This window comes from Chiroxiphia lanceolata, chromosome 1 (assembly GCF_009829145.1).
Source record: "Chiroxiphia lanceolata isolate bChiLan1 chromosome 1, bChiLan1.pri, whole genome shotgun sequence".
NCBI classification, from domain to species: domain Eukaryota; kingdom Metazoa; phylum Chordata; class Aves; order Passeriformes; family Pipridae; genus Chiroxiphia; species Chiroxiphia lanceolata.
This window is the reverse complement of record NC_045637.1, coordinates 118,231,714-118,291,706: the sequence shown is the minus strand read 5'-3', so window position 1 is coordinate 118,291,706 and position 59,993 is coordinate 118,231,714. Positions and strand designations below refer to the sequence as shown.

Sequence of the window (59,993 nt, the reverse complement as noted above, 5' to 3'; positions counted from 1 at the left end):
CACCGGATCTGACCAGGCTGAGAGGCAGGGATGAGGGGTAGAGGTGGGCTCCCAGAGCTCGGCTGCGGGCTGGGTGGTCCCTGTCAGAGAGGTAGAATTTAGGCTGCTATTAGTTGAGTAATTTTTTTTATTTATATGAGCAAGATAGGTCACAAAAGCCCTAAATGACAACTAGGTAATAACCAGGAGTCTGGTACACCCTAAACGGCATTTTAATTTCTCTTTTGTGACTCAAGAATGCAACCTTTGATGGAATAATAATAACACACATACTCTTGCATTTAAGCTTGTCAGGTGTTCACAGGGAATTTGTGCAGGAGCAACAAACATGAGATGCACCTGTGATCTGCTGGGAGCAAGGGCTCTGAGCAGGCACCTCCTCGGGGCTACCAGCAACCTGAGAGAGACCTGAAACCCCCAAGAGCTGGGACTCGTGTCTCCCCCAGCTCCTGGTTTACTTAATTTGATGTAGGTGAGTTGTCTTCCTGAGGTCACCTGGCTACTCACCTGAGTTTGTGGGCTGAGCAACACAGGCAGGCCAAAGGCAGCCAGGATCACCCACTCCCACCAGGACTTCCTAATGCGGGTTTCAGAGTCAGCTCGACTTGTGCAAACCCACTGATATGCCCCAAAGGGCAAAAAGTGAAAAAGATGGCAAGGGCTTTTCAGACAATGCTCTGAGTTTTAATCTAATTTAATATCTCCATAGTGCATGTTAAATGATAAAAAGCAAGCAACAAAGGGATTGTGTGGTGCTCAGATTTATGCACGTATTATAATTAGAAAATTAGTATGTGCTCTGCTTGTGAATTCAGCCAAGAGAAAAAGCCAGCTTGGATATGCAATCAACAATGACATGTGTCCACTCATATGTCAAAGCATAGGCTTTTTTGTTTGTTTGTTTGTTGTTTTGTTTTTTTTCCTATTGTAGTGCAACCTGTTGTGACCTAATTGCGTTCACTGGAGCCACCACAAGTCAACATAACCCAAGTTATAGTCCCACATTTCCAGACAGCAAATGGTCTTTTCACTCCTTTTTCTTGCTAAAATTGTGAATGCAACATTTTACCTTTCACTGGAGCAGTTTAAGACAAAGTCAAGCTTTTTTTATTTTTGGTTTTAAAAATATATTTGCACAAAGTTAGAATGTGAGCAATGATTTAAATCAGGTTTAAAGTTAAAAAAAAAAGAAAAAGACTTACCTATATGCAGCTAAAGAGTAATTTCTTTCTAAGCTGCTCCTAGCAGGCAGCAGTTCTGCATGTGTAGTGACATTAGTGTTTATAAATGTTACTATAGTAACTGTATGTGTAGTCACAGACTGGTAGACTTACTGTTCTGGTTATCTGGTGAGCAACAAGGTATAATGGAAAAAAAAGAGACACAGCCATGCTCTGGAGGATTCAAGAAGGAACTGCAGTAAAAGTATTTTTTTGCCTTTATACCAACCAGTGCCTTACTGTGTGCATTACAGCAGTGTTTTTCCCATTAGACCCTCATAAACACACCATAAAATGTAAAGAAACATTCAGGCATTTAAACCGAAGTCAGTATCTGCTTCCTAACAACTTTCATATTTAATTCTACTTTAATGGAAGCAATAAGTTTTCAGGTTTTTAAGGACCCTGAAGAATGAATGAGGTGAAAGAATAAGGTTATTCACCTGTGTAGCTTCAGACAAATGCCTGCAAGTTGCCTTAATGAACATCAGTGAAGTTACTCACCTGTGTGAAAACAGTAAAGGTATTTTCAGCATCAAAATTTATAATTTATTATATGCAAGTGTGTAAACTTAATGCTGGGTTAAATATCATTAATTAACTGGTTAAAGGAGAAGCTGATAATCTGGGGGGGGGAAACAAACAAAAAACGTCCGAGGGGATTTAAAGGCTACAGCAACTCCCAGAAAAACCAGGAGTGTATGTTCAGGCGTAAGTATTAAGTGGTCCATCGGAGCCAGAGTGTTGTTACAGATGCGCTCTTCGCTCATAACATTTGCTGCCGAGGAGGAGTCGTGGGAAAGCTGAAAGTGAAACTAAGCAGAACAGTTTCATTTTCAACTCCGAAAGTAGAAACCTAAACGTCATAAAAAAATGCAAAGAACTTCTTAGGTAGCTGCTACCATACAGCGCCTATTTGTTCTTTTAAAACATGATTCGGACACTTAAAAAAATTACAAGGATAATTCTTAAATTTCAGAGAAACTGGATTTTTTTAATCACGTTTGATTTGCTGTCAAGCTTGGGGCAGTACCCGCCAAGGGCAGCGGCTCCTCCACCTTAAACAGTCCGTCTTAAAGCAGCGGGGATGGCAGCAGCCATCTTACGGGTCGCTGTCACAGCTGCTGGGAAGCCCGAAGCCAGCCTCGACCTCTGTCGAGGGCTCCCCGGGGTACCCCAGGTCCAAGGAGCCCGTAGTGGAGGCCGGCGAGCAGGTCCCGACCCCTACTCGCATCAACACTGTTGACTGTAAGACCTCAGCAAAATAAAAATATTAAATAAGTAAATAAAGGAAAACAACAGAACTCCCCTCCCCCTCCTCCCTCCCCCCCCCCCCCTTTAATGAAATATTGTACCACTTCATTCCATTTTTTTCCTATCGTTTAATGAAAGGGCAAACTCGCCGTATAAACCTATGCCGGAAAATATCTCCAGAAGCTGAGAAGAGGAAGCAAGAAAGAGACGTCAGGGAAAGGGGTTTGTCACAACCCCACACCCCCTCCACCTTTAAATGCTACAACTAACTTCGCTCAAGTCTGGAGTCATCTTGCCCCATGCAAGGTGGCAAGGCCCTGTGCCTGCGACAGGTCTCTACGCTGAGATTCCCTTCCAAACTCATGCTACTACTTTAGGTTTACACATCAAAGAGCCGTAGATCCCACGCAAGCGCCCAGCCTCAATCCCAACCTTTTAAACCGCGGTGCTGTTCTACAGAATTGCCATTTGTGGTTTCTCACAGCTCAACCACGTTTTTACATACGTGCAACGGGGCAGAACCGCCTTAAACTCAATGCACTTGGCTCTTGTATACGGAGTACAGTCTCTATGGCAGGATCATTTGCGTAATTTTACCTTTCAATTAAAAGGCAATCACTTGAAGACATAAACTGACCTGCTGTCAACACTTGTTTCGGGATACAAAGAAAAAAAATTAAAAAAAAAAAAAAAATCAAGCCCCAGAACCATGACACGAGGAGCTGGGCAGAGAGTTTATGAATTATCCGGTATTTCAAACTGACCCATGTTTATCTACTGATAAATAGAAATCATCTGGGGAGGGGAAAAAAAAAAAAAAGAAAAAGACCCTTTAAAGGCGGCCTCAAAGTGCACAATGTGGAAACGCAATGGTTAAGCCAAACAAAGTAGCAGCACTTCGAGGGGCCACAGAGGCTGCGGCGGCTGCACCACGGGCTCACGGGGGCTCGGGACCGCTCGACACCGCCAGCGATGCCTCCTCTTTCTGGGGCAACTTTGCGCGCAGCCTCCCGGAGGGCCAGGATGGCTCCGTAGCGGCTCCCGCACCCAGCGGGTACCGCCGCCACCGCCCTTCCCGCGGGGGCGCCGCCCGCCCCGCGCAGCCCCCGCGCAGGGAGGCGGGCGCGCCCTTGCGGTGCGCAGCGGCGGGAGGCGAGTGCCGGCCCCCCCGCCACCGCCGCCGGCGGGGCAGGAGCCGCCCGCGGAGCGGCGGGTCCCTCCTCCTGCCCCCCCCCCGGGGAGCAGCCGGCGGCGGCGGAGCGGCGAAGGGGAGGGTCTAAGGCCGGTCGCCCCGCACCGCGCCGGCTGGCCGGACGGGCGGCTGCCGCCGCGCCGCGGGCATGGCGGAGCCTGGCGGCGCCGGGGCCGGGGCGGCGGGCGGGCCGCAGCAGGGCTCCCCGGCCGCCGCGGCGGTGACCGCCGGGGGGCCGGTCCGCGGCGCCGCCGAGAGCCCCGGGGGGCCCGGCTCGGCGCGCACCGCGGGGAAGAAGGCGCAGCTGCGCGCCGCGCCGCGGGCCAAAAAGCTGGAGAAGCTGGGCGTCTACTCCGCCTGCAAGGTACCCGGCCGGGCGGCCACGGGCGCCCACCCGCCCACGGAGGGTGGGGATTGACGGGAGAGGAAGGAGGGAGGCGGCGGGGAAGGGCCGTGCCCCGCCGCGCCGGGCGCGGGAGGCGGCCCCGCTGCCGCCCGGCGCTGCCCGCGGAAGTGGCGGCTCTGGCGGTGCCGGCGGATCCTTCTCTCTCTGGAGCTTTCCGGCCGGCGGTCGCAAAAACAAAACACACGCGCACCCGACACGGGTAGTGCCAACTCCCTGCTACCCGTCTGTCTGCCTGTCCCTCCCTCCCTCCGTCCGTCCGTCCTTCCGAGGGAGGCGGTGGCGGGCGGGGCAGCTCCCGGGCCGGCGGAAAGCGCGGGGTTAATTAACAGGGTTGCCGCAGCACCCCCCCGTAAACACCTCGGCGGGGAGCGAGGACATACCCGGGGGGGTCGGCCCCGGGCGGGGGCTGCTGCGGCCCCGCATCGCAGAGCTGTTGACCCCGCAGGAGCCGCTGCCCCGATCCGGGGATGGCACCGTCGCCACCGCTCTGGAAGAGGAGCCGAGGGGCGCGGCCTCCGCGCTTGGGAAAGTTGTGTCCCTGGCGGTCACGTAGCGCCGGGCCGGTGCCCGGGCGGACAGCGAGCTCCCCCGGCCACCCTCACCCTGCCCTAGTGGGGGTCTCTTCGCCGTTGTCTGCCCGGCACTCGCATTCAAGAGAGCTGCCCTGGGTTTCCCTCCACTTCATATCCACCTGCGATTTTCCTCTTGGTGAGAGAAACAGGACTCGCCTGTTTATTGTAGAGCGCGGTGAGAGCTGTCGCTCCCACCTCCGGAGCTCAGTGACCGCGGGCATTGTCGCCTGTGCGCACGTGCGGGGTGCAGGAGAGGACCAGGGAGCTCAGGACACGGACTGCACTGCTGCTGGCAGGGCAATTCCTGGATGCACAGGAGTGCTGACACGTTGAGATTGGCAGTGCTGATGTCAAATCCTCTAGTAATGCTTTCAGAGTTGAAGAATAGCTGTTTTTGAGAAATGTGCATCTTATTTTCTCTGTTCTCTTCCGCATGCAGATGTTAAGTGAAAGGCCAAACTAAATACTAACATACAAGAGGAAACATCACTGTATGGCTCTGTAGTCCTGTGGTGGTGTGAGGAGCTTTAACTGTATGCTGAAGGCACGCCACAATGCTGTCATAGGAGGGCAAATTACACATATTGCAATTTCTTAGCTGTTTCCAAATGTGCAGCCACCTACGCTTCAGCTTTGGCACATAGCTGGGACATTGCAAGATTACACCGGTGTCAGCAGTTTGTGTACTTGAACCTTGTGGCCCTCATTGCAGGCTGGGTGCCATGAATTGAAGCTTTCCCAGTGTTGAGTCTCCTTTGCACCCCTATATTTTAATGTTACTAAGACTTGCTGTTAAACGTAGCTGGAGTGGGTAAATTTTTCATGGGCTGCTAGGGAGATGAGTGTGTGCTTGAATTGCTTTTTTCTTCCTTGATTGGTGCTTTTTTTTCTTCCTCTGATGTGCCTCCAGATGATATTTTTGAGGATAAAAACTTTCTCCTGTGGTGCTTTTCCCCACAGAGGTGGCTGTGCTATAAAGAAGTGCAGGCAGCCTTGTCTCCTCCCAAACCCTTTGCTTTTTTGGGGACTCACTGGCCTCACATATGTGCTGTCACAGTGCTTTGTTGTCAGGGAGACATACCATTTCAGATGGGAGGAGGGCACGCTGTGGCCTGCTGTCAGCCCCTCTTTTCCTCTCACAGGACTCTGTTGCTGGAGTGCAGATTGGGGACCACTCATACTGTCAGTCTTCTGCTGGGATGTCCTTGCTGGCCCTCATCCACTACAAGTCCTGGATGCATGTCCCATTGTCATTCCAGTGATGAATGGAACAGGACCCATGTCTGGGAGCACCCCAGGGCCTGTTCCTCTTGCCAGGATGTAGGCACAGCTCCAGCACTAAACACTGTTTTGTATTAAGATTAGAATGCAAACTCTACCTTTGGTATTTGACTTCTCTTCAGTAATTCAGTGGCAGGCACCTTGTTTTCAGGTCTCATAACAGAAACAAGTGGGCAGACAGGAAGCTCCTTGTAAACTAACCACACAGTTTCTCCGATGGGATAAAGGCGGAAGGATGGAGCAGGATGGAAGAATGTTTTATTTTCCTTCCGGAAGATCTGGCAGGTGCTCCAGAATGACATTTATTGGCTTGTAACATTAGTGGTCTGCCAGAAACTGTAGCAGTGCAGAGTGTAACTTTGAACTTTTTCTTACTTTGAGTTGCAACTTCTCTTCCATTTATTTTGTGTTTCTGTGTGTGAATGCAGGCTAGTAAGAGAAGGCAAAGACTTATGCCATCTCCACTGGGGATGTCTGTGTTCATTCAAGTAGTGACCATATGTGGATCTTGTACAAGTTGGAGTGCTAAAATATGTAATGGTGTCCTTAGCATCAGTCACCTTCTCCCGCATAAATTTCATTGCAAGATTCAGCATGCAGAATTTATTAGGAGCCTAATCTCAGAGATGTTGAGAGTAACAGAGGCAGGGAGCATCTGTTCACTAGGAATGAAGGTGGAGAGGTCAGTGACCATGCAGAGGGTGAGTCTCACTGGTGATAGCAGAAAGATCGAGCAGAAGAGAATGAAAGGCACTTCTCTGGAGTAGGGTGCTTGGTCCCCAAGTGAGGGACCTCCTTCTTCAAGAGGGATCCTTTTTCAAGCTACTCCTTTTCTTCATAGGAAACATGGACAAAGCCTGCTGAGAAAGACATGTTCAGCATGCATGTATCCTGAGCAGAACGAGACTGAAGTTTAGGCAGCTGTTACCAAGGCTAGACAAATGTGGGGTTTGCTTCTTTTTCTTGATAAAAGAACTGCAGAAGAGAGTTGTAGGTGTTGGTCTGCTCCACTTGACTTGTTCCCCTGTGACAGAAAGTCTGAGTGGAAGTGACAGGACAGGTTCTTTTGAGTAGAAAAAACCTTCTTAAAAGGCCCAGGTTTCAAGGAGGAGGGCGGCATTCTAATCAAGATATTAGAAGTTGGCACAGTTTTCTTGACTTTTGGGGGTGCACAGTAGCGCTGTGTGCTGTGAGGGATTTCGTATTTGGCACTTACAATATCTGTGCACGAATGAATGGCTGCATACATCATTTTGGTTTTGTTCAGTGTGAAATTGAGCATTAGGCATGTGAACTTGCAGCACTTTATATAAAAGCAGCACTGTGTGACTTACACACATGCATATATTTAATGAAGATATCAAAAGTAAACTCCTCTGCAGTTTTTTTCCTTATTGCTTTACAGTATGTGAAAATACAACTCTCTCCCCAGTCTCCCTGGGAGTTTTTTTACAAACAAGGTGAAATATGTACTATTTTAGTACACTAAGTTTTCTGTAAAGTTGTTTATTTCTCATTTTATGTATCTTATGGTAATGCCTGGGTGTTTATAAATATAATTATAACCCAGTAACCTAAGGCATTTGCACAAGTAACAGGTAATAATACCTCCTTGAAGAAAGACTTCGTGCTTTACATAAGCAAAGTAGACAGAGTGAGAAGGGTTGTGATGAGATGACATGGCCAAAGACCTGCAGCAGGTGAGCCACAGATCTGAGTAAACTCTGGGTCCCAGGCTCCAGACCATCTGCTGACCCTTGCTTTAAGTACTTCTTCCCACTTATCATCCTTCAGCGAGCTCTATGGAATTTTCCCACACATGAGTTCATAAGGTAAACTTGTACCACCTTTTCATAAGGAAAGTTTTTTTTCCTGATTTTTACAAGGCAGATTGAGATGAGGCAGACTTGACCATATTACTACTGGGCTCTGTCTAGAGCTCCTTGAAGCTCAGCTTGAAATGTGTATTTAGGTTATTTTCTGCAGAAGTGTATAGGAGACATACGAGACATCTAAAACTTTCTTGTGATCATATTTGTACTGGGGCAAATCTGTTTTACAGTGTCTTACAGGCCCAATTAAAGCATCTTCCATTAAATTAAATAGGAAATTTACCATTAACTTTACAAGGTAGAAACAGGGTGCCTGTTATTAATAAAAGCTTTATATGGTAGCCTAATTTTCTTCTGTAAGTGAAACTGGAAAATACATGGAATGAAATAATTGGATTGATCAGTAAATGAAGAGCATGTCCTTAGAGCTGCCCATTGAACTGATTATTTTGTATTGTTAAAGATAAATGGGTCAGCTAATTTCCTGATATGTATGAGTGGCTCTCCAAGCTGTGTCTAGCTGTCTGGTTGCTGGGTACTGGACATTTGAGTGGGAAAAAAATGTATTTTAAATTCATCAATGTATTTGTTATCATTTGTGTGGAGTTCTTTGAAATCATCCATTTGAGCTTGTTGCTTGGAGGAAAAAGCTTATAGGGTGTTTTACATGGCTTTTGTGTTGGGAGGATGAGTATTTTTTTCTAGAGTAATTATTCTTGCTGGAAATAAAAAAGATCTGTAATACTGTGTGTGTATAATATGTTGAGTCTGCTTTGCGTCTCAGTTACCAAGCAGGGCAACCTGTATGATTTTGAGTTGGAAAGAAAAGTCCAATACAACAAGTATTTGAAACTCAGTCTTAAAACTGTTGGGTATTTTACTTTGTAATTAAGTTAGCTCGAAGTTTCCATGTTCTTAGGCTCATTTCACTGTCTGAAAAGTGGAGGAATTTTTAAGTCCATAAGTTACTGTAACATTCTTCATTTATTCTTTATTATTTGGACACCTGGAATCCACTTAAAGAGGGCTGAGATGTGCAATGTTGTAACATTTATGTGTTTCCTTTCTAAATGAAAATACTAGCAAGGTGTGTAAAATGTGCTGTATTTTTTCACTGTCCATTTATATTCAGTATATATCAATATATTCAGTATTCTAAAGGTAATGGTAACTTTAGTTTACCCAGTCCTGTAGATTTCCCTGCCTAGGGCTACTGGACAGTTTGATTTCCCACCTTATAATACTCAACTGAACATGAAAGGAGTAAAAAAAAAAAAAGCAGAAAAACCCCAAAACCAGATTGAATTATAATTCACTTATATTTCAATTATATTACATTTGCAGTGCAAAATGTACATAATTTCTGCCCGTTTGTTTGGTTTTGTGGTTGGGGTTTTTTTTGGAGGGGGAGTGCAGGCAACAGTTGTGTAGTTGTTGTGTTTTATTATATTGCACTCACTTAATTTTATTAAAAACCACCAATGAGGGTGCAGTGGTCATGATCCCTGGGCCTGTAAAGATGACAGTCATTATGCTGAAGGCCTTGGTAAGGCAGAAGTCCCTAGCTTTCTCCAGTGGATTTATTAAAGCTCTGCAAATGTCCCAGAAAAAAGGCTTTAAGGACTAGATATGCTAGTTCAAATGCTTTTTTCCTTCCTCCCCTCAAAACTGTTTTGATCTTAAATTGAGTTTTTGAGGAGGTGAAGTCATACTTTATTTTCTAATGAAAAGCAGATGAGTGACATTAAAAAAAAAGCAATAAAGGAAAAAGCTGAAGATAGTCAAAGAAAGGTCTGAATGAACAAAATGCTGTGGAGGATTTAAAACAACTCAGCAGTTTAAGCCATTGAGGAATGCACATTGCATATTCACTGCAAAATACTTGCACTGTCAACAGCTACAGTGAAAGCTAAGTTTTTAAGAGGACCTTTTTGGGTTCTGTTTCCCCTTGGTTAACAGAACATTTCTGTTCTGATTCTGGTGTTTTGCAGAGAGATTAAAAAGAAACAAACACCCTTGTGGTTGTTTGAGAAAGGTCTCTGAAGTAATTTGAACAATACAAATTAACAGCTGCTGCAAAAAGATCTGGCGAGGAAATAGCAACGAGGGCAGAAAAATTTGCCGTTGAACACGCTGTTTTTATTCTTCTGTGGGTGGGTTGATATTTATTTTTGGCTGTTTAACTAAGCTGTTATCACTATTCGTGTATCTGTTTGCAGCTTTGCTGCTAATTATTGTGTGACACTAAAGTTTGTGCAGTTACTTGCTGTTTATAGTTTTTTGCCTTGATAGTAAACATTGTTTGGTGAGTTTCTGTGAAATACTGCCTCCACTCAGAGAAAAAATTCTCAAAAAGCTTGTGCCTTGTTTGAGGACACGTTTCGTTATGGCATGATTTAAGACAATTAATAATAAGCATTATATTATGTCACTAATTTAGAGTGTTAAACATTTGTCTGGACAGCTGCATGGGAAGGATCAAATCTTACTTCCCTAGAATAATATTCAATCATTTTTTGTTTGACAGTTCCTTCACAATTGTATCTTTTATTTTCTTTGGCAATAATCTCACTTTCAGACTTTTTTTTTTAGCAGTTTCTCTATCATTGTTTTAAATGCAAAAACTTTCCTGGCAACTTTGCCTTTCCCACAAAACAAATGTGTAAAGTTTATTTGGCCTCAGTTTTGTCTAGCTTGAGGTGCTAATTGAAAATGGTGTTTCAAGTCATCTCGCAGATGTCCAAAGTTCTTGCACCAGGGCAATCTGTGGTACACAGGTATCACTCAATCACTGATCTCTCTAGTAATTAAATTTTAAGAGGTGCTGTAGGGCTCGATGACAAACAAAAGTAAAACTGGCTCAATGCCTGTGAAACTGTAAGAGATGGTTTCTGCTCTAAAATAGCACTGGACTGCCTTCAGTTCTCTGCCAGTCATATTAGTCATAGAAAACATGATGGGTGAAGTTTATGTTCTTTTTCTAAGTCTTTTCAGATTGCATTTTATGAGACTTAAAAAAAAAGTTCTAATCTTCCCCTCATTTCGTTCTGAAACCTCCCTGAATACATGGGGTGGCAGGTGGTCTGCACCCATACAGTGAGTTTGGAGAGCCAGGAGGTTCAAGCACTGCAGATTGTTCTTTTTTCAAGGGAAATATGTGGATGTGGTTTTGCTGGGCACTTACAGGTTAATTTCTGAGTCATCCTGGTGGCTCTTGCTATTGAAAATGCCACTCATGGCCCTCGGTACCTGCTACCCAGGGCCAAGAGCCCAGCTGGATAAATGCTTAAGCGCTAGAGATGGTAAAAATATCATGTGGTGCTCAGCAAACTGCAGGCAGCAGTTCTCTTGGTGCTCAGGTTGCTGAATATTAAAATTAGTTTAGAAGAACAATTTAGCAGCCATCTACAAAACTGTCAGTGTTAGGAGCTGTCAAGCTGTGATCCCTTCTGCTTCTCCTGGGTGCTTCTTCCTTAAGTAGGGTGGGATTTGGAAACTTAATAGGAAAATGAATTAGATTCCTGAAATAGGTTGCATTAAATGTATGCAGAATCGCTTTTGAAAAATGACATGGGTGCTGGATATATTAACATGACAATTTTTCCTACTAAGATTGTTTCAGCCATAAATATTATGCAGCACTTGGTGTGCTTTCCTCACTGAGGTCTTGGCAGTGCAATTTCCTGAGTATCTTTTTACAACCCAGTGCACAGATATCTCTGAACAGTAGAAAAGCAACTTTCCTTCCAATTAGATCTTCAAATAGGATCGTGAATGATGTTAGAAGTACTTTGCCATCAAAATAAATAAGATCTTTTGGATATGCAGAAGGGAATTCCCTCTTGTAAAGCCGTTCTTTGGATAACTGGAATCCGAGCTTTGAACTTCTGAGTGATTTGAGATATGATTACCACAGTGACAACCTCTCCCTTCATGATCTTCCCTTTTAGCTGCAGTCTATTGCTGATGTTTCACACTCAGTGAGTGTAAACAAACTTTCCAGGGAAAGCAGCAGGTTACAGTGGAAGTGTCTTTGACATCTTTCTCCTTTGTGGCCAAGCCTTACCTTGAACAGCATTCTCCAGTAGTGCAGTTATTGTTTTGTTATTTCAGCACTGGTTAACCCTTGCTTGGGTTGTCATGGGCTTGGTTTCAGTTGCATGATTCCTTGTTGCCGGTGTAGCTGATGAGGCAGTGATTAATGTTTCCTGCTAGGTAACCTGTTTGTGTTGAAATCATTAAAACTGTCTCAGTGGCAGGATCTGTACCTGTTGATATACCAGTCAATGTTTGAAAACTTCTTTCACTTGAGTGAGGGCTTTCTGTAAAGGAATTAGTCAGGGTTTGTGTGTGTATTCTGTTTACCATAACTGTGTTAATATCTCTGTTTGGGGTACTAGTCTGTTTCTGACTATTTCAAGGGCCAGTAATGTGGTCGATAAAAATGCAAACCCCGGGCAAAACAACAGCAAAACACCCCAGGTCCCCCTCCCCTCAACATCCCCAAAAAAGTGTCTTGTAATTAAAAAAAAACAACAACAACAACAAACAACAACTTGTATTTCTTTTTATGGCTTTTGAAATAACACGCTATCATCAAGTTCCTGTGTTTTACAGTGTCGATCGATATCCCTTTGCTTTGATTTCAGGCTGAGGAGTCCTGTAAATGCAATGGCTGGAAGAACCCCAACCCGCCTCCCACGCCGCCCCGGGCCGAGCTGCAGCAGGCGGCTGTCAGCCTGGCTGAGCCCTGCCGCAGCTGCAGCCACACTCTGGGTAAGTGGCTCCCTTTCTCCTGCAGTCAGTGCACCCGTGCCCCGAAATCTCTACTTTTGTGAGAGGAAAGTCAAGATGCCACGCCAAGACCTAGAAGTGGTGATTACAGTTAGATGTAAATGTCAATAACTTAGATTAAATATGTTTAATATTTAAGAAGCGTGTTTAACATAGAAATATCCTAAAATTAGTTTTGAATAAATTCAGCTATGGTAAAACTTCTAACAACACAGACATTCAAAGCTGTTAAAATGCAAAAGCACTGTTAAGCTACCCATTGCAGTTTTAATATTTTGTGTTACATATGCATTAACCTCACATAGATTTATGTCAGCTGCCTTAGATACCACATGAATGACTCTTTGGTAAGCTGTATTAGGTTTCCTTATTTTAGAATTAAGTATAAAGTATTCTCAAAAGCAGGTACTCCTACCTACCAAAAGAACTGTGCCTTTTCTGTGTCGCACAAAATAATACCTAGGTTGTACATCTTAGCATTGTCTAAGTTATGTGCAGACAGCTTGCATATCTTGGAAGCAACTGCTTAAAATCCGCTGTTAAATGCTGTTGTGGTTTTGGGGATTTTGTTTTTCAGACTTAGAATAAATAACAATTTATTACCCACATAGCCTGAAAAATAGTGGTGAATCACTGTAGTATTATTTTAAGAATTTATACTTATCCAAAATAAAAGCTGATGACTTTTCTTTGTATCTATTGCAATCATAGGATAGTTTGAGTTTGAAGGGATGTTTTAAAGGTCCGGCCCTCCTGCACTAAGCAGGTACACCTACTAAAGCAGGTACACCTTCTACTAGATCAGGTTGCTCAGAGCCCTGTCTGACCTGAACTTGAATGTTTCCAGGGAAGGGGCATCCACTACCTCTTTGGGCAACCTGTTCCAATTTTCTACCACACTCATTGTAAAGAACCTTCTTTCTTATATCTAATCTAAACCCAGTCTCTTTCAGTTTAAAGCCATCACCCGTTGTCCTACATGTCCTTATAAAAAGTCCCTGTCTCTCTTGTAGGCCCCTATAGGTGCTAGAAGGCTGCTCAGAGGTGTCTCTGGAACCTTCTCTTCTCCATACTCCCAGCTCATAAGAGAGGTGTTCCACCCCTGTGATCACCTTTGTCACCCTCCTCTAGACTTGTTCCAACTGATCCGTGTCCTTTTTAGCAAATATCAAATAAAAATTGAGCTAAAATAAAATTCAGAACTAACTGAAAAGGAGCAGTTGCTATTTAATTTTTGTTGCTGTCCAAAACTTAGGACAGTGAAATAAGAAAAAGGAAATTTTAAACCTTCACAATAGATCATTTATTTTTTTAGTTTTGAAAAATAATCTTGTAGTTTGTATGGAATACTTTTTTTTTTTAGTTGGGGTTTGTTTCCATTTCTTCTCTATTCTTTTTATGCACTCATTACATGCAATTTATTTCTAGGCTTTTCAGCAGTTCTTTCCTTTCCTGATACTCCCAATCTCTGGGTTTGCTTGCAGGAGATTAAGAAATGCATAGTATACCAGAAAATTTAGTCACTTTAACCAAGTTAGTTCCAACTTTTCATCACATAGCTTCTCCGTGCCGCTTCTGTTTATGCGGTTGAGGTGGCTTGTGTTACCTATCCCTTTAATTCCTGGCCTTTGAAGAAAGAGCTTATTCTTTTATTTATTTTTTTTAATTTTCTTTTAAACTAGCAAGATGTGCCTGTCAGTTCTCTGTTCTTCAGCAGAATTTGTGGATGTTATGTATTTGTGTAGAAAATTTGGCTTTTCTAAAGGCTGAGGCTGGTTTTGGTCTTCACTCGTTAGCTAGGGAACAAGAGAAAACGAGTAGTGTAAAACCGGTAAAAGTACTTCATGGAAGAAACTGTATTTTTATTTACTGCTCTTTTTAGGAAAGTTAAAGTTTCTTATTCTTCTGACCTCAGCTAATGAGGAAGATGTTTCATTTGAAATAACTGAAATGAGTTGCTGTGTGCTTCCTCATACTACTGGCAAAAACATGTCTTTCAGTAGTGTTTTCCAAGGTAATTTTCCTATTCATCTCCTCTAAATGAGTATGTTCCTGCTGAACACCTTTGAAACCAAATTTACCACAAGGTGTGTGGACTTCAGATTATCTGTGCTGAATTTTCTCCTCCTTGGAAAGCCTTTGACATAGTGATATAGAAATTCCTGTACTGGTTAAAGCTGTACCTGATGTATAATGTAGGATGTTCTTTTTTTTTTTTTCCCTTTTTAAGATTTATTATTTTCTTTCAAAGGTAATGTAATCCTAGATACTTGTCTTGCTTGAGATGTCTCTTTTTGGGAGTGTGGTTTGATCTTCAAGCCAGTGCAGGTTTTGGTGCATAAATCTATTTAATGGTGTGTATTAATTTACAGTCTACTTACCTACAACTTGTATTCATCTCTTTGGTGCTCAGCCCCACAACTTGGCTCAATATGATTGTTTTAATGAATATTTCTTTTATTTGGGTGATATGTTATGTCGCTGTGAAGTGGTGACTGAATTGGGTGCTGGGAGAATTCACTTCCTGCCAACCTCAAGACCAGGTGCTGTGTAGTTAGAGACTCTTTTCTCTTTTATATTTAATTGTTTTTTCCTGTGTTACAGGGTTTATTTTTCTATTGGTAAGCATTTTCAGTCTTGAATCACTTTAAAAACTAGTTAGTTAATATGCTAATACTTTGTATACACATTCATCCCCTTTTTTTTTCCCCAGCACTGCCTTCAGTTCCTGCTATGCACCTTCACGAGCATATTTGGGTATTTCTTGGTTTGTCTGTCCAATATACATTGCTAGTGTTTTTATGTACACACTGATTTTGAGATAGACTTTGGACACATTCCTCCTTTTTCACTGTTCCAAATACATACATTGCAGTACTTGCTTATTGAATTTGCAGGTCTTCATATCAGTGCAGACTCTTACTATTTCTCCTTGTTTCCTCTGCATGCTGTAGCAATCTATACATGTGATATTTGAATTTTTTTTTCAGGTATGACAGCAGCTGAGGAAGGGTGTACCAGCTGGGTAGTGCATGTGTAACTCTAGACAAGAGTAATGCAGTATTTGATGTCAGTGTTCTAAAACTTTGATTTTAACAGAAGGTTTACTAATGGCCACAGAACATCTGAAAAAACAATAGTTTGTTGGGCTGATGTACAAACACTGGTGTCTCTATGGGAAATGGTAACAGGTACTAAATACGTGCTGTTAATACACTTATTGTACTTTGAAACTCACAGTAGGGGTAATAATTGTCTAGTTTAATAAAATGTTTAAACATGGCCACTAAGTAGTCAAGGTTCAGTATTGTTATGGATACTGCATAGAAATGGCTTCTTGTGGTGATGTTTTATTCATTTGTTAGTTGATGCAAAGTTTCTTTAGAATGTTATCAGTTTCTAATGCAAAGCTCATCTAGGAGGCTAGTCATTACTTTTAAAAGATCAGGACAGATAGCTTGGAATATTAACCCTTCATACCTGTCTCAGGGACAGAAATTAAATAATTTTATTCTGCCTAGAATGCTGAATATTTGTCCTTAAAGGAAGCTCATGATAGCCATCCCCCTAAGATACTGTATTATAAATGCTCACTTAAGTGGAAACAATTGCTGATATCTTTTTCATGTTCTGAGCTATGGTGTGCTTTTTACTTGAAGCTGAACAAATTTTTTGAATTTAAATGTTTTGGTGTCATACTAAACTTCTCAAAACAAACCATCTTTTTTGGGTGGCCAATAAATATGATCGTTTTCAAGTCAGGTGTTATTTTTCCTCACTACCTCCCCAACTGAGGACTCAGATTTCTGATGAAAAGATACGATGTTAAATCTTAAAAAGTAAATATTGATAAAATTTATTAAAATTCATTAAAATATAGAAATGCTAATGCCCAAAAAGAAATGCCCAAACTTAAAAGTTTTTTTCCCTTTCTTTGTAACATATTTTGTTGTCCTTTCAGAGGAAAGGACATGCATACCATGTACATTGGCCAAGAGTCACCGAAGATCTTGTTGCTTTTTGTAATGCAAATATCTTCTTTCTGGGAATTGACCTCTTGTTTTACATTACCTTCTCTCTTCCTGGGAACAGTTGTTCAAACCATCTTGAACTGAATGCCCTGTTTTACACGTAGAAACCTCAAGCTTTTGAAAATTACAGATGAGGAACTGTATTTACCTTTGGAGATGATAAAAGGGAGTTTGTCACTTGGAAATTACAATAAATGTAAAGATGCTCTTTTGTAAACTTCCAAACAAATGAGCACGTACAGTCTGCAAAATCTCTGTTAATGTATTGTGCACAAAGCATAGTTTGATCTTACATCATATGAAGGTAAGAGACTTAGCCAATAATTTTGTTTTTCAGGCCGATTTTTGGCACTGATTTTTTTTTTTGTGCTACCTGGATTACCTAATTTATGGGAATTACGGATTTATTTTCTTTAGTCAAGAAACCTTGTCTCAAAGGGACAAAAATGTATGTAGTTATATAGTGCAACATATTAATACAAGCAGGACTTGTGTGGTCAGCTTTAAGTGTTAACAAATGATATCATTCCAAGCAGCCATCATTCCTCTGCTGTGGAAATTACCACCACTGGACAGCCTTTACAAATTGCTTCGATGTGACACATGTTTCAGTTACCTCTGATAAAATGTTCTGTTTAAATAGGATATTACAGGATCAGTGCCTTTACAGTTATGGCTTTGTTTGAGATCTCCTGGGGAATACTTGTGGTTTTGGTTCTCTCAGTAGGCTCTTAACAAGTTTGAGTTTTTATTTTGTTTAGCTGCTCATGTTTCTCACCTGGAGAATGTGTCTGAAGAAGAAATGAATAGGCTTCTGGGCATTGTATTGGATGTGGAGTATCTGTTCACCTGTGTCCACAAAGAAGAAGATGCAGACACCAAGCAAGTTTATTTCTACCTGTTCAAAGTAAGCTGAACTTGTGTCTTCTTGGATTTTTCACTCTTTCACACATAAGCCAATTCCACTCATGCATGGATTGACTTTATCTGATCAGACATTTTTTCACTAGGGTGAGGCTCTACTGAGTAGAACAGTGTGGGCTGGACATTCTGGTACTTGAAGTGTATTGATTCTTATTCCAAAAGTCATCCAGATGATAGAGGAACTGACCCTGAGTCCCATCTATAAACTGCACAACTTTCTTTACTTACATAAAATAAAGTCAGTTAATATCAAAGCTAACTTAGCTGCCTACATTTCCTCAGAGAAGCCTCTTGTATGCATTTCAAAGAAGGTGAATTAACAGTGAAGTTTAGTAATCACAAATTCAGATGACTAAACAAGCAGATGTATAGCCAAGAGATTTACAACACTGCTCGAGGTGTGTTATGCACTTGTGACTTCCATTGACTCTGTGTATGCAAATATACTAATTTTTAAAAAAATCTCTGTTTTAAACAGCTTTTGAGGAAGTGCATTTTACAAATGGGAAAACCTGTAGTAGAAGGATCTTTGGAAAGTCCTCCATTTGAGAAACCTAGCATTGAACAGGTAACAAGTCAAGATGTGGGTTTGGTTTGTGTGGTGGTCTTTTTTTTTGTTTTCGGGGTTGTTTTGTTTTTATTTGTTTGGTTTTTAATGTTTTATTTACTTTTTATTATTTGGTGAGGGGTTGGGAGTTTGGGGATTTTTTTTTTGGATTTTTCTTTTTTTTTTTTTTTAAATGTATGCACTGGTTTTGAAAACAGGGCATTTTAGGCACTTTGCAGAAGTTTCTATGTATTGCTTAGGACAAATGGGGGACTATCAGAGACTTCTGCTGATTCTCCTTTAGTGTTGGCACAATAGTTACATTATTTGACTTCTCTCATCATTCATCTTATGCTTTAATGAAACTGACTTTTTTGTGAGTTCAGAAAATTAACTTGAAATGCTACTTTTATGTGGGCACTTCTAATCTTTCTTTGTTTCAAGTGATGAAAAATGCTGTTGAAGTTTTGAAATCCAATATTAAAATGACACTTGCCTTCTGTAAATCAAGGAAAATGTTGCAATCCAATTCAGTGAGATCATAGCCTTCTCTTTCAAAGGGTACACAACAAATAAGCAAAGCCAAAACCAAAGAATAACTGAGGCTTTTGTAACTCACAATGGATAAAGAACGTATGACAAATTCAGTTTTTCGTGAAGTGAGCTCCCAAGAATGCACTTTTGGCAGACAAGTGGGCCTATTAGCTCCAGTGAGACTATGCAGTGGCTCACATACCTTGCTGAAACCGGAGCTCAGTGTTTTCCCATCAGTGAATGAATGGATGCTCTATTCTTAAACAGGGTATTTTAAATGTGAGGACTGTTATGTGTAGTAATTATTTCTTGCAGCTGTCACTTCTTATAATTTAGAAAATCAAACCACTTTATTGCTGAATTTCTGAGAAGTCTTCACCTGAAGTTCTCCTTTAGGTTGAATATAAACAAAAAATGAGGGTATGTAATCTCCATATACTCTTAGTCCTTAAAATACACTATTAAAAAGGTGTATATAATAAAAATTATGCAATATAATTTTTTGTCACCTTCTTTTTACTGTTTGCTCAATTTGCCTAAGAAAATAAAGCATAGAGATAAAAGAGTAATTCTTACAGTTTATTTGAAATAATTTTTGCTTTAAAATAGACCAGTATTTTCGATTCTGTTTTTAGCAGCTCAGCAACTCAATCAAACGAAATTATTTGCTAAGCACAGGTGTTATAATTGATTTATAATATATTGCAGCACTTTTAGTCACATATTTTAACTATGTTCAGTAGACTTTTCTTTAAAGTGGGCATTATCCAAAGTACAATGAGGAGACATGCTTCTGAAGTAGTGTCGCTTCTTGAAGAAGTAATATGATGTGTAGAGACAAACTTAAGTAGAAGTCCACAAGCCCTACTCTGTTGAAAAGTAGGTTGAGAGTTTTGTAGGTGATACTTGATTTACGGAGCATATAGAAGAAAGCCTACCAGAACTTTCTCTGTTCCCTGACTTTGAGAAGCAAGGAAAATTAAAGAATTTTCTTTTCTACCTTTACGTCAGCTGCTGGAGATGGATTACATAAAAATATCTGTATGTACCTGCTGCTGTGTACACAGGAACCAGCCTGTGGCAGCTACATAAGTAGCTGAGCAAGGAATTCATGGTCTCTAATATTTTTCTTTCCCATGTAATGCAAGTTCAGGGTTAATAAACATAAAGTGAGGAATACTTGAGGATTCTCCTACAAAAATTATGGCTAAATAGTTAAACAGGATTTTCTTCCTTCCGAAGGGTGTGAATAATTTCGTGCAGTACAAATTTAGCCACTTACCGTCGAAGGAAAGACAAACAATAGTGGAACTGGCTAAAATGTTTCTGAACCGCATTAACTACTGGCACCTGGAGACACCTTCTCAGCGAAGACTACGATCACCCAATGACGATATCGCGGGCTATAAAGTGAATTATACCAGGTAACACTGCTTTTGCTTGTTACAAGTCTTCCTCACAAATAGGGCATGTACCAGTTGTTTTATGCCATGGATGTACCTTGTGAGTATTTTGCAGTTGTGGAGTTTACATGGAAACCTGAGGATTTTAATGAGAGTACATCTGTTTCACATGCAACCTTGCGTTTTGAGAGGTGTGCTTTATCAGCCAGCAACAGGGAGTAGAGGCTGTGAACATCTGCTGGAGATGGATTACATAAAAATATTACATGAAAACAATGGTTTTGCATGTTCTGTGTTTGCAAAGTGCTCTTGGTCTTCATAAGATGTGAGCCGTATCTAAGATCCCTATTTGTTATTCAGCTTAAAAAAGAAAAAGAAGATAACATTAAGCATTGTAAAGCATCAGTGTTTGAAACCAAATCACAGAGGAGTTGAAAAATCAAAATAATTTTGCAAGTGCTTGAATGCTGACTGGGGAGTAGATATTATTCGGTTCCTTAAAATGGTAGTTCTTGTTATGACCTTTTAATACATTGTTAGAATTCAAAGGAATAACTTAGTCACTGAGGGAAGAAGAGCTAGAATAAAAAGCCGTGTCTCTTTTAATTTTCTTTTTCTCACAACGGTGGTGCAGTGCCTTTTTCAGTTAGCATAGTCACAGCAGCTAAGTGCAGGCAGCAGTTAGCTCACCTCTATCAGCACCCTGGTTACCAGGAACTGCTGGGGACTCTTTTCTTGGCTGAGGATGAGCACCACCTTCTGACTGCTTTCCTGATGGCCTTTCCTCTGACACACTTCGGCTCCATGAAGGTGAACAGCAAACCCTGGTGTGAGTTGAGGCTGTGGCTAGTGATACAGCAGACTGTGCTGTGTCTGTGCCTGACTGGGATGCTCTCATGACCTGTCACCTTAAATAACTGCCTGGCATAAAGGACAGTTATAATCCATGGGGCTCCTAAGACCATGTTTGGTGGGTGTTTGACCTCTATTTGTTTGTGATAACAGATATCAACCAGAGTTGGTAGGAGCTAACTTTTATTGGGAATCAATAGCTAATTGGCTCTGGTCAGTGGCTTTTGTTGTTAATAATTTTGTCACTTGTCATATCTCAAACCCACCTGCCCACAGTCCCTAAGGTTCCCTCTGACCCAAAGTGCCGTCTCTTCCCATCGGATCTAACCTGTCATTGTAGGCTTCTTTCCTCTGTGCTGCTTGAAGCATTGTTCAGGGTGCTGCTGTGCACCATGGGCACACCTCCTGAATTTTTGCAGTCACTGACTTCACTGGAAAACCTGAGGATCTGAATGAAACCGTATCAGAATTTCACATACACCCTTGTGTTTTGAGAGATGTTCTTTATCAACCAAGAACAGGGAGTAGAGGTCTGTTAACAACTCTATCTCACAACTCTTTTGCAACTCATGTTTGCAAAGATTAAGGAACAAGAGTTTGGGAGACCATTTTGAGACAGGCTGTACTTTGGGTCTGGATGAGGATCCATGTAGGATCCAACACAGTCTGTTTGCATCCAGTTCTTAACATTTTCTTGTCATTGCTGGAGCTTTCATCATGGTTGTGATCTGAGTCTGCTACAGCACCAGATACCAATGACTGTTCACTTATACACAGATATTGAAATCTCATTTGTAAGATTAACAGATATTGTGACCTACATAGGCAGTGTACTCCTGAATTATCTCTTCAGTACCATGGTCCCTTTTCCAAGAAGAGAAACATGACATGCTATAATTTTTGTATATACTTCTTAATGCAAAACTCATTATGGAGGGAGATACTGGTAATGAAAGAGTAACAAGTCAGGGTGTGATGGGAAGAAGAAAACTGGTGGGAAACCCGGACAGAAGTCCAGTCAGTTTAGCATAGAGCTAGTTAAAAGTGTCACCCCTTTTGCCTCTGTGTGGAGAAACATAGAAGTTTTAAGAGGGGAAAACAGGCCATACTTAAGGGTCTTTGGAATCAGAGGCAGGGGATGTGGGAGGCTGAATGAATAAGCTGTGGAGAGAATCCCTGACATCAACATGAATTTCCTGTAATCTATGGTTATTTTCTGGAACAAGAACACTTTGTAGAAACTAGACTGCAGAGAAAAAGAATATATGGAGACTTAAAACTACTTGTCTGTCATTTCTTTAAAATACTGGGCAATATACATACTGCTTAATTTTGTCCAACCATGTTGTAGAACTGATTTATACAGTCGTATAGCTCTCAGCTGAGTTACAAATGATGTAGATAGTGGTTTTATTGCACTAAGTCTTATGTTAGATGGTGATAATTATCTTTTTTCCTTTTTACAGGTGGCTTTGTTATTGCAATGTCCCTCAGTTCTGTGACAGCCTACCTAGGTATGAAACCACCCAGGTTTTTGGTAGGACCTTGCTTCGCTCTGTTTTCACCGTAATGAGGCGGCAACTGCTGGAGCAGGCCAGGCAAGAGAAAGACAAGCTTCCTCAAGAAAAACGAACACTAATCCTCACTCATTTTCCAAAGTAAGGGGTCACAGTGTGCCTGCATTCAAAATTAACCATAACTTTGTTGTGGAAAGCGGAAAATTACCTGCGGTTTAAAATAATTTCTCTTTTTGTTCAGTTACGAGTAGATACTGCAGCTTTATTTACTGCCATAGCTTGAACTAGTGTATTTTATGTACAGAAACCTCTTGCTTTGCTTTGGGTACTTTAGGATTTACTTTATGAAAAGGAATATTCATCTTGCTGGTGGATTGTGCTTTTTGCCTATTAAGCAGGTATTACTGGTCAATTACTTTCTTTTTCTGTAGTCTTTGGAAACAATGTAGGTCCAGATCTCCAAAAACATATGCTCACTTCTGCTTTAGTGATGGAACAGTAAAAAAGAGAGTGTTGTACAGGAGTTTATAAACACCTAAGAATTTCAGTTTAATTCAACATTGTAATAGGGAACAAAATAGTCACCCCATGCCCAGAAGAGATGGGTTTATTTGACAAAGAAGAGAGGAGTCAGTGCAAAACTGCACCAGTGAATCCTAAACTCATAAATTTTGTATTGACTACCTGTTCTGCTACTGGAATGTTCACAACTCTCTCTCACAATTAAGCAACAATATTTACGCATTGGGGAATGTGGGAGAATGACTTGTCTCAAAACATGCTCAACATTGACAGTCCTTAATTTCAAACATTTTACTGGTGATAAAGAGGGGAGGTGGCGGTGACGGGATCATTCATTGTAATCTTCCAGTTAAAATACTGTATCCTTATATCCTTATTTTGTGAGGGTGGCTTGGCTCTCTAGGTCATACTAGAAAAACCTGTCCCTCCTAAGAACAAATAAACTGAACCTCGGGAGACCTGGTGGCACTGATGCTATGCAAGCTACTGTGTTGGGCTGCAAGTTGGCTTAGTGCTCAGGGGAATGAAAAACAACATGAACTTTCCAAAGCTGAGTAGAGCCAGGATTTGTTGCTTCTACTGTTATTAATAGCATATTTTACCTCTTTGAAAGACGTACCCTGTCTCTGGGGTAGACTGTTATGGATACAGGAATGTTTGTATGTATCTTGGAAAAGGATCCTGACCTGGTCCTGAAATAGGTATAAAGAAGGATTTAACATGACACTGATGCAAGGAGCAGATTTGTGGAGGATGTAGGTGTGCCCCTGTTTTCAGTGCCTTTTACAGCTTTTTACAGCAATTTGAAAAGCATTATTATTCACTGCAGTTCCTTTTGATATTCTACTGGGGAAAAAAAAGAAAGACAAGCACTATTTGCAGATGATCTGTGAGATATATGAATAACATTTTAAATCTTTTATGGGCTGTACTTGTGTGAAGCATTTTTCTCTCTGCTGGCATTATGCTGAGTGAACCCTGCAGAGATGCTGATTCTCAGGGCATGGATCCTGGCATTGGCACAGGCTCCCATCTGCCCCAGACTCTCCTTTCTGGGCAAAGGAAGCACCTACTAGTTATGTCTGTGTACCTAGGAGTTAGTCACTAATGGGGCTGAAGGCAGAGCCTCTGTACTGCCTATAAATGTAGCTTTGGCTAAAGTTTAATTTGTCCTTCTGCTCTGTCACAGATGGTTGGTCAGGTCACTGTTACAAACCTTTTTAGCCATTATCAGCTGTATAATCAGCAGCAAACACAGCTCATTGCCTAGGTATAGCTGTTCTATATATACAATACAAGAACCCGACTTGATCCTGAAAATCCTTATCCTGTTCGAGAAAGTCTTACTCAACAGTCCTTTTGGTTTCAGCTAGTTTCTATACATGTAGATGACTCTAGGGAGTAAAAATGTGCCATGTCAACTTCTGCTCTGAAAACTCCTTTTGTGGAACATAGAATAAGCAACTGTCTTGCTTCTGAGAGGGAATTGATGTATCCCGAGAAGGCGAGTGTGCGGGATCATCTGACCTGTGGAATTTCTCTCATATAGTAATGCCAAGAGATGTTCAAAATTGTGCATTTTCTGTAACTGTACCAAAGTAAGGTTAAAAATACTGTTATGCAAGCACAAACATGCAATTGAATGTTACAATAGGACACTTAAAAGATTGAAAAGATTGAAAATATCTTCCTGAGAGCATTGTTAATAACTAAGACTGGGATCTTATAAATCTATAAGAGGCAGAAAGCAAGTACATCTGGAAAACACTGGTTTATCCAAACATATTTTTTCATCATTGTATAACATTAGTCAGCTTTGTTCATAAAAGTAGTTTGTAACTGTTTCTTTCTGCATTTACAAATTAGATAAATATTACTTATTATCAAAGATAAATTCTTGTAAATGAAAGTACTCTACCAAATTAAGATACTTAATGTCTACTCTGGCTTGTGATTTTGTGTGTGTTCTTTTTTTTGAAGGAATTGGCCATTTACTGACTCAGTAAATATTTTTAATTTAAAAGTGTTGCAAGTTCTTATTTTGAAAAAGAACCTGTTTTGATTGATCCTATATTTCACCTGGGTTTGTGCCTAGGTTTCTGTCTATGCTGGAAGAAGAAGTGTACAGCCAGAATTCTCCCATTTGGGATCAGGATTTCATGGTGTCTAGTTCCCGAACTGGCCAGCTAGGAATCCAGACAGGTAATTTGCATTTAGTGGTGGGTAACACGAATGAAACTTGGATAATTTCAGATTAGTGGGGTTTCTTTTTTTTTTTGTGTGTGTGTTTTTTTTCTGGGTGGGGGTGGGTGGGATTTTTTTGGTTTTGTTTGTTTCTTTTGTTTTGTGGTTTTTTTTATTTTCTAATATTATAGAGAGATATGTTAGTCAGTGGCCTTTTAAAATAATAGTTTCATCCTCTTAACTGGTGAAACAAGTCCCTTTACTGAGTGTGATTTATCCAGCCAGTCTTTGAATGCTGTTAAAGCAGACAGCTGAAGCTGAATGATGAGATTTTGCTTTTCAATAAACTCCTACAAAAAGCCCTTTCATGAAGTTAAAATGCCAGCAGGCTTGGCAGGTATGAGAAGGAAGTTTGTTTTCTTAGCTTCTGCTCAGCACTGCAAAATAATAAATCCTGATGTTTGCAATCTCTGTTATCCAGCAGTCCCTCATTAGATAGAAATTAGGTTAGAAAAACACACTGAGATAAAGCTTTAATGTCTCTGCTTGCAAACTGGTGGCATTGCTCTGTTGCACAATGCTAATTGTTACTTTTCAAGTGAAGGTAGGTGTGAAGTGATAGTCCTTCAGTCAGCACCATAATGGGTTCCATGTCCTGAATTTTTTGTGTTTATCTTTTATGTCATTACAGTTATCAGTCCACCTCCTGTTGCAAGATCTGTTGCATACAGTACAAGTCCTTCATCACTGGAGCAACCCAACAGTGGGAATATGAGTCCAGCTTGCAAAGTTTCTTCTGCTCTCGACCCAAACTTAGGTAATGGGCAGGGAGACTTGCTTTTTTTTTGGCTTCTGTTGATATTACTGGTAGTTGCAGTGTATGGTAACCTTTGCCTTCACTCTGCAATAGCAAACCTGAGATGTTTTTGATGAAAGATGTGCACACACATACTTTTTCTTCAGTGTGGTTAATGTTCAACTAGCAAAAAAGGCAACTGTATTTGGAAAAAGAAATTTGTTTAAATTAAATTAAAATGGGGAAAGGTCTGCTAGTGTCAGAGGTTTTTGAAAAAGACTTTACTTGGAGTACATCTGTTATACTGAAAAAAGGTTTCATTTAAATAATGGCACAGTAGAAGGGACCATCACATTTGGTTTTTTATTCTTTCAAGGTACTGGAAGTGCCTACATTTGAGCAGTAAAGAAAAGCATAAACACATCAACAAGGTTAAATTTAAAACCTGAATGAGGTCAGGTAATAAAAAAAAAAAAGATTTGGAAGGAAAAAAAGTGGTGAATGCATAATTTCTCCTAATAAATCCTTTTTCAAACACCTCAGAATTAATGAGCCTGTCAAGAGAGTTTGTAGGTCAGAGAGATGATCCTAAGCTTATATAAAATGAGTCCTCAAAGAAGTGGAAAGACCTAAATTAATTCTTAGCCTGCATTCACTCCAGAGGAATTTAAGGCATCTCCTGTCTGCAGCTTTCTTTAAGGCCATTTCTCAACTTGTCCCTCAGAAGTGGGAATGAGTAGCATAATGAGTGGGGTAATCCTGAGGTAGCAGCTGGCTCTATCTGCTGCTGTACCTCTGTTAGTCCTTGGTGGACTTTTCTTTCATGAATTTTAACTAGTTGCTTTTGCTATAGTACATATTTCTCTGCAGTTAGTAGGGCGGTTAATAATTAACATGATATATTTTGATTTGGAAACTTTATATGGAATTTTTTAGTCAAATTTGTATGATCCATCAGAGGGTACATGCAGCTTGGTTTACAAAATGGGTGAAAGAAATATATAATGGATACTTAGTTCCCTTGAATCCTAAAATGGGGATTTCATGTTATGTGGAAATATGCACTACAATTTGTGTATTGAACATTGGCCTTCCAAGACAGCAGCACAGAGGTTCCATGAAGAGGATTTTGAATCAAATAGTTTCACAGAGGTATAGGAAAAGGAGAAGTACATTCATCCTGCTTCATGCTAATATTCCAGTGCAAAGCCAAAATCGAGCAGTGATAAATATTGTTCAGATTTCATTTATTTCTCTTTCTCCCTTTCTATGGGGATTAAAGAAAAAAAAAAACAACTCCAAAACTTGCATACAAACTAAAAAATATAACAGAAGTGCTAGACTTCATACTTCTAGTCTGTGACAGTTTGGTGGTTTCTAATTTGTCCTAGTTTTGTTTTATAGGGGAAAAGAGAAAAAATAATGAACCCTATTCTGTGGAGGATTCCAAAAGACCAAGGGTTGTAGGAGATATTCCTATTGAGTTAATCAATGAAGTAATGTCAACAATTACAGATCCTGCAGCAATGCTTGGACCAGAGGTGAGATATAAATATACTTGGTGTTGAAAATGGTCTGTTTGTAAACAGTTTGTTTTTAGTAAATATTCCACATGGATAGAGGATGATAAGCTGCAAGTCCTGTCAAGAAAAATAGACTTTGAAAGAGTATGATTAGGTGAGCAAAAAATATTTGTGTGAAATACATCATTAACATGGAGAATAGTTCTACAATTTTTTAATGCAGTGTGTATGGCTAGCAAGGAGACTTGGAAACTAGTGATAGTAAAAAAGTAGACCCCAGGTTATCTTGCAAGGTATTTTTATTACAGAATGGGTCCAGAGTATGCTTTTAATTGTTAATATAATAGATATAGCTCATAAGACAAGGTTAAATGGGGTTCAAATACTGCAGCAGAATGAAAGATCCAAAATAAAACCTCTGGTTAAAACCACTAGTTAACTAGTGCAGAAACCGATCTAAACAGTTATTTGCTCTGTCTTCCCCAGTTGCTCTTTTCTCTGTTGGAACAGAAAAACAAACAGAATTGCAGAATTGTGCCATGGTACAGAATTACAGACGACTTTTTTTTTTTTTTTTTTCTTGGCTGACTTTTCCTCCTTCTGTTTCCTCTGCCAGGCTATGTTTTGCCAGCAGCTCATTTGCCAAGGTTTAGCTAGAAACTGCTGAAGATTTGGAACCACCTACATTTCTTATTCAAACTATGCACTGTGACTGATGGCTCTGCATACTGTAAATGCAGTGCCAGCCTGGCTGTTGAGGCTGGCAGTGACTAGAAACCCAGCAGCCAAACTTTTCTCTAAAAAGTAAACAGTATGTGCATGCAGAGATGTTTTGGCATTGTAAAATGATCTTGAAAAAAATAAGTTAAATAAATGTTCTGTATTAATTTAATCTGTATTCAAGTATATGAATGCAATTGCTAGATGTAACAACAAATTCTGTAGAAATTAAAATGTTCTTTTTAGGCTCTTAAAATAGTGGTAGAGATAGTGGAAAGCACTACTAAATGAAAATAACATGACTTTTCCTATACCGACATTAAAATGTTTGATTTCCAGTATGCATAGGCAGATTCACTACTCTTGCCCAAGCTGGCTGAGGCTAAAGAAAATATGACTTAGTGACATAGGCTTTAACTGGATGAGTGCTGTCCCTCAAGAGCTTTGGAACTTGTTGAGTCCTAACCATTGCAGGTGTTACCTAGCCTTTACCAATATAAGTTCAAATAGGCCTTTATACACTGTAATGTAGACTTATATCTGGCTTATTTGATGGTGACACTTATGCAAAGGTGCATTACAAAGGCAGTCATTGGTAGCTCTGTTGGAAAAAAAGAGTGGGTTTAATTTGTTTGTTCATTAAGGCTGTTCTATCAGAGGATGTGAAATCTCAAAAATTTAATTTTGTTCCTCTTTGGTGTGGTACAGACCAACTTCCTCTCAGCACACTCGGCCCGGGATGAGGCAGCAAGGCTGGAGGAGCGCAGAGGGGTGATTGAATTCCATGTGGTTGGCAATTCCCTGAACCAGAAGCCCAACAAGAAGATCATGATGTGGCTGGTTGGTTTGCAGAATGTGTTTTCCCATCAGCTGCCTCGAATGCCAAAGGAATACATCACACGCTTGGTCTTTGATCCGTGAGTAACCTTTGAGAGGCATTTGATGGGTGAGGCAGAGAGAGCCTGGTGCTCTTTGCAGGCAGTGGTATAGGAAGGGGCCAACAGAGGTGGCATGGAGGCAGCTCTGCTGGTGCTACACTTTTCTGTCTTTTCAAGACCTCATAGCTTCTGGTCAGCCTAGTTGGATTGTACCCAAATACCATCTTGATGGCTATATTAATGGCAAATGGTTTCTTTTTCATAAAATTGTGGTGGGTTGACCCTGGCTGGATGCCAGATGCCCACCAAACCAGCTCTGTCACTCCCCTCCTTAGCAGGACAGGGCAGGGAAAATACAACGAAAGGTACTTGAGTAGAGATAAGGACAGGGAGAGATTACTTACTCACTGATTACTGTCACAGGCAAAACAGACTCAGCTTGGGGAAATTAGTTAGTTTAATTTTTTACAAATCAGATCAGAGTAGCATAATGAGAAAATAATACCTAAATCTTAAAATACCTTCCCCCCAACCCTTCCTTCTTCCCAGGTTTAGTTTCATTCATGATTTTCTCTACCTCCTCCCCTAGGAAGCGCAGGGGGATAAGGAATGGGGGCTGCAGTCACTTCATCACACATTGTCTCTGCTGCTCCTTCTTCCACAGGCAGGACTCCTCACACACTTTCCCTGCTCCAGCATGGGCTCCTTCCCATGACAGACAGTCCTCCATGAACTTCTCGAACATGGGTCCTTCCCAGAGGCTGCAGTTCTTCATGAACTGCTGTAGCAGTTTCACCTTCCATGGTGAAAACCATGGTGAGGCAGACTGTCCCCCTGCAGCCCGTGGAGGAGCCGCATACTGGAGCATGTGGATGCCCAAAAGAAGGCTATGACCCTGTGGGAAGCCCACACTGGAGCAGGCTCCAGGCAGGTCCTGTGGCGCTGTGGAGAGAGGTGCCCACACTAGAGCAGGTTTGATAATGGGACTTGTGACCCCATGGAAAGGGGATGCTAGGATGGTTTGTGAAGAACTGTAGCCTGGGGGAGGAAGCCCACACTGGAGCAGGGGAAGAACTCCTCTCCCTGAGGAGAAAGCAGCAACATAGACAACACGTGATGAACTGACCGTAACCCCCATTCCCCGTGCCCCTGTGCCTCTGGGGGGACGGAGTTGGAGGATCGGGAAAGAGGAGGGGTGGGGGGAAGACGATTTTAGAATTTGCTTTACTTCTCGTTATCCTGCTCTGATTTTAATTGGTAATAAATTCAACTTATTTCCTGAAGTTGAGTCTGTTTGGCCTATGATAGTAATTGGTGAGTGATCTCTCCCTGCCCTTATCTCAACTCATGAGCCTTTCATTATATTTTCTCTCCTCTGTGCAGTTTAGGGGAGTGATAGAGAGGCTTTGGTGGTCACCTGTCATCCAGCCAGGGTCAAACCACAATAGAAGCTCTAGCTACTACATTGCTGCTGTCATTCCACAACTGAAAAGCACTAAAATAAGTATAGGAAGAAGAATAATACATAAAATATATGTATAAACCTCCTTCATGCATTCTTCAAACAGACTTCTTTGACAGAGGCTTGCTGTTGGTACTAGCTTTCCTCCTAAAAATATCTTCTGTAAATTTACTGTATTGTTTATGCAATTTATATGATACTATGTCTTGAATAATCTAAAGAAAGATGCTGTGTAAATCTTTTCACACCTTGAAGATTACACTAAAATTCTTTATCCTTGACACAAGAGTTCAGACTGCACTTCATTACATCTTCCCTGGCAGTGCAACAGAAAAGGATATTTTCTCTGGTCTTGATTCCACTGGGAGTGGGTGATTCGAAATAAGAAATGTCATCTCTTGCTTCATCAGCTACATTTGAAACTGATATCTTAGGTAAACAGAATGTGTGCAAGGAAACAGGAATCCCTTAGAAAGGACTTACTGTACTGTAACTCCATTAATTTCTAATTTACTCAGGGTAAAATCATCCTGAGCGCTGCACAGTGGCATAACTGTCATCAATGGATTCAATAAAAGCAACACAACTTTTATTTATTGGATGTTACCCTAGTATATCAGAGTACTTGGCAAGGCCAGGACTTTGCTTCATGATGATGACCTTTATAGTAAATTCAAAGCATGATGTTAAAATAACAACTCTTCTGTAGATACAAGTGGCTAACTTGAGGCATATACAATTGCATTAGCACTGTGAAAAGAAGTGAATCAAGTTTCTGAGAAAAGGTAGGTAATGGCACTTTATGTACTCTGTACGTGAATTGAAGTGATTGTTATTTTTGTCTACTCAGGAAACACAAAACTCTTGCATTAATAAAAGATGGTCGTGTTATCGGTGGTATCTGCTTCCGGATGTTCCCTTCCCAAGGATTTACAGAGATTGTCTTCTGTGCTGTGACTTCCAATGAGCAAGTCAAGGTAAAAATAATTCCCTATTTGAGTTTATTAAATGCATTCCCTGCTGCGTGTGTTCCTAATTTGTTAGTCACATTGAATATTCTCTTGAGTTCCCAGAGAGAAAGAGTTTGAAAGATAAAGTGATTCTGAATATAACGCACAAAAGCTAAACAAATGTGCAGATTTAGAATCATCATCATAATAGTAGGAGCAGCTGTAATTAATTAATTAAATAAAGTCTTTCTCAACACAGCAATAGTTGGTCAGTCGTTTCCCATTCTTGGACTGTTCACTCCTCTGTCTCCAGTAGTCGTGTCTCTGTGTAGTGTAACACCTCATGGTTTACTGAAATAGGTATTACTTGTATGCGACATTATCATGTTAAATCACCTTGTGATATTAAATGACTTCAATCAAAATAAGATATATTAAAAAAAAGGTAGAGTTTTGCATCTCAAAATAAGCACAGGGTCCCTTCTATGCACGCTTTTTTGAGTTAATTTTACAGAATGTTCTCAGAATGTTGAGAATTAGCATCTATGTTGGAAAAATACAGAGCACTCTGAATACATATTCCTATGGAGATTCCTCCAGCTTTTTCGATGACTACAGGTAGATCAATCAACTATGGCCATTTGGTTCAGTATTTTGCCTTTAGATGGTGCTGTAGCTTCATGATTTTCAGTAGAAGCAGTGAAAGCTGAGATGTGAGTTAATTCAGAATTTGTAACAGCTAACATGCAGAAATTGTACACCCTGGTGTGAAAGGGTAACACAGTGGGATTGAAAGCCTGTGACAGCTGTTAATACTCGGGTTATATTTAATTTTATTCAACTCTGATGTTAAAGAGGAACGTTCTCCTACACTTAGCAGTGGCCTGTCATAAAAGTATCCGAAGTGTTTTAGCAAATGCAAACCCTAACAATATATGCTTAAATTTTGCTTAACTGCACTGCATAGATGAGGCTGCCAAAGGTGTGTTGTGATTTTCCAGGAATAATGTTTCAAAATCAAAGAGCAGATAATTCTGACCCATCTGACTGCCCTCGAGGTTGCATAATGCACAATTTATTCTTTTACTCTCTGGGTGCCTCGCTGTATCAGTTGACTATTTCTGAAAATGTGCCTTCCCAACTTTCTATCTGAGTAAGGTGACCCCTGTCAGTAGGTAACTGAGAAAAAATAAATGATCACACATTCCCTCTGCCTAGTCTTGGGAAAATTAAATTCCTATTTTAATTCAGTTTGAGGCTGGCATAAGAAATGTAGGAACTGTTTTCCCATATAAGTTCAATTGTTTTTGTGATCGTTTGATCCTATGTTGCAAAATTATTTTAAATTTTACTGTACATGGCTTAGTTTCCTTTTAGGATTGTTTTATTTGGCTATAACCATGTTTGGGGATACTAAATAGTAAATTAGATCAGAAGTTTGTATTTTCTAATTTATTTTTCTGGCTTATGTACATAAATAAAAATTTCCCCAGTTTTCAAGGACTGAGTACCCAAAACAAATCCATGTATATTTCTTTAAGCATCCATCAGCATACCTGATGATAAAATTGGAACATATTCAGGAACAAAACACTATTATGGGCTTTCCTGTCTATTTTACATTTCTTCATTTCACAGCAGAAGGGGAAGGCTATAGCTTGCTTGGTAATGTGAATAAATGGAACCTTTTGTTTACTTTGGGGTTGAATGAAAATGGAAATCATGCTTGTGTGCAGTCAGAAGGCATAGCTATTTATTTGATTGTGGACTCAATAATTTTCTGCTGCTTATTATGGTAATTCTTTCACTGTTCCCTTTTATGCCTTCTGATAAGTTTAGATTATAAATCCTTTGAGGCAGAGGCTGTTTCTGCTACAGGTGCAGAGACTACTGGAATAATTTCAGTATTGCTGCTGCTTTGCAGTTTTAAAGTGATATGGGTAAGAAAGAATGCCCTATTGTTACAGTATATGTAGGTTTGTTATTGGTGAAATATGTGACTATTAATAGTTGATATTTAATTTAAAAGAGAAAAAAAAGGGGGGGCACCTTGAATTACAATTTCCAGGACAATGTACCTCTTTAGCCCTCAAAAGAGTCTAGGTATTTGGTCTCCTTTAGATTAAAAGTGAATCAGACACCAGAAACTGGTATTTTGTGTTCCATGCTGGGTCACAAAGATACCCTTATAAGGCTGAAAAGAGTTTGCACTTGAGTATGCCTCACCAAGTTAGTTATGAGAAAATCTTTAAAACAGGATCTAGAGGAAAGACTGCATTTTACAAAACAGTCTGTTATAACCCTCAGTCCACAGTTTCTAATATGTGCAGTCCCCAAAGGCTCTGTCATGTTTTTTGCTCATACGTTTCACACAGGGTTATGGGACTCACCTGATGAACCATCTGAAGGAGTACCACATCAAACACAGCATTCTCAATTTTCTCACGTATGCAGATGAATATGCTATTGGCTACTTCAAAAAACAAGTAAGTAAATGCAAGCAATTACTTGGTGCAAGAATTTTAATATCTGCCAGTGATGTACTAAACAACTTGACATGACAAAGTAGTTGGATAAAATGCATAGTGCAATTTTAAGTTTTTTTTTTTTTTTCTAAATCTATAAAGTGTACTCTGTGTTTGTCCTATGTAATGTTATTGGCTTCTAACACATTTTAGTTTGATAGAATTGTCTGAGTACAGGTATATGGTATAGCCTATAATTTCTCAAGTCTAAAAAATAGTCAAATATTGCTTGGCTGCTTCTTCATTCATTCAATTCCTTCACTGATTCTATAAGAAATATAAAGAAGGACTAGACATATCTGTGACAGAATAGACCTTTCCTGACCTACACTCACAGCTCCTCCTGATTTGAAGCATGAATTTCAAGTTCAGAAAAGATTCTAATGTCTAATCTGTCAAATAAATTTGATGAACAAGTGTCAACTATCTGGTCAGATGATAGAGCAAAAATTGTGTCAGATTATTCTCAGAGGTGTACAGCATTAGGACTAAAGGCAACAGACATGAGTTGGATAGCGGGAAATTGCAACTAGATAGAAGGAAAATGTTTTGTTTGTGTTTTTTTCTTCCTTTTCTAAGGGTGGTGAAATACTGAAAAATGTTGCCCAGGGAGATGGTAGAATCTCTGTCCTTTACAGTCTTAAACACTGGTCATGGCCTTGAGCAACCAGATGTGGTGAGACCTGCTCTGAGTGGGGATGAGGCTACATGACCTCCTTAAATTCTCTCTAACCTCTACTGTTCCATGGTTCTCTATATAAAAGTGATCCAATTTACTCTTCGCACATTCAAAATGAATAAAGGCTGGGCTTGTGATACACCTATTGGATCTGTGCAGACAGATCCTTTTCATGTATGCAGTATCCCTTCCCCAGTTAGGAAGTGCTCAGCCTCCATCTAAGTCTGAAGTCTTTGATGCTAAATTGTGAGGCAGAAGTCCTATTTGGGTTTCTGCTTATTACTGAGGTTTCATAGGTACCACTGTAACAGAAAAATAAAATTTTTCTGAAAATTTTCTGAAACAGAAAAAATTTTCTGAACAGAAAAATAAACTTTTTTTAACTTTGGAACTTTAAATAGGATTTGTTAACTTTTTTTTTTGCTTGAAATACACAAGTAAAAAAAAAAAAATTTTCCAGCTGTAAGATTGCTATCATCTCATCAACTTCAACAGCAACTTTCCTTGACCTATGACTACAGGACCACCATTCTTTAATATTAAATAGCAAATTTTTGGAAAAACCTAGGAAATTTTTCCACAGAAAAAATATTTTCTGTGATCTTTTTATCTCTCCTATCTCCCTTATTAGCAATTCTTGTATCTTAGCAATTCGTGTGCCTCCTGTAAGAAGGTGTTTGCAACACTGAACCATGCCCTGTAACTCACTCCACTGTATTGTTTGTATGTGAACGTCGTGATGAATTTGTTTCTAAATCCTCATAGCATTTCAGTTAAAACAAATGTAAAAGGAAAAAGACATTATGACAAAGTAATTTTTTTTTCTTTGTCAGGGTTTCTCCAAAGACATTAAAGTACCAAAAGCAAAATATGTTGGCTACATCAAGGATTATGAGGGTGCCACATTAATGGGATGTGAATTAAATCCGAGGATCCCCTACACAGAATTTTCTGTCATCATCAAAAAGCAGAAAGAGGTAAAGGCCGAAATGAAATGCTTAACATTGTCATCTATTCAGATGTTTAGAAACAATTCAGTCAGTGCTAGGTTAGCTCTCTTCTCTGCTTTGGCACTTAAAACATTTGAATGTATACTTTTTGAGAACAATCCTTTCATTCAAGTCCCAGTGCCATAATTTTGCAGTTGAAGCATTATATTGTACCTTATTGACTTAATGATAACAAAAGTGTTAAAGTACTGATATTTTGAGGAGTAATTCACAGCTAAATTTTGTTCTGGTTGATAACTAAGCAAAATCTTGTGAGACTGATTTATTTTATGGCTTTGTCAATTCTCCCCCTGCCCACAACAGTAGAGTTCATTAGAGTGACATTTGAATGGAGTGTTTGTACTGCGTAGCCTCTATTTTACTTGAAAGAAAGATGATTATTTTTTCTGCTATTGTTTTAATATATAAATCAAGAGTGTACTGTCTTAATTTCCAGTCTGTCCCTCTTTGCAATTTCTGTGGGCTGTTCTTTATTTAGTTCATAGTAGTATTCCATATAATAAGGCAGTTTACTAGCAAAATAATTAAGATGTTTCCAGTTGTGTTTAAATACCTTCCTGGGTTTTTAAAGAAATACAAATTATAAGGATAATTTGTTCTTTCAAGGTTATTAAAACCTGACATTTTATTTTGTTAAAAAGCTTCTTTATGGGACAATAATTTTTCTTCCAATAGAACTATTTGGTCCATGCTTGCAGAAAGAAAGACAGAATCTGATTGCTATACATTTAGTTTACACGATTTCTTAATTTTACTCATTGGGAAAGTTTTCATATGTCCATACAACATAATTTTTTCCCTTTCATTTCTGCTTGGCTGGGTTACTCTTCAGATTCCAGTCTACTGCTGGACATGCCACCTTCCTCTCAGGGATGGGATGTTGTCAGTGTGTGTGTGGATAGTGGACACGTCCCTTGGAGCCTGTTACATCTCAGGCATGCTTAACTTCAGTAGTACATTTCTGGGCCCAAACCATCAACATAATATGTCACTTCCAAAAACTTGATAGTTTCTAAGATTTTGGCTCTGGGACTGCTCTATTAGCATTCTTCACTCTCTTATGTTGGGTTATGTCCATGTTATTCTAAAGAACTTGGAGACATTCCACTTGTAGATAAAGTGCTTGGTCCTCCAGATATCTCCTGTTTAACATTATTAGAAAAAAAGCTGCTGTTATGCAGTGATCTGTGCTGCTGATCTTCTCTGAGAATAATTATATACACTTTTGGAAGTGCATCTTAGAATTGCCTGTTTAACACTCAAAACACAGATCAGGCCTTTTATTCTCCCTGTTCCAAGGAAATCTAGAAAGAGCCCTCACAGCCTGCAGCTTTATGAAGAATATTTGCTTGTCTGCTCACATCAAAAGCAGTGAAGATGATACCTGGAAATAAAGAGAAGTTTGAATGTTGACAGTTTGGATTATGTACTGATTTCCTTGGGTGCTTGTATTGGCCAGTACTGGACATCATACTTTTCAAGACCTGTTCTTTTAGAAGTGAAGCTTTTCATGGGATCTAAATTTTTATTTAAAGAATTGGAGTATGTGTCTATAGCTGCTGAGACCATGTCACCCACCACTGTTCACTCTAGCTCATTTACAGTCATTCTGAAAAAACATGACCATTCCCTTTATTCAAACCTTTGTGACCTACTGACTTGTGAGCAATCAATGTTACTGATTGAACAGCTTGTTTTAATCAGGAAGAGCTACTAGTTCCTAAGTTATAAGAAGGGTCTAAGTTGAATTTGACAATTAGTCAGAAAGTATTTTGATGTTATACTGGAATCTGGCCATGGTGCTGTTGTATATTCTCTTAACATTTCTAAGCTCTACTGAAGGTCTGATTTTATCTTTTCCTCTTCTTTGAGAGTAAATACTACGTGTGAGGGAGGGAAGGTCCTTAAAAACAAAAATATGTTCAGCTCTATTATTTCCAAAGAAAATAGTCTGTAAAACCATAGCGGTCACAATGTTTTCTCTGCTGCTTTATTACAGATCATTAAAAAGCTTATTGAAAGGAAGCAAGCTCAAATACGAAAAGTTTATCCTGGCCTGTCTTGCTTCAAAGATGGAGTACGGCAGATTCCTATAGAAAGCATTCCTGGAATTAGTATGTATCAACTTCTTCTAATGTAGAACAGAAGCAGAACAGCCAAAGAAAGGTCTAAGACTAGAAATACTAATGTAGTCACATATTTCTTTTTGATTAGAATGTAATTGTTTTGGTTTGCTGATTTGATTTCTGTGAAGATTGTTGTGTTTCCGTTGCAATTGCTGTCTTTTAGATTTCCCCAAGGCATCCCAGGCTGATCCTCTTTTATGTACATGTGTGTAATTTTATTTACATGTGATCCCTCTTTGATTTGCATCAGTGTAGGCAGCAATTTCCCTTTGGCACCATTGTTAATGCACTGCACTTCTGAACAATGATGATTTTTGTGCTAGACATGAACTTAGAGGACAAAATAGAATTAAAAAATTTAAGTATTATCTTTTGAGAGATTTTTTTTCAGCTGTGCTTTTCTTCAATTTATTCTCTGTCCCTAGGGAATCAAATTGAATAGCTTTGTCATTATCATTCTTTACAGGGGTTGTGGTAAAATATGTATTGAATTATTGAAAAAAATGTGTGTTTCATATAGAAATATTTTAGAATCTTTTCAGCAGTCTGGAGGAAGAGCATGTAGGAAATTGAATGGGGCTATAGGCTGTGTTATTTATTAGGAGTAGCTTTTATTAAAACAAACCCATTTTACTGCAGCAGTGCTGAAATGGCTTTTCTTTTTAGAGTTGCAATAACTCAGTTAATATTGTGACCTACTGTAGTTCCCATGTAATGTCTCATGTTGTTGGTGTACAGGAGAGACTGGCTGGAAACCAAGTGGAAAAGAAAGAGGGTAAGTGCTGCACAAAGTAAAATGATGAAGCAGTTGGGATATTCCTTTCAGAAAAGTCTATAAACAATGTAATTTGATATTTCATTCCATCCATTGGAAAACAGATAAATAATCTGCAAGGGAAGAGTTCTTATGTAGTTTTGTTTGGGTTTTTTGTGGGCAGGTGCAGTTTGGGTGGTGGTGTTCTTTTTCGAGGGTTTGTGTTTGTTTCTTTGCTTGTTTTACATTGTATTTCTTCTGTAAAATGCTTGAAACTTCAGAGTTGCTTTTAGGTAAGATGCAAATCGTAGGAATGAAGAAAAGGGATTCAAGCTAATCTTTTTGTATTCATGTTTTCCTTCAAGTAAGGAGTCCAAGGATCCAGACCAACTTTACAGCACATTAAAAACCATCCTGCAGCAGGTGAAGGTGAGTGCTAGTTTTATCTTCTGTAAAGATTTTTAAATTATTTCCAATATAGAGTTTCCATATTAGATACCTTACTCTTTTCTTTACCAAAGAGCCATCAAAGCGCTTGGCCCTTCATGGAACCTGTGAAGAGAACAGAAGCTCCTGGATATTATGAAGTTATAAGGTTTCCCATGGGTAATGCCATTAACATTTTTTAAGTATAGAGTTTAAAAATCATTATAGCTGGAGACATAGCAGATAAATTTTAATCTGATTGTTTAATGGTATAAGATATATGTTACTTGCAGCTGAATACCTTACAGCTCTGAAGTACCAAGAGAATGATGCTGTAATTTGAATTGATGACTGTTCTGTGACCTCTGTGAAACATCTACAGTGTATACATCTGAAATCTTAGCATGCCCTAGAGAGCCCTAACAACCTCTTAAACGGTGCAGTCAGCTAGAAACTTTCAGGACTGAGCTGGTGTTGGGTGAGTCATAGGAATATGTTCTTGTGTGTGGTAACTGGTCATTGCAGATCCTACTGGTGTGTTAAATAATCTCTCAAGGCAAACTTTCAGGAACACCTGAGCATTTGTGTTGCTTTGAAATACAGACTTAAGCTTTGTAAATCACATGGAAAACAAACCTTTCCAAAAGTATCAGGGTTTTCTAATTAGGTCTTAACAGTTTGCTCCAATTTAAGTTTAGGAAAATGCTTCATGTGAGCTGATTGCAAGCTAACTTTTATCTTTGTGGTTTAGATCTGCCATAATTGTCTGAGGTGGTTTATTTATTTATTTATTTTCATGTATAAGTCATGCACCTGTTGTTTATGTAGGATTACTTGCAAAGGGAAGTACACAACTACTAATAATGTTTTTCTTTTGACTGCTTTTCTTATGACCCAGCTTTTTATTACAGGTTTCAATGATAATTCAGTAATGCTCTAAACAGATGCTTGTTTTGATTTGTACTGATGTAGTTTTAAAAATTATTCCTGCTAGTCCTTCCTTATTTATGCAATACTTGCCTCTATCTTTCTAATTACAGTTTCTGAACCTTTTAATATTGTTAGAGAATGAAATACAGGTTCATGGCAGGCTACTAGCAATGCATTTCTCAGAGAACGGAAGTATTTGTTTATATTGTTTTGCATAGGCTCCAAGCCCATGTATATCAGTTTAGTTTAGTGATTTTTTTAATGTTCAATTTATTATTTCCAAATAGCAGATGGACATATACTTTATAAACCAGTAGCTGGCTTCCTGTGTCCCTGACACAAATGTATTTTATAGCAATGAATGTTGACGCCCTCCTGTGGCAGAGTGTTCTGCATCTGCTTTTCTGAGCAGAGGCTGGGTCTAGGTGGCTGTTTAATCTGAACAGTGGTTACAGCCAGCCTGAGCTGGTGAACCCAAAGTAGGAATGTTGTCTGTGCTTTCCTTGTTCAGATTCATTAAACTGGGGGGTGGGAAGCAGCTCTCCTTTGAGAGGACTAAGCTGAGGTCTTTGGTTTAGTTTTGCTTTGTTTTTTCAGCTGAGGAACCCAGTATGACTAAGCTATGTCTTGATTCATGATCAGCTTCAGATTTCTTTCTGCTCTCCCTGCCAGCCTGCTGATACTGTAGAAAGTTGCTCAGACAAGATATAACAATTGCCTTTATGTTTGCATACAGACTAAATTGTACAGTATTTGAGAGGTATGGCTGTAGAGTTTTTGGCTACCTCCTAAGGTCAGTTCTCTTGTGTAAATGCTTTTCTACCTCAGTTTTAAGTGCTCTTCAGGTGCTTTTTCAAACAGTACTTTGGGGTTTTCTTCCTTTTAATCTCCATACAAAAGTTGTGTGGCTGAGTGACAGATGGAACCAAACTTCCAGTGTAGTCAGAGGAGAACAACTTAATTAACTCACCAGCTAGGCAACGTTTGCTTTAGGGTAAGCTGAACAGCCTTCTCAGCTGGGTACTATAATTAGACTATGGATATCCAGTTTAGATATAGGCACCTGAATTTCAGACTTTATGAGAGCTGAATGAGCCTTTACTTTTACAAAATATTGTGCAAAACTATTGAATGGCAAGTTGTGTATCATTGGAAAAGGTATTTGAGAGCATCCATCAAACTTTTCTTAAATAATCCCATCTTGTCAGTTTGATGGGTTTTCCTCTTTTTTAACAAATTCAAATCTCCCTTAAAACCAATCCAAAAACTACCAGCAAACCCTCCAAAAGTATACCAACACCACCACCCCCCCATATTTTTAAATCTGATGTTAAAAAGTTTGATTACTTTGCATTGGAGGTCTTTGGTCTCTGCTGTCCTTGCAATACTCCTTGACCCATTTCAGCTGCTTCTGTTACAGTTTCAAAAAGGTGCTGCTGAAGCCTGGCTCAAGCGTTGCTAAAAAAATAGTTGTTAGAGCACCTGAGGTGAGAAAAGCCACAGCATCCAGCACACCTCCCACTACTTCTATTCCTGTACTCACTCCTAGAACACTTGTAATATAGACAAAATTTTTAAATGCCTGATGAGAATGACTGGTAAAGCAACTGTCTGGAGAACACTGAGATGATTTACATATTTTATGGATGACTGATTTTCGTATAAAGGAGAACACTTAAAGAATGTTCTGTAAGTAAATGTTTTGCATGATGCTCTGAAAGCAGGAGAGATTTGTTCTCACATGACTCTTGAAAAGAAAACATAACTATAAACTCTTAAGAGGTAATAAAAATATATGTAGAGTGTAGAACAAATTTAATCTTTTTTTTTTCAAAGCTGCAAGTACTGCTTGTAGTATAGACCAATGTCTCTTCTCTGCTGTGTTCACACAGCAGTGAGGATTTTAGGTTAACATATGTGTTTTGTGATGTTTGAATTCTTTGCCTATACTCCTAAGGCCTCCTCCAGCAGAGCTGAGAACAGTTTGCCTCACAGAGCAGTTAGAAGAGCATTAGGGACACCTAGTACCCACGGAAAACTCAGAGATCTGAGCACAGAAAAGAAATTATGCTTTAATGTTTTAAAGAAATAAAAATAAACTCTACATAAATTCATCATTACAGTGAAATATTGCTTAGTTCCAGCAGCTCAGCTGCTTTTGAGGCTAAAAAATGGACCATGCCTTAGATGAAGGCAATTTCCATTCCAAATCCTAGCTTTGCCAGTTCATGTTAAATGGCAAATCAGTCTAAAGGGATATTGCATACAAAAACTATTTGAATCAAATGCTGTTAATCTGTTTTTCTTCTGTACAGATCTCAAAACAATGAGTGAGCGACTCAAGAACAGGTACTACGTGTCTAAGAAATTATTCATGGCAGACTTGCAGCGAGTCTTTACAAACTGCAGAGAGTACAACCCCCCCGAGAGTGAATACTACAAATGTGCCAATATACTGGAGAAATTCTTCTACACAAAAATTAAAGAAGCTGGATTAATTGACAAATGACACTGTCTTTTTTACAACCAAATAGCGTGCCTACATTATGGGCAGGGGAAGCCGTTCTATATATGAGTTGTGGGACTTTCAAGAAACTTCTGTTTAATACTTAGCACTTTTAAAAACCCTTTTAGTTTTGAAGACATGTATTATACTGAAGTTACAGAAATTATTTTATTAAAATGCTTTATAATGTATTTAATTACAGACAATTTCTTTTGTGTGCCGATTACCGTATGTTCCTAATACGTTTATCAGCTACAGCCTCAGAAACCCCACAAACATGGGGGAAGTTGCACATATTTGGGAAGATGAAGAAAATTCCCAGACAACAGATGTTATAGCTTACCTAATGCAGTACCTATTTGATATAGTTTTATTATTTTTTTTCCAGTAAAAAAGAAAATTGTAAGGGAAAACAACAGTTGGGGGGGGTTCTGAAACACTTGTTTCTTTGTAGAATCTTTTTATAAGATATTATTTTTTAAAAGAAACAGCTGGTTGAAAAGCTGTGAGAGAACAGTCAGTTCTGAGAAAAGACTGCCTGTAAACTTTGATAGATGCAAGTTTTTCTATTAGTTTTCAGTTTTGATAAATATTTTACCTGCAAATTGTAATCTCATAACCACTCTTTTAAAAAACAACCAAATCTGGCTAGGTGTTTAATGTCATAGTGACTTGGCTTATGCAGGACATAAGTACCCAAAATAACTTTAAAGACTACTTCTCATCTACTAGACAATTTCATTTGGTTTAGTAGAGTTAAGGTTTTGATGCACTTCGTGATCCACCCTACTTACTACTCTTCACTGTTAAATTCTTTAGATTATTCAGCAGAGATAAGACTATTGTACACAAAAGAAGTCAACATAGGACAGCTTTGAGCTTAGATACTTGGCTCCATGATAAACTGGATTTTCTACCAAGCTTTATTGTAAATGCTTATTAACTGTAATTATTTAGACCCAGGAACATATTAACATTTTACAACTCATGTTAGTATCTTCAAGTAGAGCACACATATATATATATTATATATGTGTATATATACGTATTTTGCTGCTTACACTACATTAAAGGGGTACACCTAACTCCTTAATGGAGATCAGTACAGGCCAAAAACCTGTCCCTTATGTTTTCTAATTGGAGTTTGTAACTGTAAATTATAATTGCTTTTGTGAAAAACAGATTTAACTTCCATTCTTGATGTTTTGTATTTACAGATGTTACACTGGTAAAATTCAATAGCTATAAGACTGAAAAAAAACCAGTCCTGTACTGTGTCAAAGAGTCATTTCCTGCAAAATGCCTGTGCAGTGTTAGATCACAAGTCAATTCAGCAAGTAGTTGTCAGGAACTACCTGGTAGTAGCAAATGTGGTACCCAAGGTATTTGAAATGTTAACGCTGGACTTGCCCTCCTCTTTTGTATGAGATTAGTCTGACCTACATTGAGATCTATAACAAAGGTACAGTGAGTACTTTTTTTTAATAGCCAGAACAGGATGCTATAAACCTGTTTTGTAGATTGGGCCTACAGATGCACATGTTAAGCTTGGTATCCTGTGAATTTTTTTTTTATTTTCAGAGTAGATTTTCTTATTGTCTTTCAATCAGATTGTCTCTTCTATATTGAAACATGTGTTTTCTAATTTAAGAATTAATATTTTCTTAGATACTGTGCAATAAAGTTATGGTAGAATATGTGGTTTTGCAAATGCTTTAACAGCTGATGAACTTTACATTTGTCAAATTAATATATTGTACTGGTACAGAATAGTTTTAAATTATATATGTACAAAACCCTACTTATTTTGGTCTCTTTTTTTCATTAATGAGTACTTGTGGTACAAATGTACACAGTGAAGCAATCTCACAAAGGAGCACAATGGATCTACAAGAGTGCTGTCAGGATAAGCTGAGCCGTGACCAGTCCAAGTACCATTCCCAGCTCCACATTGAGATACAGTGCTGTTATTCCCATCTCCTCAACACTTCCAACACTTCCTTGACTTAGCTGTTCCCAAGTTTTGATTTTTTCACCTCAATGCATGCTTATACTATTTGCTTATATTTGCCTATGAGACCCCTTTACTCACAAGACACAATATATGTAGCAGTCCATGTTGAGCTTGTACTGTCACCATGATGTTACTGAGATAGTCACTTACTTTGCATGCCATAAATAAACCTTGCACCTGTCTGATACCTGACAGGTTATTAGAGAGTAGGAAGAAGTTTTTTGGTTTCCCATCCACTCAAACTTTGGTCCTGTGTCACATCATGTAAAAGTGCACTATTCAGAGGGTGGTCAAAAGAGACTCATTTGTTTTCCTGAACACTTCTAGAGATAGCAATAGAGATTAGGTAATCTGGACTGATTCCTTCCCTACACAGTTTCATCACTTCACTTCTTCAAATGCACTCAATCCAGTTAAAAAAACACAAACACAAAAAACCCAGACCCAGTACACCTGCCTTGGGCTGCTCTGCAATCATGCTGTTCTTTTACTGCCCCTGATAAACAGCTGTTAGAGATTGTTTGCTGAAAGAGCACCTGAAGTTCAATCATTCTACTGAAGTTCCTCTAGTACTAGAACTGAAGATGGTAATGCCCAGGGCTAGAATTTTAGGATACAAAGGTAAAGTTTCAGTACAAACATCCAAAGGCTGTGTTCTGAACAACTTTCAAACACTCAGTAGCTGCAGCTAGTATTACTACTGTTGAGAGAAACATGTAAGTTACAAGTAAAATAATAATTAACACTATTCATTTTTATTACAGAAAGGGAGAGATCTTGCACCTGTTTAGGTGGGACAGGTGAGACAGACACTTGCAAAGCAAATGAAGAGCCTGTATTTTTGTACTTTCCCATTATTTATTTGGAATGTAGCTTTCATTGGGTTATTCATGTATCAGTTAATACTTAAGTGTTTCTCAAGCAAAGAAAAAGCAGTTTCTGTGCTGGACAGTTGATAACAGTGTTCTCACATGCCGCCTGTTGTGGCACCAAATAGCACCAGCTCAGATGGGGCAGCTCTTCTTCTGCAAAAGGCACTTGGCAAAGCAGGGACAAAATTATTATAAATTAATAAATTATTATGATAGTCCCAGAACAGCTGAGACTAATAGTTTGCTTTACATTCCACCAAAGCAGAGCCCTCTTCACCAACCTCCGTGGAGAAATTTGCTTTGTTTCTGTCTGGTTAAGTTGATTCCAGCTTGCACTCAGAGCAGGATCAACCAAGCCTAAGTTGCTGCTTTTGAAAGTTGCAGCTACAGAATCAAACTACAATTGCAGTCATGCTTCTAAACAGTGCTTATGCCACCATGTGAGATGGGGACAGAGTACATAAGCCTCTAACACCCGTTGCTGACATTACTGCCCTTGGAGCACATAAGGAAACTGCAAAAAAAACCACCAACCCCCTCCGAGCTGCTTCCAAACACTAAGACATTTATTATAAAGATTCAGTATGAAACTCAACCACTACATAAACAACATCTGTACAAAAACTGTTATTGAAAAGACTCCCTACACAAAACATCTCAAGTGCCTAAAGTTCAGCCTTATTGACTACAAGTCATAACATGACATTCAGCATCTTATCCATCAGATTTCTCATACACTCCCAGATCCAGTCAAAAAGAGCTTGAATGTAATAATTTCAGTTATAAAGTAATTTATCTGTATCATTAAAAACAAGTCACTAGATTAAATTTATACCTCCTTAATCTGATACCCTTAATATTAGATACACAAATATTCACATACTTATGTAAGGTATTGTGCAACAGCAATTTGGATGAAAGATTTCCTTTCCTCATGGCATGAGCATGGTTTTGCTGAAAATCTCAAATGACAGGTAACCAATTTCTCATTGTCTTTTTTCAGAGGTTCATTCTTAGGAGAACATCATTTAGCATTTTTTCTTCGTCTTGAAAATTGGAGACGTCAGGAACTGTGTATCTGTAAATGGATCTCCTCTCCTGAGCTTCCTGCTTAGGAAAAAGAAAAAAAAAAAAAAAGAAAAAAAAAGGCAAAAACTGAGTTCTGCTCCCTACATCACTTAAAACAATAACTTTTAGCTATTAAGTTCCCTTTCACATGAACTAGGCTGTATTATTAACTCCAGATCTCTTTGAATAAGCTCTTTTGTTAAAGGACTTATTTTCAAGATTTAAATAAGCCTCTCAAATCCTCCAGTGGATGGAATATCATGAACTTTATTTTAAATTGGAAAGTAAAGATACCTACCCTGTAATACTTGGTTCTTTATAGCTCACAGTAACAGTACAGCTTCGCTTGCGTTTTGGAGACCGTGGTCCTTCTCCTTCTGGGACGGGTGCTGCACCCCCAGTGCTGGGGAGCAATGCAGTGGTATTGGTAACATCACAGAGATGCCCACGAGGTGGCTCAGAAGGCTGCCCTGTGAAGAAATTAGGCACACTTCAGATCATTCACACAAGTCAGCTTAAAAGAAAATGTCAGTGAACATACAAGATCTGAACTAACTCTCAGCTGTCACTATCATCTCCATTTTTGCACTTTAAAATACCTAAGAGGATAAACACATGTTCAGGATTTTAATTTGTAAAAGTAAATAACACTGAGCAGGGCCAGGCAAAGTGTAATTTATTATTCCACTTCTCTCTCAATTTATATCTTGCTCACTTTTTCCAGCTTTAATGTATCATTAACATAGCTATAGCAAAATATTAATTTGCTGGCCAATTTCTTAAAAACATATCTTTAATTCTAATATCTGCCAAGTGAAAATAAAAGGCAGACAGAACAAATCTAACCATACTTATAACATTATTCTGTTTGTTGTTATTGAATAAAACCCCTAAAATATAAAAGCCTTAACCGCTTAAACAATGTTATCTTCCAAGGAAACAAAGCCAATTCCAGAACACTTTCTGCACTTACTAATAGACTTGTCACTTGATTTGTTGTTTTCAGTCTCTTCTTCATGACAGAATTTCTGCTCACGCTGTGCCAAACACCTTTTAGACCTTGGCCTTGGATGGATTGGCGATGTAGCATTACTGTCTGCTGAACTTCGCCTTTTCTTTGATTTACTCTTGTAAGGCTCGTAGAGACTGTCGTCTGAATCATCTTCAGCATCGCTCGACTCGATGGAATCTGTTTCAACTGAGTCTTCTGTGTCATCCACAGCACTATCTCTGTCATTCACCTTGTTCTGTCGAAAAGGTGTAACATGGACACTCTCTTCCAAATGAAAGTCATAAGCATCACTGATGCCACCCAAGAAATTCAGCTTTTTTTTGGAAGCCTCTTTATCCTGTTTTCCTGGTCCTTGTTGGGAAGTATTTTTAGGCTGTTTCAGTACTCTCTTCTGGCGCTTCTCTTTCCTTCCTTGAGAGTTTTCTCTGCTTTTACACTCAAGTTGTTTAAGATTAGAATTATGTTTTAAGTTGAACTGTGCAGTTTCAGAATTTCTCGGCCTCAAAACCTGCTCTGAATCTACCTTGCTTTCATTCAAGTGAGAAATACCTGCATTTACATTGTCTGTAGCACACTCCTCTAGATGTTCGGCATTTACATTTTCTGTAGCACACTCCTCTAGACTTTCCTCAAGCCTAATTTCTTTCTCTTCAGAAAGTTCTTCTATTGAATCAGGTGCTTCTGAGTGGTCCAAGACACCAGTGCAAATTCCATTGAGGTTTCTCATCTTTGAAAAGCAACGTCTGGTGGACACATTTTTTGGTAACACACTACCAAATCCAGCCTTTCCATTTGAAGAAATGTTTTGCAGTTCTGATTCTATGTTGTCCAGACGACTATCAAAAGTCCATCCTTATAATCAAAGAGAAAATGTCATATTAAAGTTAACAGTAACATCATGTTAAGGTTTTGTGCAAGAAATTCCAAAACTGTCAAAAATTCAGACTAGTCTTTGGGTTTTCTCCACAGATTTGTATACACTAGGATTTGGAAATCGAGTTTAATACAGCTTCCATGCAGAAAGCAATTAGGCATGCGGCATTAGTATTTTCCTCTAAACTGTTGCTTTTGGAAAGGTTATCTACAGGTCATTTTTTCCCCTGAGTGATTTGCTTTGTTAACAAATTCTTATTGCTTTCATAAATGCTAATGCATGTCTAACAGTGATTTTATTTGGTTGAACTGTTTGGTAGTTAATGAAACTGGATTGCAGGTATAGGGAAGAAAAAAAAGTTTCTCCTGATTTTGCTGGGCATCTTCATTCAAACATTTTACCAGTTGCAAGCATTAATATCTCCCCCTTATGACAGTAAGTAGAAAGTAACCTATCAGTTCCTTCAAAAGCAGCAGTTACATTTTAAACTTGTACTCACACTTTTTTTCCTAATTCAGAACAGAGCAGTGTTTGATACTTTGATTCAGTTACCTTTGTTTGGAATTATTTTGGTTAAGGAAATGTCACTGTCAGATTCCACACAGGTCTTTGACCAAGACTTTCTATCACTACTGTCTTCTGTCCTACTTGGAAGCACTGGATCATCTCCATAAGCACACTGCAGAGGTCTTCTAGAGAAAATACCAAACACAGTATTTACTGAACAGCAATATATTTTATGACAAGGAACAATTTAATTACATAGGGTTTCTTCCCTTTTTCCAGTCAGAAAATTAAACTTACTGTAACAGTTTTCAAACATAAACATAGCATTGATAAAATACACTTACGTTGAACCTATTGGTCCTGTGACACTGTAGCAACTGTTTCCAGGACCTGAAGAAAGCACTCTTTGATTCTGTCAACAAAATAAATATTACTGTGACTAAATAACTAAAACAAGCTTGCACCATCTACAAATTTTAGACAACAGCCAAGTTACCCAGTGAAGGACCAAAGAGGCCCTTGGATCTTTTTCTTTCTGGGTGGTTAACACCAAGTGCTGTGGGATCTCCCCTACTGAGCTTCTGCATGTCAGCACACACATCACAAGCCCAATCCTACAAAGAGCGGACAGGGAAAAGAACTGTGCACAAAACCCCAGAAAATCAGAGTGCCCCAACCACCTTCTATCAGAGCCTCAGTTCCACTCACAGTGTAGTGACACACCCCCAAGGTGTGCACCCTGCGGCATACTGGGAACTGTAGGACTAGTCCATCCTCTAAACTAAGGCTTGAATCTCAAAACTGTGTGCATCTATGGTGGAACGAGTGAGGGGAATAATGAACAGAAGTCCTGCTCCTCAAGAGGAAAAGATACTTACCATGTCTATGGAACACAAATTCTTTGCTGGGCCAAGGAGATCAATTGAGTCCAGTAAATTCTGAGAGACTTTGGAAATTATCTCATTCAAGGCTGACAGTTGATTCTAATGGACAAAAGAAGGACAGTAATTGTTACTGTCATACTCTAGTATCAACTACAAACTTCGTATTGGCATTACAAGATAACTAAAAGAAGAAACCTTTTGTCAGGTGCCTTCACATGTGATAAAAACCCCATAAATTTCACAGAAGATAGATTTTAAGTGAATAAGAAAGAGTAGCAACAACAAAAAAATAGTTAATTACCAGGTGCCATGGTGTCCAAACCACCACACTAGGTTAGGTGAAAACACTAAAAAAACTTGGTGCATATACTAAGCTAATTTTTTACAAAACATTTAAGACTGTAAACATATCTGTCAGTGGATTGGTTCAGATTCTGATACTTAGCTTCACCAACTCATAAAGTTATTATTAAAAATACCTCCACAAGTCCCTGTTCTTGCTGGAACCTATGATTTCTTTGCAAGTCAAACATCTGAGCCTTCAAATTGTGATAATCTTTCCTTAACTGAAGAATGGTAGCTTCGGCTTCCCTCAGTTTGAGCTTTTCTTCTTGCAAAGACAGAGCTAGATCTCTGTTGTTTGCTTGAATGATCTTCATTTTGCAGGAGCTGTTGGCTGCAACAGAATAGTGAGCGTTTTAACTGGCTTGTAAAAGAAAACAAATACATTACAAATATTAAGATATTTAAGCATCTTACTTGCTCTTTTGGCCTTTACGGTGGAGAACTGGATAGTTTTGCCCAGCCTTGCCCATTTCTGATTTCTTTTCTCTCTCATACGCTGTTTTATGCCTCTCAGACTGTCCTTGAAGGACTTCCTCGAGTATTCTGTCATCTTCTACCTTTAAAAACAGAAAGGGTGAAGAACCCATGAAGAACCCAGCGCAAAAAGAAAAAAGACGGAGACACACGAGTAAAGCTTGCGGCAGTTTTAAGCGGACGTACACACACACACAGAGCAGAGACACGGAACTACAGAAAGACCCGCAGCTGGGCCCATTTTCACCACAATTTCTGCAGCGCGGCCGCTGCATTGTCTGACCTGCAAAACACTGTGCCCGGGACCAGGGCCGCGCCGAGGGCTTTTAAACACCGGCATCGCGGGGCATCCCGGGCCATGGGAGTTTCTCCCAGCCCCCCGCTCCCCTTAACCCCGCAGACAGAGCGTCCCCACTACCCCGAGCCGTACCTGCTCGGGGAGGCGGGGGCGCCGCCGGGAACCGACTACCGACTGGCCGCGGCCGCCTGAGCCCCCGGCGGAGGCGGCAAAGCCCGCAGAAGGACCGGCGGCTGTGCCCGGATCTCTGTGGCCCCGCAGGCGGGCGGCTCGGCCCGGGGGCTCCGCAGCGGCACCTCCAGCCCCGCGCGCCCGGACACCCCCACGCGCCGTTCAAACCCCGCCGCCGCCGCCTCCCATTGGCGCGTCCCGAGTGCCGCGTCACAGCGCGCGCGCCGCGCGTACACGGCCCCGCCCGTGCCCGGCGGAGCCTGGTGAACGGCCGCGCGACTGGGCACACGGGCGTGGCAAAAGCGGCTGATGACTTCCCCTGAACTCAGCGCTGGTGGGGCCACACCTGCAGTAATGTGTCCAGTTCTGGGCCCCTCAGTTCAGGAAGGACATTGAGGTGCTGGAGCAGGTCCAGAGGAGGGCAACTAGGCTGGTGATGGGACTGGAGCACAAGTCCTATGAGGAGAGGCTGAGGGAGCTGGGGCTGTTCAGCCTGGAGAAGAGGAGGCTCAGGGGAGACCCTATCACTCTCTACAACTCCCTGAAAGGAGGTTGTAGCCAGGTGGAGGTTGGTCTCTTTTCCCAGGCAACTATCAGCAAGACAAGAGGGCATGGTCTCAAGTTGTGCCAGGGAAGGTTTAGGTTAGATATTAGAAAGAATTTCTTTACAAAGAGGGTGGTCAGACGTTGGAAGGGGCTGCCCAGGGAAGTGGTGGACTCTCCGTCCCTGGAGATTTTTAAAAAGAGACTGGATGTGGTACTTAGTGCCATGGTCTAGTAACCGCAGTGGTTGTGGATCTAGGGTTGGACTTGATGATCTGGAAGGTCCTTTCCAACCCAGCTGATTCTATGATTCTGTGACTCTATGATTATTGAACAGCAAGACCAGGGCATAAAAATTGTTAATCTTGGATATTTTATTTCTAGCAGTTGATTGTTGTTGCAGCAGTAGCAGGATGAGCCTTTCTCACTCTTACTGGAGCGTGCTTCTTGTGAAGTGCTCCTGAATCCTGCTGTTGCAGGTTGAAGTGGAAATACTGTAAAAGCCGCAGGGTTAAACATGCTTTCGAGCTCTTAGTGGGTGAAAAAACCTGTTCCAAAATCCCATGGATGAGGGTAGCTGATGCTCTGTGAGGGTGCTCTCTGAGGCGGTGAAGCATAGGACCAGCGTGGCTGAGCTCAGCCCGGCGCTGAGGGAAGGTGGATCTTCCATGTGCTCATGTCTCTCCCCACTGAGCATGGAGTGCTGAACCTTGGTTAAACACTACTTTATGATGGGAGGAAAAAAAAATCAGCTACACGATACCTTATTAACAATAAAATAAATGGTATTCTCAATCCTGATAAATCAGCATTTCATATCTGCTACGCTTCTTCCTCACAGCTACTCCTGACTTCTTCATTTTATTTGGTACAGCTTGGATGTGGTGTGGCAAGCTGATTTCAAACTTGGGAAATTCTCATGGATTGTGACAGAAACTATAGTCTATGATGTCCTTTCCCACTCCTTGGAAGATTATGTAACTTTTGTTTCTCAGAATAGCTGGCCTGTAAAATCTGTGCAGTTTTTGCAGTAGTGTAAATAAATGTCATTGAACTTGCTCTCTTACTCCATCAGTAGACATTGTTAGTTGTGGTTTCGTTCCTGTCAGCAAATAAGTTGTCCTGCAAACACAGTTCTTGAGGCAGTGTGACAATCCCCTTTTGAGACGCAAGATCATGTAAAAGAGGAAATTAGTATTTTCTTTAGGATTCAGCATGAAAAGTTATTTAGTAGTGTCACACAAAACCAGAGCAACGCACAATTTCAGTTTCTCATTACATATTTTTGCTTCTTTCTGTCTGTTTGCTTAGTCTTACAAACACCTCCCAACCCCTCCTTCCAGCCCCCAAACAACTATCCCAAAAAAAAAAAAAAAAGCCCACATACCTGGGAAAAAAGAAAATAATAATAAAAAAAATTCACATACCCTCTCAAAATACTGTTTTAAAGGCAATAATTGGGCACACTCCTCCACTCAGCAGCAGCTAACAGCATCACCTGGACCCTTGCAATCAACAAGATTGTATGAAACAATCTTGTTGAACTCCTTTTCTGATGGCTTGTGGGGTTGTTTTTTATCAGATTTTTTTTTTTTCTCAGGCCTAAACAATAAGATATTATCATAGTCAAAGCAACCTTCAAGCCTGGCACCTTGGACAAGCTCCAAAGACAGTACAGTGCTGTGAAGGAGGTGAAGATGAGGAAGAAAGGGGTCTTAGGATCTCTGACTCAATTCTGGGGAGGCGGCTAGAGGGGCAGATTTGGGGAGGATCTGGTGGGTGGATAGTTCTGGGATTGGATGGTTAATACTATAAAATTGTAGAACCACTGGACATAGTGCATGCACCTTTTGTACTCCTTGTGCCAGAAGGCCTTCATTAAAGACCTGCTCTCTATCTTATCCATACTAAATTTGCCTGGAGGTTTTTTTTCCCCAGATCTTTAGGCAACAAAATGAACCATATTTTGATTAAAAAGTAATACTTTCCTTATTGCTAAGTACTACTCTTAATTACTTTTTTTTTGTTATCCTGAGTATATCTGTATCAAGATAAGAAATCCTCTCTTTACCTTTTTTCTTTCTATTGCTTCCATCAATTTTCTTATGCCTCTTTCAGAAACACTTTGGGATGTTTCTGCAGATTATCTTTGTGTTTTTAATGTTGAATTTCTATATCCACCTTTTCACTGTTACCAAGGTGTGCTCATTTCTGCATTATTCTTATCTCAAGACAGTTGTGTTTCTATTAGATTATTTGTGGGTTACATCCTCCATATAATTTTATTTATTTATAGTGTAGGATTCCAAGTAGTGAATTTTTCTAGCTTGACTGACTCTTTGCTGTAAGCAATTTCACATCTTCCTCTATAAAAATTGATGCTGTCATTGATGCCAGAGTTGCTCTGGATTATTAGTTTATTTCTAGCGGGTGTACTCACGTGGCAAAACAGCTGCTACTGTGACTGGAGTTGGAGTATGAAAAGATTTCCTCTCATCTGAGATTTACTGACTTGCATTACAAGGGAAGAGTTTCTTCATGTAATTACAGCAAATTACAGGAATCAGAGCTGTGATTCTGGGAGCATTCCAGATACTTCTCATCAGAGTTCACATCTGAGTGTGGTGTTACATGCTGATGTCCAACACGTTCTTACTTAATGGTCTATGTAAAGGACTCAAAGTTAGAAAGCTGTTGTTTTTCCTGACTAAGCAAGCAATCAGATATGAAATATCCTATGCAATATCAATTAGTTACTTGTATTGCTACCAACATAAAAGTCTTCAAATAAATCGAATTTTAACTATTTTAGTGGATGGTTGTGAGAGGTATTGATGATCCAGTCCTTGCTGAATAATATTTTTAAAACTTCTACAGGCTTCGATAACAGGATAAAATGTATGGCTCTATAAGAACATAATGTTTAGATTTGCTCTATCTATTTTTCCCTCATTTTTGGTAATCACCATTAAGGGAGAGAAGAGCAACCATGATATTGTGACAGATGACAAGCTTTTGTCAGTGCGGGCAGCTGGATAACATCCAGATACCCAACATAAATATCTCACTCTTCAGCTGCTCCACGTCCAGCCCCACATCAGGCAACCACAGTGATGATGTTTGTCTGTTGACCATCACAGTAGCTCAGTTAGGGTACTATATATGACTCATATTTTACTACCTCTACCAAAAATGATGCAGAAGTGGAAACTACAATGTATGAAATGCAGTGCATACTGTGATGACAAACTAAAAAGTATATACAATATACTATTTTGTGTAATACCAAATTAATGAATGCTGCAAAGTATTCTCTGTTAGAGGGCATCCTTAGAAGTGGCTCTTAAACACTACCAGTATTTCCTTCCTTTAGCTAAAGAGAGAGAGACTGGTTAGTGACACACAGGACTGTTTTGCCTTCCATTACCTTTGGGGTTTGGAAAGATCATTTATGGCTTGCTGAGTCGGCTCTGTTTCTCATTTCTTGTGACTTGTACGCTGATGCTGCCTTGCAGTGCTTTTCTCCTTGACCATCAGATGGCTCGTTTCTGAACTGCCCTCAAACTATTCAGTTCTAATCAATTTTGAGTAGGATGTTTGTAGCTATCATCATCTTGGAAATGTCATGTCAGGAGTCTAAGACTATTTGATATGTGAGAGCCGTGGCGATCGCAAGATGCTGATGCACTCATTTCATCTCTGAAAACAGAAAAGCAGCAAACTTTTTTAATAAGCTTGCACAGATGTATCTGAGCAAAAAGGTCTTGTACTAACTTGACCAAGTTTGGCTGAAAATCCTGTAGAAATAATGAGCTGAAAAGATTTTGACAACCAGACAATTGATACATGTCCTTTATCAAGATTAAAAAGAAGCATGAGCGTTGCTTGGGTGTCATTATTTTTTATGTATATCCCTATGTGCTATTTCTTTCACGTTTCAGAAAGATTTATCAAATTAGAACCATAAGCTGCCAAAGTTCAGACCACTTTTTTTTTGAATATGTTATTAGTATTATATTCTCTATTCTGTTATCCATAACCACTTTCTAATTACAATTTCAATATTTTTCTTTCTCAAAAATAGTGTTATTCTACTTACAGTAAAACCACAGATGTAAGAGGAAAAGAAGCCTGAAGCATAAGATGTGTTTCATTAAGGTAAAACTAATAAACTATAAATCATCATGCCTCCATTAGTGTCAGTGTCTTTTTGATGTACATATATATGCTAAATAGTTCTAAATTTATGTATATACATAATTCTATATATTCTAAATAATTCTAAAATGTTTTCAATTATTAATCAGTTTAATGTAAAGAGGTGAAAGATTAATAAGTATCTTTATCTATTCATGAGGGAGACTCCAGAGACAAAAATATATGCAATGATTATTATATGGGCGAGATACAGCCATCTTTTCCACTATAGACACTGTGATAGATAAACAGTCTGAGTTGCCACAAAATCTTTCCTTTCAGTGCCTGGGAAAATACAGAATCCCAGAAGAGTGTCTTAATCCATAGCACTATCACAACAATATAAGTACCAATGTGAGATCTTTAAATACATGGATCTAATGAACAAAGGAGGAATCACGAGTTAATAAAGTGTATATTAACATTTAACATTTTCTTAGTGTTTCCATTGAGTAGCTATTTTAATTTCATTATGCTATCTGTCAGTTGACTAGAACCCTGGCTTTCTCCAGTATGCAGAAGTTATAGAGCATGAAGTCAGAAGCAACCTCCTCCCCCTCAAATTTTCTACCCCCAAATCTCATACCAACCTCTGTCTCACATTGCTGAAATGAGGCTTATTACTGGTTCTAGGTTTCCAGGTAGTTTTAAGTAAGTAAACCTTTTTCTTTTTAAGTTTTAAAGTTTTTTTTTAACTATTGGATAGAATATTTACTGACAAAACTGAGATTCTTTTCCATCTAGTGTTTAAATATATGGCTTTCCGCTAATAATTACCATTTTTTCCTGATGAATAAATAGCTCAGTAGTAGAATATGCCACTAGTAGAATAGTGGCATAAAGAGACAAAGGCAAAAATTACCTTCATAGTGGATCTTTGATGATGATGATGATACTATCAGACATAATGGGATGAAACTCTTCATGGATACAAGAGCATATTTTAGTGCAGGTTTTTTTTTTTTCGTAATGCTACATAATCTGAGTGGTGAATATTAAGCATATGATAATAAGTGCAGAAATTCTGGATCCTGATGGAACAGAGTGCCACCATCTTCCCATTCTTATATACCTTCTCTCTATATTACTGTGATGCCAATGGAGAGAGTCTTGGTTTGTGTGGGTAAACCTGGAGTTAGAACTGATCTTTTTGCTTTTACCTTTCTCTTTAAACACAACTACTCTATATGTACACATTATGTACAAGTATTTATTTGAGATCTTATAGCATTAGGTACTGTATAACCCCTACTGACTCCTAAAGCCACTGGTAAAACACGTTGAAAGACAGAAGACTGAAGAAATTAATAGCAGCGTTTGGCATGCACATTGACTAGAGCACACTGTCGCTGGGCAAGGAGGAAAATGTCTTGACAACCATCTCTGCCTCTAGATCAGAATATTCAGTTAAGGAGGATTTTTATGAAGTGTGGAAAAGCAATTTTCTTTCCTGCTGGGGTTGTATTGCTGCAGTCAGCTCTCAGAAGTTTGGGGCATGGGTGAATGACTTTCGAAGAACTAATCGTCGTTCATAGGTAGAAGAGATAGATATAGACTGACAATTTTTCTGTCACAAGAGGTCTTGCGCAAACACTCTTTAATGACTTCAGTCCACCACAGAGAGCAATGTGGGGAAGATAGGGCATAATTTATAGCCAAGGATATACAAAGAAGCAAACATCATTACCCCATAGTGGTCCATTTGATTCTGCTCTGGGTACATTGCCCATATTAAAATAAGCAGGATTATTTTGTTACTTAAAGGTTTTGTAGGAAGTTCTGTGGGTAATACCAGGCAGAAGACAGAGGCAAAAACAGAACAATCATTTCTATGATAAAGAATTTCACTGCAATCACCATTTGGTGCTTCTGTTGATGATGTATGTACTCACACTAAGGCTGCTGTTTTTTAAGAAATGAGGGGCTTGAATGACTAGGACTCCTGAAGATCAACAGAAATGATAACTATATGGCCAAAATCACATTATAACATTTGAAGTTAAAATGACTTATAAGGTTTTGTTTCTATAGCTTGGCCTGCCACTAACATCCTGATGTTTATTTTAACAGTTGAAGCAAATATGTCACCCACGAAAGCTGTAAGTGGCATGACAGTGCTAAAGAGACGTGGAAAGACAACTGAACTGCAGCAGATGTGAACTTCAAACATGACAAGATTTTTGACTGACAAAAGCAGAACAGAGGCAGAATTCTCCAAGCTTTTTATCTTTGCACTTTTCTTAACTTGTGCTTCTCTGTGTCTTACTACCTTTTATCATTCTATTAATCCTACTTTGCAACTGTATTATGGTGTCTGGTGTTACAACTTCTCATTCCCATGATTTCATCTGGTTTTCTGTCCTTTCAGAATACTTTCTCTCAGTTTTGTTGAAGAAATCATAATAAAAAATACCAATATTGGTATTTTATATTGATATGCAGATGCAATTGGTGTGGTAAGAACTAGAGATTGTATTACGGAAGAGGAAGCACAAAAGCAGTATGCTGCAAAAGTCTGTGTTTTAATGGATGTTCCATGGTTCTTTTAGTTTATTTTGTGTGATTCAGCTGTTTAAAAATTTAAGAGCATTTGAAAAATGAGATACTGTGACCAAATTTCCTTCAATCTCAGCTGTTGAAGTCAATAGAAATAGATCATAGCATTTTTCATTATAAAATAATTGTAAAATGCTTGAATATTACTGTAAAAAAGTAATTATGCAATTATATAACAAATTTTTATGTAATCAATATGTTCCCAGATTTTTTTTTGCTGTAGTTAAGCCAATAATTTCTAAAATAAAAGGTTGGGAGGAGACCTGATAGAATCTGTGCATGTGATGTGGAGAAAATGAAACTGCAGACACGTAGCCCACTCAACATGCAATTACCTTCCTACACGTCTCCTGCCATTTTTGTGTTAGGAAGAGTAGCTGCAGACTGCCACAGAAGAGTCTCTCTTAGTTCCTGTTTTGTACGTTTAGATAAAACTTATTTCTGCTTTTCCTAGTTTCATTCCTACAGATACTGTCACACCTCTATCGGGTATACTTGCTGCTGCCCCAGTCAGCCAAGGAAATAAAAAGACACACATACATGCACACTCTCTTGGACGACTTAGGCCAGCAAAGAAATTATAGTGAATCTGGGACTCTTTCTTTTTTTTTTTGTAAAATTTGTCTAGAAACACAGATGTCCTAGAAATAGGATGAAGGTACTGCTATGCATAAAGTAGAAGCTCAAAGTGCACACTATATTTTATCTGATTGCCTGTAGGCTGAACAACCACATATTACCCAGTTGCCAACCCATTTTAATTCTGTTATTTTTATTTAATTTATCAGACTGTGCATTCGTTGGTAGTAAAGAGGCTCAGTCTTAGCATGTGATCTTCTGTAGTCAGCTAGAAAGTATTTACTAGTGAGGAAGCAATGAGGAAGTCTGCATTTGCCATAATCCTTTTGCTAAAGATGATGCTTTCATGTGTCTTCCGTAGTACTGGTTTATTATAGTGTATCTATTGCCTCATGAAAACTCACTATGGCTTTACTTTTTAATCCTGAAGTCTCGCATCAAAGTACAGTTTAATGCAAAATTACCAGACATTTCAACGGAGTATTTCTTTCCTTCAGTTCAGCCTTCAGCACAGACTTTCCCAGGATCTATACTTTCTTCTTTTAATTTGTGTTGTATTCTACTTACCTATTCCTCTCTGTTTCCTGATTAAGGTGATATTTGCTGGATAGTCAGTTTGCAGTTTGAGATAAATATGATTTTAACCCTAGCGTAGATGTCTTCTTTTGGGCCAGTGGAATTTGGTGTTGCTAGTGTTTGTTAGAGACAATAACACATTGTTCAGGATTCCTTTTTCCACTGATTGATACCTAAATGCATAAGTCATACAAAGTCTATAACTCCAAAGGAATAAAGTCCCAAAATGCTAAAGACAGAATCCTGCTCAAAATCTAGAAAAAAACCCCCAAGATTTTTATTTTGCCCTGATCTTTAGCAAGGAGAGTGTCATTTCCCCCTCTCCCCCCCTCCCCCTTTATGTACAGTGTCAGATTAACAAAGAATCTAAGCAGAAATCTGACTTTAAGAAGCACCTCAATATGTTCCTCAAAAGGAATCAGTTTAGATCCCGAGGTGATTTTCCTTGTTATTTTCTTCACAATACCCTGCCCTTTCTGAGAATAACACCAGGATCTAGGACAGCTTCCATTGGTCTGCAAGGTTGTCTGTTCCCTCCTGTGACAAGATGCAGAGTAGAGAACAGCTTTGATGTGGAAATGCCTTACGCTTTCATCTTATAATGAGCTCCTGCAAAAGATCCAAAAAATTCCAAACTAAAAAGTAGCTACACTTAATTTAAACAAGAGGTTGC

The 59,993-nt window shown here is 39.4% G+C and overlaps 2 protein-coding genes across 4 annotated transcripts; one reads left to right on the top strand and one right to left on the bottom strand.

Annotated features, from left to right (window-relative positions):
- The first annotated feature begins 3,907 nt into the window (after positions 1-3,907).
- On the top strand, positions 3,908-44,151 carry KAT2B (lysine acetyltransferase 2B). Of its 2 annotated transcripts, XM_032705405.1 has the most exons (18): positions 3,908-4,030; positions 12,407-12,533; positions 17,344-17,489; positions 17,985-18,074; positions 19,830-20,011; positions 22,309-22,500; positions 24,977-25,083; positions 25,757-25,882; positions 27,266-27,402; positions 28,813-29,021; positions 31,295-31,421; positions 33,770-33,880; positions 35,432-35,575; positions 37,608-37,722; positions 38,473-38,509; positions 38,854-38,917; positions 39,010-39,094; positions 42,160-44,151. In XM_032705405.1, exons 3-18 carry the CDS (start codon positions 17,385-17,387, stop codon positions 42,351-42,353), a joined length of 2,025 nt encoding a protein of 674 aa, XP_032561296.1. In that variant the 5' UTR covers positions 3,908-4,030; positions 12,407-12,533; positions 17,344-17,384; the 3' UTR covers positions 42,354-44,151. The 2 variants fall into 2 exon arrangements, with proteins under 2 accessions (XP_032561296.1, XP_032561305.1); XM_032705414.1 differs by lacking the exon at positions 39,010-39,094 and having other exon boundaries at positions 3,930-4,030.
- Positions 44,152-45,781: 1,630 nt separating this feature from the next.
- On the bottom strand, positions 45,782-50,934 carry SGO1 (shugoshin 1). Of its 2 annotated transcripts, none has more exons than XM_032705386.1 (9): positions 50,831-50,934; positions 50,341-50,483; positions 50,061-50,257; positions 49,576-49,680; positions 49,042-49,109; positions 48,743-48,882; positions 47,278-48,168; positions 46,603-46,774; positions 45,782-46,343 (listed from the first exon to the last, which is right to left on the bottom strand). In XM_032705386.1, the coding sequence occupies exons 2-9, from the start codon at positions 50,474-50,476 to the stop codon at positions 46,265-46,267; spliced, it is 1,788 nt and encodes a 595-aa protein (XP_032561277.1). In that variant the 5' UTR covers positions 50,477-50,483; positions 50,831-50,934; the 3' UTR covers positions 45,782-46,264. The 2 variants fall into 2 exon arrangements, with proteins under 2 accessions (XP_032561277.1, XP_032561284.1); XM_032705393.1 differs by having other exon boundaries at positions 48,743-48,879.
- Between the last annotated feature and the right edge of the window lie 9,059 nt (positions 50,935-59,993).

Coding starts and splice junctions, on each gene's coding strand:
- KAT2B (XM_032705405.1), top strand. CDS start 17,385: ATGAATAGGCTTCTGGGCATTGTATTGGATGTGGAGTATCTGTTCACC. Junction 20,012..22,308: donor TATAAAGTGAATTATACCAG/GTAACACTGCTT, acceptor TCCTTTTTACAG/GTGGCTTTGTTATTGCAATG. Junction 38,510..38,853: donor CCAAGTGGAAAAGAAAGAGG/GTAAGTGCTGCA, acceptor TTTTCCTTCAAG/TAAGGAGTCCAAGGATCCAG.
- SGO1 (XM_032705386.1), bottom strand. CDS start 50,476: ATGACAGAATACTCGAGGAAGTCCTTCAAGGACAGTCTGAGAGGCATA. Junction 48,169..48,742: donor CAAAATAATTCCAAACAAAG/GTAACTGAATCA, acceptor TTTGATTATAAG/GATGGACTTTTGATAGTCGT. Junction 46,344..46,602: donor AAAGAACCAAGTATTACAGG/GTAGGTATCTTT, acceptor TTTCCTAAGCAG/GAAGCTCAGGAGAGGAGATC.